We start from the raw sequence: 72,089 nt of genomic DNA, 5'->3' as shown, positions 1-72,089 counted from the left end.
CTGGCAGAATGAAGGACAGCTGCCATTTGGGAGGGAAGAAATGAAGGCCAAACAAAAAGTGCGGATAAAAAAAGAAAATATATATATGTGATAGGGGCCGAGGTTATGATCTGAAGTTGTTGAACTCGATATTGAGTCCGGAAGGCTGTAAAGTGCCCAATCGGAAGATGAGGTGCTGTTCCTCGAGCTTACGCTGAGCTTCCGTGGAACAATGCAAGAGGCCGAGGACGGTGAGGTCTGAGTGGGAATGGGGCGGTGAATGAAAGTGACAGGCCACTGGGAGCTCGGGGTCCCCCTTACGGACTGAACAGAGGTGTTCCGCAAAGCGGTCACCCAATCTGCGTTTGGTCTCCCCAATGTAGAGGAGACCACATCGTGAGCAGCAAATACAGTTTACTAGATTGCAAGTACAAGTAAATCGCTGTTTCACCTGGAAGGGGTGTTTGGGGGGCCCTGGACAGTGCGAAGGGAGGAGGTAACAGGGCATGTGGTGCATCTCCTGTGCTTGCACGGGAAGGTGCCTGTAGTGTATGTACTTTGCAGAAGGAACTATATTCTGCAGCCCCTGTATACTGCAGTACCAGTAGTGACCACCCCTGTATATAAGCCTGTGTAGTAAATTTGCATAGTAGTTCCAGGTTGTCTCCACTCAGTAAAGACCTGTTATAACCAACTCCTGCAGTCCGTGTCTCAATTACACACGGACATAATACTGGCGATGAGCAGATCCGAACTTACCTACAGTCTGTACCACCTCATGGGGATCCATCCCTGAAGCGAAGTTGTCAGAGGTCGAGGCCAGAAGGAAGAAAGAAAAAAAAACAGAAGAAACGGGCGTCGACCGTGGGCAACCGCCTCTGAGTCATCGGAGTTGAAGATTTGCAGGAGAGGCTGTCGAGAGCGGGGCTTGGTTATCCTGTCGATGGTGTTCCAGCTAATCGGGCTGGTGGCAAGTAGTACACTGATCCTTCCTGGGCTGCGGCAGGCTAGAGCTCGATCGGGTGGCTTTTCAACGGGGCCGAGCAGCGTTGTCGGGAAGAGGAGAGAGAGAGAGAGAGGGTGAAGCACACAGGGCGCGGCCGGTGCTACGAAGCTGGACAGCATACAGGCCGAGAAGAGGGAGGAAAGTGTCCCGTAGGGTTGCTCCGCCGACGGGAAAATAAAGAAATTAGAAGCGCAGAAAGACGCGAGGAGCTGCAGTTTGCCACAGGAACCGCGGAGAGCGGCGTTAGCAGCAGCGCGGGGGGGGGAAGTGCGCGAAGACTTTCGGGCACCGCCATCAAAGCATAAAATGGCAGCGACAGTGCTAGCAGCAACGGAGAAGACGGAAAGCGCGGGAGGCACCATTTTGTTAAATCGGGGAAGAAGGCAAAGCGCGGGAGGCGCCATCTTAGATTTCCAAGATGCCGAAGACTGGCAATATCACTGCCTTCGATAATGCAATAGAAGATTGGACCACGTATGTGGAAAGAGTCGAAGTATATTGCGAGGCAAACGAAGTAGCCGATGAGAAAAAGGCATCGGTACTACTAAACTTAATGGGCGCAAGAACATACGGCCTATTGCGGAACCTGATTACTCCAGCCAAACCGATGGTGAAGAGTTTTAACGAAATTGTTCATATCCTACAGGAACTCCTAAATCCTACACCGCTGCTGATAGCAGAAAGATTTAAATTCCACAGGAGAAGTCAGCATAAAGATGAGAGCAATGCTGATTACCTTACGGAACTACGCAAGCTATCAAAGCACTGCCAGTTCGGAGCAGGACTGACAGATACTCTACGGGACAAATTTGTCTGTGGACTCCTGAGTGAAGGAACCCAGAAGGGGTTACTCTCAGAGAAAGACCTGACACTAGATAAGGCTTTCAGCGTGGCAGTATTGTACGAAGCAGCAGCAAGGGGAGCTGCGGAAATACAGCAAAAGCCACAGGAATACGGCACCCACGAAATGACACGGGGATTTGAAAAATGTTATCGATGCGGCAGAACAACCCATGACCAGAAGGACTGCTGGTCCAAGGACAAAATATGCAGGCAATGCGGAAAGATGGGACACATTGCACGAGTTTGCAGGTCTGGGAAGAAGACTAACGACAACAAAAAGGCTACTAAGGAACAGTACAGGAAAGTACAAAAGATGACGGACAGTAGTTCCAAAGACCAGATGAGCGATAGTGAATCCGGGAACAAGAGACTAAGCTGTCTCAAACTCCACAACGTAATCGCAAAAGAGGATCACCGAACCATTTGGGTCACCATCACGATAGCAGGGACCCAAGTCAAAATGGAATTGGATACTTGATCAGCCCTGACCGTCATGAATCGATGAGACTACGAGCGGCTATTCTCACACATACCCTTGAAAGAGACATCCATAGTCTTGAAGACGTATACGGGGCAAAAAGTATACCCCAGAGGGAAAATAAGGGTGCCTGTCGAATACAACGGCAAGGAAATACAGAAATTGTATCTGTACATACTGCAAGATGGTGGACCACCGTTATTGGGACGTGAATGGATCAGAAAGATAAGTTTAGACTGGCACTCCATTCAGGCACTGACGGTGGCTGGTAAATAGGATGACGACGTCACACCTGGTCGATTGTCAAAAATCTTAGCTAACGCCAAAGAGGTATTTCAACAAGAACTGGGAACTCTTAAAGGCGTAACCGCCTCGATAAAAATAGAAGAGAATGCAATTCCCAAGTTTTTCAAAGCAAGACCGGTACCATATGCAATTCGCCCAGCCGTCGAGGCAGAGCTGGAGAATCTGGAGAATACAGGCGTGTTATCTAAGGTAGACTGGAGCGAGTGGGCGACACCCATCGTTCCTGTCATGAAGAAAACGTTAAGCAATAAGTCTGAGCAGCCAAGGAAGGTTTGCATCTGTGGGGATTTCAAGGTGACAGTGAACCCAATACTTCACACAGTACAATATCCTCTCCCGAGGATAGAAGATATTTTCGCCTCACTATCTGGAGGGAAGCGTTTTACAAAAATTGATCTAGCACAAGCATATTTGCAGATGGAGGTTGAAGAATCCTCTAGGAAGTATCTCATGATAAACACTCACAAAGGTATTTACCAGTATAATCGACTGGTATTCGGGGTAGCATCAGCTCCGGCGATATGGCAAAGAGCGATGGAACAAGTCCTGCAAGGGATTCCAGGGACTCAGTGTTACTTGGACGACATCCTAGTGACAGGTGAAGATGACAGTGAACACCTTGCCAACCTAGAGCAGGTGCTCACTAGACTAAGAGAACATGGGCTACGAGCCAATCGCCCCAAGTGCGAGTTTTTTAATAAACAGATATCGTATTGTGGCCACGTGATTGATGAAGAGGGGTTACATAAGTCCCCTGACAAAATTGAAGCGGTAGTTAAGGCTCCAGCGCCTGAAAATGTGTCACAACTGAGGTCATTCCTCGGATTGGTGAATTACTACCATAACTTTTTGCCGAATTTGTCCACAATTCTGCACCCACTGAACGCCCTACTACAAACTGGAGTAGCATGGAAATGGAGCGATGAATGTAAGCGGGCCTTTCAGAAGAGTGAAGACCTAATCACTTCAAAAGAAGTATTGGCTCAATGCAACCCATCACTACCGATAAGACTGGCGTGTGATGCGTCTCCCTACGGCATTGGAGCGGTACTGTCACATAAATTCCTTGATGGTTCAGAGAGGCCGAAAGCTTTTGCGTCACGCTCGTTAACTTCAGCCGAGCGTAACTACGCCCAGATTGACAGAGAGGCCCTCAGCCTGGTGTGGGGGGTGAAGAAGTTCAATCACTGCCTGCACGGTCAGAAATTTACTCTACTAACTGATCATCAACCTCTCGTCTCCATTTTCAACCCTCAGAAGGGCGTACCGATAATGACGGCACAACGGCTACAGAGGTGGTCCCTTTTCCTAGGGGCACACCAATATGACATCGAGTACAAAGGAACTAAACAGCATGGGAATGCTGATGGATTGTCGCGCCTACCGTTGCTGACGGTGGAAGAAGAACTGGCAGTGGATCCAGTGGAGTTATTCCACTTGACTATAGTCGAATGTCTCCCTGTGACAAATGCAAACATAGAAAAGGAAACACGAAATGACCCAACACTCTCCTGGGTCTATGATTTAACGGTGAAGGGATGGCCAGCACATGGTGAACCACTGTTGCCAGCATTCTCGCCGAGAAGAGAACAGCTGTCAGTGTGCAGAGGAACCTTGATGTATGGATCCAGAGTAGTAAATCCACCCAAATTGAAGGATAGAGTGCTCAATGAACTTCATGAGGGTCATCTGGGAGGGGTAAAAATGAAAAACTTAGCCAGAGCGTTTGTGTGGTGGCCGGGAATCGATAGAGAAATTGAAGAGATGACCAAGAGCTGTACAGGATGCCAGAAGGTCCAAACCGCCCCACCACAAGCCCCTCTTCATCCATGGGAGTGGCCCTCATCTCCATGGCAAAGGGTGCACATGGATTTTGCTGGTCCATTTATGGACTCGATGTTTTTAATTGTGGTGGATGCACATTCAAAGTGGCCAGAGGTAATAAAAATGTCCTCAACCACCACAGAAAAACTATCACAGTCTTACGAACCATATTCGCCAGAAATGGGCTGCCTGAACAGATTTGCTCCAACAATGGACCACAGTTTGTGTCTGAAGAGTTCCGGAGGTTATTAAAGAACAATGGCGTTAAGCATTACACATCCGCCCCATATCATCCAGCCACCAATGGATTGGCTGAGAGGTTCGTTCAAACATTCAAGAAGGCTATCAAGGCAATGCGTAATGAAGACATACCCCTACAACACAAGGTGGATAACTTCTTGTTTGCCTACCGGAATGCGACACATGCGGTTACCAACCAAACTCCAGCCATGATGTTCTTCAATCGAAGACTACGATGCCGCTTGGATTTGGTCAAGCCAAACATCAGAAGAGATGTGGAGAACAGACAGTTTCAGAATATGAATGAAAGGCCGACCAGGAGTTTTAAGATAGGTCAACCAGTTTTGGCCCGGGACTACCGCACAGAGAAATGGCAGCCAGGAACGATCTGCACACGGCAAGGACCTCTAATGTATACCATGGACGTTGGAGAGAGCATTGTAAGACGCCATGCTGACCAGATTCTAGAGTCACTGGAAAACGTCAAATCTACACCACGATCCTATACACCTGGCGATGAAACCGAAGTACCAATTGCATCTACCTCAGAATCGGGACTATTGGAAGCAGACGAACCCAACAATGACGTTGATTCCGAATCAACTCTGCCAGAAGAACCTGATACCCCAAAGAGGCGTTATCCAAACAGAATCAGGAAGCCTCCTCAAAGACTGAACTTATAATTGCTTAACTTCAGCTAATGTGTATGACAACTGTAATTGTAAATATGTTATTTAATTATTAATCGAATGTTATGTACTGTTTAGCTAAAAGGGGAGGAATTGTAGTCTATGTACTTTGCAGAAGGAACTATATTCTGCAGCCCCTGTATACTGCAGTACCAGTAGTGACCACCCCTGTATATAAGCCTGTGAAGTAACTTTGTATAGTAGTTCCCGTTTGTCTCAACTCAGTAAAGACCCGTTATAACCAACTCCTGCAATCCGTGTCTCAATTACACACGGACATAATAGTGCCGGGTGAAGGGGAAGGGGTACTGGGGGTGATAGAGGAGTGGACTAGGGTGTCGCGGAGGGAGTGGTCCCTACGGAATGCTGAAAGGGGAGTTGAGGGGAAGGTGCGTTTGGTGGTGGGATCACGCGAATGGTGGCGGAAATGGCGGAGGATGATCCGTTCATTGTGGAGGAAGGTGGTGTGAAAGATGAGGACAAGGGGAACCCTATCGTGGTTCCGGGAGGGAGGGGCAGGGGTGAGGGCAGAAGTGCGGGAGATAGAATGGACACGGTCGAGGGCTATTTTTTGTTTCACTTTTTTTTTCTCTCCCACATTGCAGCTGTCCTTCATTCTGTCAGCGCATTTCACACTTCATCTAGAGCCATCCCATGTTCCTTAACCTGTCCCATTACCACCTCCTCTTGCCTTGAATATCTCTTAATGCCTCTCAATGTCTCTTAATCTCTCCTGCTATCTATCCTATCTCTGACCTTCCCTTTTGTTCTTTCAACCCCTCCCCCTTTTCCCAGCCCCTAAAACTGCTTTCCATTTCCTGCTGTTTTCCAGTTCTGACGAAAGGTCTTCGACCTGAAACGTTGACTCTGTTTTTCTCTCCACCGATGCTGCCTGGCCTGCTTATGAGGAACCCTCATTTCCAATTGACTGACCTGACCCACGTGATCCCAGTGACGTTACCGAACCGCCTGCGTCCCTGGAATCCGTGGGCCTTTGTGCAGGCTCATGCCTGGAGGCCCCGGATCTGAAGATTCCCAAGTTCCGGAGACATCACCTACTTTTGTATTTGTTATTGGCCAGATAACATCACGCGATACTGTAAAACAGGTTATATCGGATCGACCGCCAGAACTACAACCGTGGCCGATGATTTGTTCCATGAACCCAATGGAGATGAAAAACGCATGACTTTCCTTTTACATAGAAGATAGGAGATAGGAGCAGGAGGAGGCCATTCGGCCCCTCGAGCCTGCTCTGCCATTCAATGCGACCATGGCTGATAATCCAAATTCAGTACCCTGTCCCTGCTTTCTCCCCATATCCCTTGATCCCCTTAGCCTTAAGAAATATATCCAACTCCTTCATGAATATATTTAATGAATTGGCCTCCACTGCCTTCTGTGGTAGAGGATTCCACAGGCTCACCACTCTCTGGGTGAAGAAATTCCTCCTCATCTCTGTCCTAAATGGCTTACCCCTTATCCTTAGACTGTGACCCCTGATTCTGGACTCCCCAGCCATCGGGAACATCCTTCCTGCATCCAGTCTGTCCAGTCATGTTAGAATTTTATAAGTTTCAATGAGATCCCCTCACATTCTTTTAAACTCCGGCGATTATAAGCCCAATCGGCCCAATCTCTCCTCATACGTCATTCCTGCCATCCCAGGTATCAGTCTGGTGAATCTTCGCTGCACTCCCTCCATGGCAAGAACATCCTTCCTCAGATAAGGTGACCAAAACTGTACACAATACTCAAGGTGTGGTCTCACCAAGGCCCTGTACAATTGCAGCAAGACATCCTTGTTCTTGTACTCGAACCCTCTCGCTACGAAGGCCAACATACCATTTACCTTCTTAACCGCCTGCTGCACCTGCATGCTTACCTTCAGCGACTGGTGCACAAGGACACCCAGGTCTTGTTGCACTTCACCTTCACCCAATCTACTGCCGTTCAGATAATAATCTGCCTTCCTGTTTTTGCAACCAAAGTTATTAACGTTGATGAATATCGGCATGGTATATCACCGGAGGGTGATCCAATGGCGCCCGATTTATAACATCATACAGAGTAAAAATTACCCCCTCCTCCCACACGTCGCTCTACTGACGAGTCTGTGAATGGGCAAGATTACGCTCTTGGTTGCAGACCTAAGTAAAAAGGAAGGGCTACTTAACATTGCTCTGTGTCATGAGACGGCGGGCCAAGGAGCTGGTCCAAAAGTGAAGGAATATATTTGAAACAGAATGGCTCAAAATGACAATCGGTGGCTTGCCGCGGGCGGACTCCTCCGACCTGTAAAAAAATCAATGCATTTACCTGGTGGCCCGCGAGGTGCGGAGACTCACGGTCCTGGGCATCTCCTGGTGCGCGCAGGCAGAAGCCCAGGTACCCCAGGGGCGCAGGCCTTCGCAAGAGCCACTGGGACCAGGTGGGCTGGCTCAACCAATAAAAGGAGGGAATCCCCATTCATTCTTGTGGGTGTTCCATACGTATGGAGCCACCATATGTATGAATGGGTATCACTTAAAAAAATTACATATTCAAATTGAATTAAAATGCAACTTAATTCAATAAATAAAATGAAAATTTCATATTTTGAAAAGATTATTTATTTGTTTTAACGGGACTGAAAATAAACTTAGCTTATTGGACAGGGTGTTTAATGAGTGATAACATTAAAAAAAATTCTTTTTCTATCTTTTAAACTTTTACGCCAGTAAAAGCAGGCCTTACCATACACACATCGAAACATAGAAGATAGGAGCAAGAGTAGGCCATTCAGCCCCTCGAGTCTGCTCCGCCATTCAATGCGATCATGGCTGATCATCCAAATTCAGTACCCTGTCCCTGCTTTCTCCCCAAACCCCTTGATCACTTTAGCCTTAAGAAATATATCCAACCCTTCTTGAATATATTTAATGAATTGGCCTCTACTGCCTTCTGTGGTAGAGAATTCCACAGGTTCACCACTCTCTGGGTGAAGAAATTCCTCCCCATTTCTGTCCTAAATGGCCTACCCCTTATCCTTAGACTGTGACCCCTGGTTCTGGACTCCCCGACCATCGGGAACATCCTTCCTGCATCTAGTCTGTCTAGTCCTGTCAGAATTTTATAAGTTTCAATAAGATCCCCTCTCATTCTTCAGCGAGTACAAACCCAATTGTCCCAATCTTTCCTCATACGTCATTCCTGCCATCCAAGGTATCAGTCTGCTGAATCTTTGCTGAACTCATTCCATGGCAAGATCATCCTTCCTCAGATAAGGTGACCAAAACTGCACACAATAATCAAGATGTGGTCTCAGCAAGGCCCTGTACAACTGCAGCAAGACATCCTTGTTCCTGTACTTGAACCCTCTCGCTACGAAGGCCAACATACCATTTGCCTTCTTAACTGCATGCTGCACCTGCATGCTTACCTTCAGCGACTGGTGCACAAACACACCCAGGTCTCGTTGCACTTCCCCTTCTCACAATCTATTGCCGTTCAGATAATAAACTGCCTTCCTGTTTTTGACACCAAAGTGGATAACCTCACATTTATCCACATTATACTGCATCTGCCATGCTTCTGCCCAATCACGCAACCTGTCCAAATCATACTGGAGTTTCTCGGCATCCTCCTCACAGCACGCACGCCCACCCAGCTTTGTGTCATCTGCAAACTTGGAGATATTAAATCTAGTTCCCTCATCTAGATCATTAATATATATTGTGAATAGCTGGGGTCCAAGGACCGATCCCTGCTGTACCCCACTAGTCACTGCCTGCCACTTGGAAAAAGACCCGTTTATTCCAGCTCTTTGCTTTCTGTCTGCCAACCAGTTCTCTATCCAAGTCAACACCTTGCCCCCAATCCCATGTGCCTTAACTTTACACGCTAATCTCTTATGCGGGACCTTATCGAAAGTCTTTTGAATGTCCAAATATACCGCATCCACTGGTTCTCCCTTATCTATTTTACCAGTTACATCCTCAAAAAAATCCCATAGATTAGTCAAGCATAATTTACCTTTTGTAAATCCATGTTGACTTTGTCCGATCCTGTCCCTGTTTTCCAAGTGCTCTGCTATTACATCTTTTATAATGGACTCTAACATTTTCCCGACTACCGATGTCAGGCTTACCGGTCTTCTCTCTACCACCTTTTTTGAACAGTGCGGTAACATTAGCTACCCTCCAATCTATGGGTACTGTTCCAGAGTCTATCGAATGTTGGAAGATGACCAGCAATGCATCTAATATTTCTAGGGCCACTTCCTTAAGTACCCTAACATCATACAGAGTAAAAATTACCGCCTCCACCCATGCATCGCTCTACTGACTAGTCTGTGAATGAGCAAGATTACGCACTCGGTTGCAGACCTTAATAAAAATGAAGGGCTACTTAACATGGCTCTGTGTCATGAGACCCCGGGCCAAAGAGCTGGTCCAAAAGTGAAGGAATACAATTCTAACACAATTGCTCAAAAAGATTACCTTTTTCTTTCTCACGGAATTTCTCTTCTGTTTAAAGGAAAATCAAAGAATTTAGATTATGAAATTCAGGGCATACAAGGATGTGATTTCATAGATTCATAGAATCATAGAACAGTATAGCTTTGCTAAGAAGTCCGCCGTCGAAATGCAAAAATAATACTAACTTACCTAACAGGAGTCCTCTTTCCTGAACTTGCTCTCTGACGCTTGTGCTGGCGAGCAGCGTAATGGCCCACGGATGCCAGGGGTGCAGCATTTGTAGAACAGTACCTGATATCATGTGGGCCCAGTGCTCCAATCAGTACACTGAAGCATCAGTGGCTCCCTCAAGTACTGGTAACGTTCTTTAAATTGCATTTCACCCGATGCCTTTTCAGAAATAATTGTAAGGTGCAGGAAAATAAATAGTTCCAAAATGGTCTGCTCACTCTCGCTCTCTCTCTTTCTCCCTCACACAGACCCACCTTAGAAAATTGAGAATTCATCCTTGAATCTAATTTAGAAATTAGAGTTCTGAGAAATCGATGAAACTTTGTGACTTTCATATAAATAAACACGGAGCGGTTTTACTATCACAAATACAACGGAGCCCTAATAAGCATCTGAAAAATCTTTGCATTAATCGCCGGACGTACTTCGGAGAATTTTACAATTCCTTACAATCCATTCCAGAGGTAACAGAATGAGTAACTGTCACTATCTTATTCTCTTGTACTGATGCAAACAGGCCCTGTGCCTGCTTGCATCAATCGTAAACTTTTCAGACATATTTACTGGGCAGTTGGTTGGCAATTATACCAACTCTGCAAAAGCCATTGGGAGGACCAAGTCAATGCAGATCATCTGTCAGGGCGTTCCCTGACAGATCGAAAGTTTGGGATGTACCACATGCACCACTGTACGTAGTAATCCCAAAAATACCCACCGCAAAATCTACCCTGGCGTAGGAAAACTACGAGGCCCTTGGTCTGAATATTAAACAAAGCTTTACTCAACTGTTTTTCAACATGGAGATCCAGTTGTGTCCTTCACTAGTTCCTGTTAAAGAATGTCCTGAGCAAGCTGGGCCCATGCCCGAGTATTTATAGTCTGCCTGGACAGCGCCACCAGCAGGCCGCCCAGTATTATTTCAAACGTCATTTCCTCATGAATGTCAAGATTCATGTCATGCCCCTTATCTGTTATTTTCGTGTGTCATCCTTTGTGACTTCCCAATTTCAGTACGATTATTTTTGGTGTTGCATGCACTAAGCAAACAAGGGATCATGTAAAAGTTTCTCACCGCACTGTTTCAGATTTGCTGACACCGTTTCCAATTCTGAAATACAAATGCCATCATGGAAGCTGGATAAGATTCACTATCGGTTGTTCTGAATTATTACCATTATCTTTGAAAAAGAAGAACCTGCCTTAAAAATATCCCAAAGCGCTTAAACTCCAATGGGGTACATTTGAAGTGCAGTCACTCTCGTAATGTACCAAACGCGGCAGACAATTCGAGCGGAGAAAGATGCTCACTGTCAAAGTCAGCCATGGCTCAATGTGTAGCAGGCTTTGCTTCAGAATCAGAAGGTTGTGGGTTCAAGTCCCACTCCAGCGACTTGAGCTCATGAAACTAGACTGATACTCCAGGAGAGAGGTGCCTTCTTTCGGATGAGACATTAAACCGTGGCTCCGTCTGCTCTCGCAGTTGAACATAAAAGAACCCACGGCACTAATTCGAAGTAAACCAGGACAATATTTATCCCTCAATCAACATAACAAAAAACAGATTATCTGATCATTATCACATTGCTGTTTCTGGGAACTTGCTGTGCACAAATTGGCTGCCGCGTTTCCCAAATTACTACACTTCAAAAGTACTTCATTGGCTGTAAAGTGCTTTGAGATATGAAAGGCAAGTCTTTCCTTTGCTATTCAACGCAACGTGATAATAACATCTGCTTTCTGGCGTTGTTTCTGCCGGAAATCCACTATTGTTCGAAATAGTCCCACGCGGGCATTTTCATCCACTTGAGAGGGTAGACCTTTTAACGTCTCATCCAGAAGATGGTACTTCAGACAGTACTGCATCGCACAATATTCGCACCTTGACTTTCTGCCTCGAAAAAATGCTCAACTCTCGTTAGTGGAATTTTTTTGAGGATGCAACTGGTAGAATAGATAAGGGAGAACCAGTGGATGTGGTGTATTTGGACTATCAGAAGGCTTTCGATAAGGTCCCGCATGAGAGATTAGCGTGTAAAATTAAGGCACATGGGATTGGGGGTGAGGTACTGTCTTGGATAGAGAACTGGTTGGCAGACAGGAAGCAAAGAGTTGGAATAAACGGGTCTTTTTCCAAGTGGCAGGCAGTGACTGGTGGGGTACTGCAGGGATCGGTGCTAGGACCACAGCTATTCACAATATATATTAATGATCTAGACGAGGGAACTAGATGTAATATCTCCAAGTTTGCAGACGACACAAAGCTGGGTGGGCGGTGTATGCTGTGAGGAGGATGCCGAGAAACTCCAGTATGATTTGGACAGGTTGGGTGATTGGGCAGAAGCATGGCAGATGCAGTATAATGTGCATAAATGTGAGGTTATCCACTTCGGTGTTAAAAACAGGAAGGCAGATTATTATCTGGACGGCAATAGATTGGGAGGAGGGGAAGTGCAATGAGACCTGGGTGTCCTTGTGCACCAGTCGCTGAAGGTAAGCATGCAGGTGCAACAGTCGGTTAAGAAGGCAAATGGTATGTTGGCCTTCGTAGCGAGAGGATTTGAGTACAGGAACAAGGATGTCTTGCTGCAGTTGTACAGGGCCTTGGTGAGACCACAACTTGAGTATTGTGTGCAGTTTTGGTAGCCTTATCTGAGGAAGGATGTTCTTGCCATGGAGGGAGTGCAGCGAAGATTCACCAGACTGATACCTGGGATGGCAGGAATGACATATGAGGAGAGATTGAGTCGATTGGGCTTATATTTGCTAGAGTTTAGAAGAATGAGAGGGGATCCCATTGAAACTTATAAAATTCTAACAGGACTAGACAGACTAGATGTAGGAAGGATATTCCCGATGGCCGGGGAGCCCAGAACCAGGGGTCACAGTCTAAGGATAAGGGGTAAGCCATTTAGGACAGAGATGAGGAGGAATTTCTTCACCCAGAGAGTAGTGAACCTGTGGAATTCTCTACCACAGAAGACAGTTGAGGCCAATTGATTAAATATATTCAAGAGGGAGTTGGATATATTTCTTAAGGCTAAAGGGATCAAGGGCTATGGGGAGAAAGCAGGGACAAGGTACTGAATTTGGATGATCAGCTATGATCTCATTCAATGGCGGAGCAGGCTCGAGGGGCCGAATGGCCTACTGCTGCTCCTATCTTCTATGTTTCTATGTAAGCCACATTATTTTGTCTCAGCGGCGAGATTGCTACAATGAGTCACGGCTGACTCGCAGGGATTGATCGCCATCTGTTGTTCTTAAAGTTAACTTTCATCTTTATTCAATGTTGAGATGGAATGACTGCCCCCAATGCATTCTTCGAATATTGCCAAACAAGTGGCTGCAAAAGAGCGAGCTCATGTGGTCCAACGCAGCTCTGCTCATGTTAATCCCAATCTATACAATGGCCCAGAAATTCGGGTCTCCGTAGGCCCAATGGAAGTGCCGGTTTCGTGCATGCACTGCGCATGCACGGGAAACCGACACATCCGTTCCCCTGAATGAAGCGGTCCAGAGTTCAAACACGTGCGCGGGAGAGGCAGCGCGTGCGCATCGAACTTACGTTTTTTTTGCAGGTTTTCCCGGGAGGGTAAGTCTCCAGAAGTTAGACATGTAAAAAGCAGTCGCAAGGCCTGTTTTTAACAAGGTAAGTGGTAAGTTTATTTTTAGCCCCGTTCGAAAATGTAATTATTTTTTCAAAAATTTAAAATTATTGTTTAAAATAGTTATTTCATGTGATTTATAGTTTATTTAAAAAATGTGATTTAAAAAAAAATTATTTGAAGATTTAGTGATGTTTTGGGGCTTGGAGTATTTATAGGTTTGACAGGTCTGTCATAAATTATGAATGAAGCATTCCCTGTTTCCATTGGCTCCCCATGGCCCACGTGATCCCAGGGGACGCTTCGAACTAACTGCGCCCCTGGGATACACAAGCACTGTGCGCCAGCAGTTGGAGGAGGCCCAGGATCGGAATCCCACGGAGGCCCACAGCTCAATGGCCGGCGCGCTAGGTAAGTGCAGGTCGGGGGCTTGCACCCGCGGGAAGCCCCCGACCCGAATTCCTGGGCCTATGTTTAATTAAAGATCCTGCCTCCTTTTTTTTAACATACTTGAATTACAAATAATTCACCAATTCATGTCTACCTGTTGTCACCGTGTCCACCTCAGAACCAATCAGTAGTAATATATACACACTACAAATAACTTTCAGATTCAAATGAATCTATTACCTAACTGATTTTTTTTTTTTACTGATCATGAAGAGGGTCGTGTCGCCACAGTTTACGTGCAAAAAATTTCCCGACGTTTCTTTGGAACGAGCTGGATTGTTCTTCCAGAATATATATTTCTTGAGGCTAAAGGGAGCAAGGGATATGGGGTGAAAGCAGGGACAGGGCCCTGAATTTGGATGATCAGCCATGATCTCATTGAATGGCGGAGCAGGCTCGAGGGGCCGAATGGCCTATGCCTTCTCCTATCTTCTATGTTTCTATGTTGGCGTATGAAGGGTGTGTAGTGGGTTAAGTTATGAGGGCCTGTTGTATAACCCGTGGAAAGGATCCCGTTAAGTATACGAGATTGAGAGTGACCTCATCTAGGTGTTTAACATGTGAAAATGCTTTGATGGCGTAGCCAGTGAGAACCTAATCCCTCTGGTGGGGGAATCTAGATGTAGGAGCATTGTCTTAAAAGTGTTCAAATAGAAAAGAAAGACTTGAATTTATACAGCGTCGATCACGACCACTTTCATGTCCCAAAGCGCTTTACAGCTAAAGAATATTGATTGAAGTGTGATCACTGATGTAATGTGGGAAACGCAGCAGCCAATTTGCGCACAGCAAGCTCCAGCAAACAGCGAAGTGATAATGACCCAGGTCACCTGTTATAGTGAAGTGGCTTGCGGGATAAATATTGGCCCCAGGACACTGGGGAGAACTCCCCTGCTCTACATCAAAATAGTGGCCATGGGATCTTGTGTGTCCAGCTCCGAGAGCAGACTGGGCTCGTTTTGACGTCTCATCTGAAAGACAACGCCTCAGGAAATGGAGGGCTCCCTCTTTACTGCCCCTCCAATAGTGCAGCACTCCCTCAGTATTGCCCCTCCGACAGTGCAGCGCTCCCTCAGTACTGCCCCATGGCAGAGCAGCGCTCCCTCAGTATTGCCCCTCCGACAGTGCGGCGCTTCCTCAGTACTGCCCCATGGCAGTGCAGCGCTCCCTCAGTATTGCCCCTCCGACAGTGCAGCGCTCCCTCAGTACTGCCCCCCCGACAGTGCAGCGCTCCATCATTACTGTCCCTCCGACAGTGCGGCGCTCCCTCAGTACTGCCCCTCTGACAGTGCGGCGTTCCCTCAGTACTGCCCCTCCGACGTTGCGGCGCTCCCTCAGTACGGCCCCTCCGAGAGTGCAGCACTACATCAGTATTGCCCATCCGAGATTGCAGTGCTCCCTCAGAACTGTCCCTCCGACATTGCGGCGCTCCCTCAGTACTGCCCCACTGACAGTGCGGCGCTCCCTCAGCACTGCCCGTCCGACAATGCGGCGCTCCCTCAGTACTGCCCCTCTGACAGTGCAGCACTCCCTCAGTACTGCCCCTCCGACAGTGCGGAGCTCCCTCAGTACTGCCCCTTCGACAGTGCGGTGCTCCCTCAGTACTGCCCCTCCAACAGTGCAGCGCTCCCTCAGTACTGCCCCTCCAACAGTTTGGTGCTCCCTCAGTACTGCCCCTCCGACAATGCGGCGCTCCCTCAGCACTGCCCTTCCAACAGTGCGGCGCTCCCTCAGTACTGCCCCTCCAACAGTGCGGTGCTCCCTCAGTACTGCCCCTCAGACTATGCGGCGCTCCCTCAGTACTGACCCCCGACAGTGCAGTGCTCCCTCAGTACTGCCCCTCCGAGAGTGCAGCTCTCACTCATTACTGCCCCTCGGACAGTGCGGCGCTCCCTCAGTTCTACACCTCCGACAGTGCAGCGTTCCCTCAGTACTTCCCCTCTGAGAGTGCAGTGCTCCCTCTGAACTGTCACTTCGACAGTGCAGCGCTCACACAGTACTTCCCCTCCGGCAGTGCAGCGCTCCCTCAATATTGCCCCTCCGACAGTGCAGCACTCCCTCAGTACTGCCCCTCCGACAGTACGGCGCTGCCTCAGTACTGCCCTTCCGACAGTGCGGCGATCCCTCAGGACGGCCCCACTGAGAGGGCAACACGGTGGCATAGTGGTTAGCACTGTTGCCTCACAGCGCCAGAGACCCGGGTTCGAATCCAGTCTCTGCGACTGTCTGTGTGGAGTTTGCACATTCTCCCCGTGTTTGCGTGGGTTTCCTCCGGGTGCTCCTGTTTCCTCCCACAGCCCAAAGATGTGCGGGTTAGGTTGATTGGCTATGATAAATTGACCCTTAGTGTTAGGGGGATTAAATACGTGGGGTTACGGGGATCGGGTGGGATATGTGTCGGTGCAGGCTCGATGGGCCGAAATGGCCTCTAACTGCACTGTGGGGGTTTCTGTGATTTCTGTGAGAGTGCAGCGCTACATCAGTATAGCCACTCCGAGATTGCAGTGCACCCTCAGAACTGTCCCATCGAGAGTGCGGCGCTCCCTCAGTACTGCCCCTCCGACAGTGCGGTGCTCCATCAGTACTGCCCCTCCGACAGTGCGGCGCTCCCTCATTACTGCCCCTCCGACAGTGCAGTGCTCCCTCAGTACTGCCCCTCCGACAGTGCAGCGCTCCCTCATTCTGCCCCTCCGGCAGTGCGGCGCTCCCTCAATATTGCCCCTCTGACAGTGTAGCACTCCCTCAGTACGGCCCCTCTGAGAGTGCAGCGCTACATCAGGACTGCTCCTCCGACAGTGTGGCGCTCCCTCAGTACTGCCCCTTCGACAGTGCAGCGTTCCCTCAGTACTGCCCCTTTGACAGTGCGGCGCTCCCTCAGTACTGCCCATCCGACAGTGCGGCGCTCACTCAGTACTGCCCCTTCGACAGTGTAGCGCTCCCTCAGTACTGCCCCTCCAAAAGTGTAGCGCTCCCTCAGTCCTGACCCTCCGACCATGCAGCACTCCGTCAGTACTGACCCTCCGACAGTGTGTTGCTCCCTCAGTACTGCCCCTCCGACAGTATGGCGCGCCCTCAGTACTGGCGCTCCGACACTGCAGTGCTCCCTCAGAATTGTCCCTCCGACAGAGCAGCGCTCCCTCAGTACTGCCCTCTGGTAGTGCAGCACTCCCTCAATATTGCCCTTCCGACAGTGCAGCACTCCATCAGTACTGCCCCTCCGACAGTGCGGCGCTCCGTCAGTACTGCCCCTCCGACAGTGCGGCGCTCCCTCATTACTGCCCCTCCGACAGTGCAGTGCTCCCTCAGTACTGCCCCTCCGACAGTGCAGCGCTCCCTCATTCTGCCCCTCCGGCAGTGCGGCGCTCCCTCAATATTGCCCCTCCGACAGTGTAGCACTCCCTCAGTACGGCCCCTCTGAGAGTGCAGCGCTACATCAGGACTGCTCCTTCGACAGTGTGGCGCTCCCTCAGTACTGCCCCTTCGACAGTGCAGCGTTCCCTCAGTACTGCCCCTTTGACAGTGCGGCGCTCCCTCAGTACTGCCCATCCGACAGTGCGGCGCTCACTCAGTACTGCCCCTTCGACAGTGTAGCGCTCCCTCAGTACTGCCCCTCCAAAAGTGTAGCGCTCCCTCAGTCCTGACCCTCCGACCATGCTGCACTCCGTCAGTACTGACCCTCCGACAGTGTGTTGCTCCCTCAGTACTGCCCCTCCGACAGTATGGCGCGCCCTCAGTACTGGCGCTCCGACACTGCAGTGCTCCCTCAGAATTGTCCCTCCGACAGAGCAGCGCTCCCTCAGTACTGCCCTCTGGTAGTGCAGCACTCCCTCAATATTGCCCTTCCGACAGTGCAGCACTCCATCAGTACTGCCCCTCCGACAGTGCGGCGCTCCGTCAGTACTGCCCCTCCGACAGTGCGGCGCTCCCTCATTACTGCCCCTCCGACAGTGCAGTGCTCCCTCAGTACTGCCCCTCCGACAGTGCAGCGCTCCCTCATTCTGCCCCTCCGGCAGTGCGGCGCTCCCTCAATATTGCCCCTCCGACAGTGTAGCACTCCCTCAGTACGGCCCCTCTGAGAGTGCAGCGCTACATCAGGACTGCTCCTCCAACAGTGTGGCGCTCCCTCAGTACTGCCCCTTCGACAGTGCAGCGTTCCCTCAGTACTGCCCCTTTGACAGTGCGGCGCTCCCTCAGTACTGCCCATCCGACAGTGCGGCGCTCACTCAGTACTGCCCCTTCGACAGTGTAGCGCTCCCTCAGTACTGCCCCTCCAACAGTGTAGCGCTCCCTCAGTCCTGACCCTCCGACCATGCAGCACTCCGTCAGTACTGACCCTCCGACAGTGTGTTGCTCCCTCAGTACTGCCCCTCCGACAGTATGGCGTGCCCTCAGTACTGGCGCTCCGACACTGCAGTGCTCCCTCAGAATTGTCCCTCCGACAGAGCAGCGCTCCCTCAGTACTGCCCTCTGGTAGTGCAGCACTCCCTAAATATTGCCCCTCCGACAGTGCAGCACTCCATCAGTACTGCCCCTCCGACAGTGCGGCGCTCCCTCAGTAATGCCACTCTGACAGTTCGGCGCTCCCTCAGTATGGCCCCTCTGAGAGTGCAGCGCTACATCAGTATAGACCATCCGAGATTGCAGTGCTCCCTCAGAACTGTCCCTCCGAGTGTGCGGAGCTCCCTCAGTACTGCCCCTTCGACAGTGCTGTGCACCCTCAGTACTGCCCATTCGACAGTGCGGTGCTCCCTCAGTGCTGCCCCTTCGACGGTGCAGCGCTTCCTCAGTACTGCCCCTTTGACGGTGCGGCGCTCCCTCAGTACTGCCCATCCGACAGTCCGGCGCTCCCTCAGTACTGCCCCTCAGACTGTGTGGCGCTCCCTCAGTACTGCCCCCCATGACAGTGCAGCGCTCCCTCATTACTGCCCCTCCGACAGTGCGGCGCTCCCTCAATACTGCCCCTACGACAGTGCGGCGCTCCCTCAGTGCTGGCCCTCAGACAGTGCGGCGCTCCCTCATTATTGCCCCTCCGGCAGTGCGGCGCTCCCTCTTTACCGCCCCTCCGACAGTGCAGCGCTCCCTCATTACTGCCCCTCCGACAGTGCAGTGCTCCCTCAGTACTGCCCATCCGACTGTGCAGCGCTCCCTCAGTACTGGCTCTCCAACAGTGCGGCGCTCCCTCTGTACTGACCCTCCGACAGTGCAGCTCTCCCTCAGTATTGCCCCTCAGATTAGTGCAGCGCTCCCTTAGTAAGGCCCCTCTGACAGTACGGCGCTCCCTCAGTACTGCCCCTCCAACAATGTGGCGCTCCCTCAGTACTGCCCCTCCGACAGTGCAGCGCTCCCTCAATACTGACACTCCCACAGTGCGGCGCTCCCTCAGTATTGCCCCTCTGACAGTGTAGTGCTCTCTCTGAACTGTCACTTCGACAGTGCAGCGCTCACACAGTTCTGCCCCTCCGGCAGTGCAGCGCTCCATCAATATTGCCCCTCCGACAGTACAGCTCACCCTCAGTACTGCCCCTCCGACAGTGCGGTGCTCCCTCAGTACTGCCACTCTGACAGTGCGGCGCTCCCTCAGTATGGCCCTGCTGAGAGTGCAGCGCTATATCAGTATAGCCCCTCCGAGATTGCAGTGCTCCCTCAGAACTGTCTCTCCGAGAGTGCGGCGATCCCTCAGTACTGCCCCTCCAACAGTGCGGTGCTCTGTCAGTACTGCCCCTCCGACAGTGTGGTGCTCCCTCAGTACTGCCCCTCTGACAGTACGGCGCTCCCTCAGTACTGCCCATCTGACAGTGCGGCGCTCCCTCAGTACTGCCCCTTCGTCACTGCAGCACTCCCACAGTACTGCCACTTTGACAGTATGGCGTTCCCTCAGTACTGCCCATCCGGAAGTGCGTCACTCCCTCAGTACTGCCCCTCCCACCATGCAGCACGCCCTCAGTACTGACCCTCCGACAGTGCAGCTCTCACTCATTACTGCCCCTCGGACAGTGCGGCGCTCCCTCAGTACTACACCTCCGACAGTGCGGCGTTCCCTCAGTACTGCCCCTCCGAGAGTGCAGTGCTTCCTCTGAACTGTCACTTCGACAGTGGAGCGCTCACACAGTACTTCCCCTCCGGCAGTGCAGCGCTCCCTCAATATTGCGTCTCCAAAAGTGCAGCACTCCCTCAGTACTGCCCCTCCGACAGTGCGGCGCTCCCTCAGTACTGCCCTTCCGACAGTGCGGCGATCCCTCAGTACGTCCCTCTGAGAGTGCAGTGCTACATCAGTATAGCCACTCCGAGATTGCAGTGCTCCCTCAGAACAGTCCCACCGAGAGTGCGGCGCTCTCTCAGTACTGCCCCTCCGATAGTGCGGTGCTCCGTCAGTACTGCCCCTCCGACAGTGCGGCGCTCCCTCATTACTGCCCCTCCGACAGTGCAGCGCTCCCTCAGTACTGCCCCTCCGACAGTGCAGCGCTCCCTCATTCTGCCCATCCGGCAGTGCGGCGCTCCCTCAATATTGCCCCTCCGACAGTGCAGCACTCCCTCAGTGCTGCCACTCCGACAGTGCGGCACTCCCTCAGTACAGCCCCTCTGAGAGTGCAGCGCTACATCAGGACTGCTCCTCCGACAGTGTGGTGCTCCCTCAGTACTGCCCCTTCGACAGTGCGGCGCTCCCTGAGTACTGCCCCTTCGACAGTGTAGCGCTCCCTCAGTACTGCCCCTCCGACAGTGCAGCGCTCCCTCAGTACTGACCCTCCCACCATGCAGCACTCCATCAGTCCTGACCCTCCGACAGTGTGTTGGTCCCTCAGTACTGCCTCTCCGACAGTGCGGCACTCCCGCAGTACTGCCCCTCAGACTGTGTGGTGCTCCCACAGTACTGCCCCCCATGACAGTGCAGCGCTCCCTCATTACTGCCCCTCCGACAGTGCGGCGCTCCCTCAGTACTGCCTCTCCGAGAGTGCAGCGCTCCCTCAGTACTGCCCTTCCGAGAGTGCAGCACTCCCTCAGTACGGCCCCTCCGACAGTGCGGCGCTCCCTCAGTACTGCCACTCCGACAGTGCGGCGCTCCCTCAGTACGGCCCCTCTGAGTGTGCAGCGCTACATCAGTATAGCCCCTCCGACAGTGCAGCGCTCCCTCAGTACTGCCCCTCTGTGGGTGCAGCTCTCACTCACTACTGCCCCTCGGATAGTGCGGCGCTCCCTCAGTACTACACCTCCGACAGTGCGGCGTACCCTCAGTACTGCCCCTCCGAGAGTGAAGTGCTCCCTCTGAACTGTCACTTCAACAGTGCAGCGCTCACACAGTACTTCCCCTCCGGCAGTTCAGCACTGCCTCAATATTGCCCCTCCGACAGTGCAGCACTCCCTCAGTACTGCCCCTCCGACAGTACGGCGCTCCCTCAGTACTGCCCTTCCGACAGTGCGGCGATCCCTCAGTACGGCCCCTCTGAGAGTGCAGCGCTCCATCAGTATAGCCACTTCGAGATTGCAGTGCTCCCTCAGAACTGTCCCAATGAGAGTACGGCGCTCCCTCAGTACTGCCCCTCCGACAGTGCGGTGCTACGTCAGTACTGCCCCTCCGACAGTGCGGCGCTCCCTCATTGCTGCCGCTCCGACAGTGCAGTGCTCCCTCAGTACTGCGCCTCCAACAGTGCAGCGCTCCCTCATTCTGCCGCTCCGGCAGTGCGGCGCTCCCTCAATATTGCCCCTCCAACAGTGCAGCACTCCCTCAGTACTGCCACTCCGACAGTGCGGCACTCCCTCAGTATGGCCCCTCTGAGAGTGCAGCGCTACATCAGGACTGCTCCTCCGACAGTGTGGCGCTCCCTCAGTACTGCCCCTTCGACAGTGCAGCGCTCCCTCAGTACTGCCCCTTTGACAGTGCAGCGCTCCCTCAGTACTGCCCATCCGACAGTGCGGCGCTAACACAGTACTGCCCCTTCGACAGTATAGCGCTCCCTCAGTACTGCCCCTCCGACAGTGCAGCGCTCCCTCAGTACTGACCCTCCCACCATGCAGCACTCCATCAGTACTGGCCCTTCGACAGTGTGTTGCTCCCTCAGTACTGCCCCTCCGACAGTGTGGCGCTCCCTCAGTACTGCCCCTTCGACGGTGCAGCACTTCCTCAGTACTGCTCCTTTGACGGTGCGCCGCTCCCTCAGTACTGCCCATCCGACAGTGCGGCGCTCCCTCAGTACTGCCCATCAGACTGTGTGGCGCTCCCACAGTACTGCCCCCCATGACAGTGCAGCGCTCCCTCATTACTGCCCCTCCGACAGTGCGGCGCTCCCTCAGTACTGCCCCTACGACAGCGCGGCACTGCCTCAGTACTGCCTCTCCGAGAGTGCAGCGCTCCCTCATTACTGCCCCTCCGACAGTGCAGTGCTCCCTCAGTACTGCCCACCTGACAGTGCAGCGCTCCCTCAGTACTGGCTCTCCGACAGTGCAGCTCTCCCTCAGTACCGCCCCTCAGATTAGTGCAGCGCTCCCTTAGTAATGCCCCTCTGACAGTACGGCGCTCCCTCAGTACTGCCCCTCCAACAATGCGGCGCTCCCTCAGCACTGCCCCTCCGACAGTGCGGCGCTCCCTCAGTAATTCCCCCTCCGACAGTGCAGTGCTCCCTCTGAACTGTCACTTCGACAGTGCAGCGCTCACACAGTTCTGCCCCTCCGGCAGTGCAGCGCTCCATCGATATTGCCCCTCCGACAGTGCAGCTCACCCTTAGTACTGCCCCTCAGATTAGTGCAGCGCTCCCTTAGTAATGCCCCTCTGACAGTACGGTGCTCCCTCAGTACTGCCCCTCCAACAATGCGGCGCTCCCTCAGCACTGCCCCTCCGACAGTGCGGCGCTCCCTCAGTACTGCCCCTCCAACAATGCGGCGCTCCCTCAGCACTGCCCCTCCGACAGTACGGTGCTCCCTCAGTACTGCCCCTCCAACAATGCGGCGCTCCCTCAGTACTGCCCCTCCGACAGTGCAGCGCTCCCTCAATACTGACCCTCCCACAGTGCGGCGCTCCCTCAGTAATTCCCCCTCCGACAGTGCAGTGCTCCCTCTGAACTGTCACTTCGACAGTGCAGCGCTCACACAGTTCTGCCCCTCCGGCAGTGCAGCGCTCCATCGATATTGCCCCTCCGACAGTGCAGCTCACCCTTAGTACTGCCCCTCCGACAGTGCGGTGCTCCCTCAGTACTGCCACTCCGACAGTGTGGCGCTCCCTCAATATGGCCCTTCTGAGAGTGCAGCGCTATATCAGTATAGCCCCTCCGAGATTGCAGTGCTCCCTCAGAACTGTCTCTCCGAGAGTGCGGCGATCCCTCAGTACTGCCCCTCCAACAATGCGGTGCTCTGTCAGTACTGCCCCTCCGACAGTGCGGCGCTCCCTCAGTACTGCCCCTCTGACAGTGCGGCGCTCACTCAGTACTGCCCCTCCAACAGTGCGGTGCTCTGTCAGTACTGCCCCTCCGACAGTGTGGTGCTCCCTCAGTAATGCCCCTCTGACAGTACGGCGCTCCCTCAGTACTGCCCATCTGACAGTGCGGTGCTCCCTCAGTACTGCCCATCCGACAGTGTGGCGCTTCCTCAGTACTGCCCCGTCGTCAGTGCAGCGCTCCCGCAGTACTGCCCATCCGACAGTGTGGCGCTTCCTCAGTACTGCCCCTTCGTCAGTGCAGCGCTCCCACAGTACTGCCACATTGACAGTGTGGCGTTCCCTCAGTAATGCCCATCCGACAGTGCGTCGCTCCCTCAGTACTGCCCCTCCCACCATGCAGCACTCCCTCAGTACTGACCCTCCGACAGTGCGGTGCTCCCTCTGTACTGCCCTTCCGAGAGTGCAGCACTCCCTCAGTACTGCCGCTCCGACAGTGCGGCGCTCCCTCAGTACTGCCACTCCGACAGTGCGGCGCTCCCTCAGTACGGCACCTCTGAGTGTGCAGCGCTACATCAGTATAGCCCCTCCGACAGTGCAGCGCTCCCTCAGTACTGCCCCTCTGAGAGTGCAGCGCTACATCAGGACTGCTCCTCCGACAGTGTGGTGCTCCCTCAGTACTGCCCCTTCTACAGTGCGGCGCTCCCTGAGTACTGCCCCTTCGACAGTGTAGCGCTCCCTCAGTACTGCCCCTCCGACAGTGCAGCGCTCCCTCAGTACTGACCCTCCCACCATGCAGCACTCCATCAGTCCTGACCCTCCGACAGTGTGTTGGTCCCTCAGTACTGCCTCTCCGACAGTGCGGCACTCCCTCAGTACTGCCCCTCAGACTGTGTGGTGCTCCCACAGTACTGCCCCCCATGACAGTGCAGCGCTCCCTCATTACTGCCCCTCCGACAGTGCGGCGCTCCCTCAGTACTGCCTCTCCGAGAGTGCAGCGCTCCCTCATTACTGCCCTCCGACAGTGCGGCGCACCCTCATTATTGCTCCTCCGACAGTGCGGCGCTCCCTCTTTACCGCCCCTCCGACAGTGCGGCGTTCCCTCTGTACTGACCCTCCGGCTGTGCAGCTCTCCCTCAGTACTGCCCCTCAGATTAGTGCAGCGCTCCCTTAGTAATGCCCCTCTGACAGTACGGCGCTACCTCGGTACTGCCCCTCCAACAATGCGGCGCTCCCCCAGCACTGCCCCTCCGACAGTGCAGCGCTCCCTCAATACTGATCCTCCCACAATGCGGCGCTCCCTCAGTACTGCCCCTCCGACAGTGCAGTGCTCCCTCTGAACTGTCACTTCGACAGTGCAGCACTCACACATTTCTGCCCCTCCGGCAGTGCAGCGCTCCATCAATATTGCCCCTCCGACAGAGCAGCTCACCCTCAGTCCTGCCCCTCCGACATTGCGGTGCTCCCTCAGTACTGCCACTCCGACAGTGCGGCACTCCCTCAATATGGCCCTTCTGAGAGTGCAGCGCTATATCAGTATAGCCCCTCCGAGATTGCAGTGCTCCCTCAGAACTGTCTCTCCGAGAGTGCGGCGATCCCTCAGTACTGATCCTCCAACAGTGCCGTGCTCTGTCAGTACTGCCCCTCCGACAGTGCGGCGCTCCCTCAGTACTGCCCCTCTGACAGTGCGGCGCCCACTCAGTACCGCCAACCCGACAGTGCTGTGCTCCCTCAGTACTGCCCCTCTGACAGTGCGGCGCTCCCTCAGTACTGCCCCTCCAAAAGTGCGGTGCTCTGTCAGTACTGCCCCTCCGACAGTGTGGTGCTCCCTCAGTACTGCCCCTCTGACAGTACGGCACTCCCTCAGTACTGCCCATCTGACAGTGCGGCGCTCCCTCAGTACTGCCCATCCGACTGTGTGGCGCTTCCTCAGTACTGCCCCTTCGTCAGTGCAGCGCTCCCACAGTACTGCCACTTTGACAGTGTGGCGTTCCCACAGTACTGCCCATCCGACAGTGCGTCGCTCCCTCAATACAGCCCCTCCCACCATGCAGCACTCCCTCAGTACTGACCCTCCGACAGTGCGGTGCTCCCTCAGTACTGCCCCTCCGACAGTGCGGCACTCCTTCATTACTGCCGCTCCGACAATGTAGTGCTCCCTCAGAACTGTCCCTCCGATAGTGCAGCGCTCCCCCAGTACTGCCCCTCCGACAGTGCAGCACTCCCTCAGTACTGCCCTTCCGAGAGTGCAGCACTCCCTCAGTACGGCCCCTCCGACAGTGCGGCGCTCCCTCAGTACTGCCACTCCGACAGTGCGGCGCTCCCTCAGTACGGCCCCTCTGAGTGTGCAGCGCTACATCAGTATAGCCCCTCCGACAGTGCAGCGCTCCCTCAGTACTGCCCCTCTGTGGGTGCAGCTCTCACTCACTACTGCCCCTCGGATAGTGCGGCGCTCCCTCAGTACTACACCTCCGACAGTGCGGCGTACCCTCAGTACTGCCCCTCCGAGAGTGAAGTGCTCCCTCTGAACTGTCACTTCGACAGTGCAGCGCTCACACAGTACTTCCCCTCCGGCAGTTCAGCACTGCCTCAATATTGCCCCTCCGACAGTGCAGCACTCCCTCAGTACTGCCCCTCCGACAGTACGGCGCTCCCTCAGTACTGCCCTTCCGACAGTGCGGCAATCCCTCAGTACGGCCCCTCTGAGAGTGCAGCGCTCCATCAGTATAGCCACTTCGAGATTGCAGTGCTCCCTCAGAACTGTCCCAACGAGAGTACGGCGCTCCCTCAGTACTGCCCCTCCGACAGTGCGGTGCTACGTCAGTACTGCCCCTCCGACAGTGCGGCGCTCCCTCATTGCTGCCGCTCCGACAGTGCAGTGCTCCCTCAGTACTGCCCCTCCAACAGTGCAGCGCTCCCTCATTCTGCCGCTCCGGCAGTGCGGCGCTCCCTCAATATTGCCCCTCCAACAGTGCAGCACTCCCTCAGTACTGCCACTCCGACAGTGCGGCACTCCCTCAGTATGGCCCCTCTGAGAGTGCAGCGCTACATCAGGACTGCTCCTCCGACAGTGTGGCGCTCCCTCAGTACTGCCCCTTCGACAGTGCAGCGCTCCCTCAGTACTGCCCCTTTGACAGTGCAGCGCTCCCTCAGTACTGCCCATCCGACAGTGCGGCGCTCCCTCAGTACTGCCCATCAGACTGTGTGGCGCTCCCACAGTACTGCCCCCCATGACAGTGCAGCGCTCCCTCATTACTGCCCCTCCGACAGTGCGGCGCTCCCTCAGTACTGCCCCTACGACAGCGCGGCACTGCCTCAGTACTGCCTCTCCGAGAGTGCAGCGCTCCCTCATTACTGCCCCTCCGACAGTGCAGTGCTCCCTCAGTACTGCCCACCTGACAGTGCAGCGCTCCCTCAGTACTGGCTCTCCGACAGTGCAGCTCTCCCTCAGTACCGCCCCTCAGATTAGTGCAGCGCTCCCTTAGTAATGCCCCTCTGACAGTACGGTGCTCCCTCAGTACTGCCCCTCCAACAATGCGGCGCTCCCTCAGCACTGCCCCTCCGACAGTGCGGCGCTCCCTCAGTACTGCCCCTCCAACAATGCGGCGCTCCCTCAGCACTGCCCCTCCGACAGTACGGTGCTCCCTCAGTACTGCCCCTCCAACAATGCGGCGCTCCCTCAGTACTGCCCCTCCGACAGTGCAGCGCTCCCTCAATACTGACCCTCCCACAGTGCGGCGCTCCCTCAGTAATTCCCCCTCCGACAGTGCAGTGCTCCCTCTGAACTGTCACTTCGACAGTGCAGCGCTCACACAGTTCTGCCCCTCCGGCAGTGCAGCGCTCCATCGATATTGCCCCTCCGACAGTGCAGCTCACCCTTAGTACTGCCCCTCCGACAGTGCGGTGCTCCCTCAGTACTGCCACTCCGACAGTGTGGCGCTCCCTCAATATGGCCCTTCTGAGAGTGCAGCGCTATATCAGTATAGCCCCTCCGAGATTGCAGTGCTCCCTCAGAACTGTCTCTCCGAGAGTGCGGCGATCCCTCAGTACTGCCCCTCCAACAATGCGGTGCTCTGTCAGTACTGCCCCTCCGACAGTGCGGCGCTCCCTCAGTACTGCCCCTCTGACAGTGCGGCGCTCACTCAGTACTGCCCCTCCAACAGTGCGGTGCTCTGTCAGTACTGCCCCTCCGACAGTGTGGTGCTCCCTCAGTAATGCCCCTCTGACAGTACGGCGCTCCCTCAGTACTGCCCATCTGACAGTGCGGTGCTCCCTCAGTACTGCCCATCCGACAGTGTGGCGCTTCCTCAGTACTGCCCCGTCGTCAGTGCAGCGCTCCCGCAGTACTGCCCATCCGACAGTGTGGCGCTTCCTCAGTACTGCCCCTTCGTCAGTGCAGCGCTCCCACAGTACTGCCACATTGACAGTGTGGCGTTCCCTCAGTACTGCCCATCCGACAGTGCGTCGCTCCCTCAGTACTGCCCTTCCGAGAGTGCAGCACTCCCTCAGTACTGCCCCTCCGACAGTGCGGCGCTCCCTCAGTACTGCCACTCCGACAGTGCGGCGCTCCCTCAGTACGGCACCTCTGAGTGTGCAGCACTACATCAGTATAGCCCCTCCGACAGTGCAGCGCTCCCTCAGTACTGCCCCTCTGTGAGTGCAGCTCTCACTCATTACTGCCCCTCGGATAGTGCAGCGCTCCCTCAGTACTACACCTCGGACAATGCGGCGTACCCTCAGTACTGCCCCTCCGAGTGTGCAGTGCTCCCTCTGAACTGTCACTTCGACAGTGCAGCGCTCACACAGTTCTTCCCCTCCGGCAGTGCAGCACTGCCTCAATATTGCCCCTCCGACAGTGCAGCACTCTCTCAGTACTGCCCCTCCGACAGTATGGTGCTCCCTCAGTACTGCCCTTCCGACAGTGCGGCGATCCCTCAGTACGGCCCCTCTGAGAGTGCAGCGCTACATCAGTATAGCCACTCCGAGATTGCAGTGCTCCCTCAGAACTGCCCACCGAGAGTACGGCGCTCCCTCAGTACTGCCCCTCCGACAGTGCGGTGCTACATCAGTACTGCCCCTCCGACAGTGCGGCGCTCCCTCATTACTGCCCCTCCGGCAGTGCGGCGCTCCCTCAATATTGCCCCTCCAACAGTGCAGCACTCCCTCAGTACTGCCACTCCGACAGTGCGGTACTCCCTCAGTACGGCCCCTCTGAGAGTGCAGCGCTACATCAGGACTGCCCATCCGACAGTGCGGCGCTCACACAGTACTGCCCCTTCAACAGTATAGCGCTCCCTCAGTACTGCCTCTCCGACAGTGCAGCGCTCCCTCAGTACTGACCCTCCCACCATGCAGCACTCCGTCAGTACTGACCCTCCGACAGTGTGTTGCTCCCTCAGTGCTGCCCCTCCGACAGTGTGGCGCTCCCTCAATACTGCCCCTTCGACGGTGCAGCGCTTCCTCAGTACTGCCCCTTTGACGGTGCTCCGCTCCCTCAGTACTGCCCATCCGACAGTGCGGCGCTCCCTCAGTACTGCCCATCAGACAGTGTGGCGCTCCCTCTTTACCGCCCCTCCGACAGTGAAGCACTCCCTCATTACTGCCCCTCCGACAGTGCAGTGCTCCCTCAGTACTGCCCATCCGACAGTGCGGCGCTCCCTCCATACTGACCCTCCGACAGTGCAGCTCTCCCTCAGTACTGCCCCTCAGATTAGTGCAGCGCTCCCTTACTAATGCCCCTCTGACAGTATGGCGCTCCCTCAGTACTGCCCCTCCAACAATGCGGCGCTCCCTCAGTACTGCCCCTCCGACAGTGCAGCGCTCCCTCAATGCTGACCCTCCTACAGTGCGGCGCTCCCTCAGTACTGCCCCTCCGACAGTGCAGTGCTCCCTCTGAACTGTCACTTCGACAGTGCAGCGCTCACACAGTTCTGCCACTCCGGCAGTGCAGCGCTCCCTCAGTACTGCCACTCCGACAGTGCGGCGCTCCCTCAGTATGGCCCTTCTGAGAGTGCAGCGCTATATCAGTATAGCCCCTCCGGGATTGCAGTGCTCCCTCAGAACTGTCTCTCCGAGAGTGCAGCGATCCCTCTGAACTGTCACTTCAACAGTGCAGCGCTCACACTGTACTTCCCCTCCGGCAGTGCAGCACTCCCTCAATATTGCCCCTCCGACAGTGCAGCACTCCCTCAGTACTGCCCCTCCGACAGTACAGCGCTCCCTCAGTACTGCCCTTCCGACAGTGCGGCGATCCCTCAGTACGGCCCCTCTGAGAGTGCAGCGCTACATCAGTATAGCCACTCCGAGATTGCAGTGCTCCCTCAGAACTGTCCCACTGAGAGTACGGCGCTCCCTCAGTACTGCCCCTCCGACAGTGCGGTGCTCCGTCAGTACTGCCCCTCCGACAGTGCGGCGCTCCCTCATTACTGCCCCTCTGACAGTGCAGTGCTCCCTCAGTACTGCCCCTCCGACAGTGCAGCGCTCTCTCATTCTGCCCCTCCGGCAGTGCGGCGCTCCCTCAATATTGCCCCTCCGACAGTGCAGCACTCCCTCAGTACTGCCACTCCGACAGTGCGGCACTCCCTCAGTACGGCCCCTCTGAGAGTGCAGCGCTACATCAGGACTGCTCCTCCGACAGTGTGGCGCTCCCTCAGTACTGCCCCTTCGACAGTGCAGCGCTCCCTCAGTACTGCCCCTTTGACAGTGCGGCGCTCCCTCAGTACTGCCCATCCGACAGTGCGGCGCTCGCTCAGTACTGCCCCTTCGACAGTGTAGCACTCCCTCAGTACTGCCCCTCCGACAGTGCAGCGCTCCCTCAGTACTGACCCTCCCACCATGCAGCACTCCGTCAGTACTGACCCTCCGACAGTGTGTTGCTGCCTCAGTACTGCCCCTCCGACAGTGTGGCGCTCCCTCAGTACTGGCGCTCCGACAGTGCAGTGCTCCCTCAGAATTGTCCCTCCGACAGTGCAACGCTCCCTCAGTACTGCCCCTCCGGTAGTGCAGCACTCCCTCAATATTGTCCCTCCGACAGTGCAGCACTCCCTCAGTACTGCCCCTCCGACAGTGCAGCGCACCCTCAGTTGTGCCACTCTGACAGTTCGGCGCTCCCTCAGTATGGCCCCTCTGAGAGTGCAGCGCTACATCAGTGTAGCCCGTCCGAGATTGCAGTGCTCCTTCAGAACTGTCCCTCCGAGTGTGCAGAGCTCCCTCAGTACTGCCCCTCTGACAGTGCGGTGATCCGTCAGTACTGCCCCTCTAACAGTGTGGCGCTCCCTCAGTACTGCCCCTTCGACAGTGCTGTGCACCCTCAGTACTGCCCCTTCGACAGTGCGGTGCTCCCTCAGTACTGCCCCTTCGACGGTGCAGCGCTTCCTCAGTACTGCCCATTTGACGGTGCGGCGCTCCCTCAGTACTGCCCATCCGACAGTGCGGCGCTCCCTCAGTACTGCCCCTCAGACTGTGTGGCGCTCCCACAGTACTGCCCCCCATGACAGTGCAGCGCTCCCTCATTACTGCCCCTCCGACAGTGCGGCGCTCCCTCAGTACTGCCCCTATGACAGTGCGGCACACCCTCATTGCTGCCCCTCAGACAGTGCAGCGTTTCCTCATTACTGCCCCTCCGACAGTGCGGCGCTCCCTCAGTACTGCCCCTACGACATTGCGGTGCACCCTCAGTGCTGCCCCTCCGACAGTGCGGCGCTCCCTCTTTACCGCCTCTCCGACAGTGCAGCGCTCCCTCATTACTGCCCCTCCGACAGTGCAGTGCTCCCTCAGTACTGCCCATCCGACTGTGCAGCGCTCCCTCAGTACTGGCTCTCCGACAGTGCAGCGCTACCTCCGTACTGACCCCCCGACAGTGCAGCTCTCCGTCAGTACTGCCCCTCAGATTAGTGCAGCGCTCCCTTAGTAATGCCCCTCTGACAGTACGGCGCTCCCTCAGTACTGCCCCTCCAACAATGCGGTGCTCCCTCAGTACTGCTCCTCCAACAGTGCAGCGCTCCCTCAATACTGACCCTCCTACAGTGCGGCGCTCCCTCAGTACTGCCACTCCGACAGTGCAGTGCTCCCTCTGAACTGTCACTTCGACAGTGCAGCGCTCACACAGTTCTGCCCCTCCGGCAGTGCAGCGCTCCATCAATATTGCCCCTCCGGCAGTGCAGCTCACCCTCAGTACTGCCCCTCCGACAGTGCGGTGCTCCCTCAGTACTGCCACTCCGACAGTGCGGCGCTCCCTCAGTATGGCCCTTCTGAGAGTGCAGCGCTATATCAGTATAGCCCCTCCGAGATTGCAGTGCTCCCTCAGAACTGTCTCTCCGAGAGTGCGGCGATCCCTCAGTACTGCCCCTCCAACAGTGCGGTGCTCTGTCAGTACTGCCCCTCCGACAGTGCGGCGCTCCCTCAGTACTGCTCCTCTGACAGTGCGGCGCTCCCTCAGTACTGCCCCTCCAACAGTGCGGTGCTCTGTCAGTACTGCCCCTCCGACAGTGTGGTGCTCCCTCAGTACTGCCCCTTCGATAGTGCGGTGCTCCCTCAGTACTGCCCATCCGACAGTGTGGCGCTCCCTCAGTACTGCCCCTTCGTCACTGCAGCGCTCCCACAGTACTGCCACTTGACAGTGTGGCGTTCCCTCAGTACTGCCCATCCGACAGTGCGTCGCTCCCTCAGTACTGCCCCTCCCACCATGCAGCACTCCCTCAGTACTGACCCTCCGACAGTGCGGTGCTCCCTCAGTCCTGCCCCTCCGACAGTGCGGCACTCCCTCATTACTGCCGCTCCGGCAGTATAATGCTCCCTCAGAACTGTCCCTCCGACAGTGCAGCGCTCCCTCAGTACTGCCCCTCCGACAGTGCAGCTCTCCCTCAGTACTGCCCCTCCGAGAGTGCAGCACTCCCTCAGTACTGCCCCTCCGACAGTGCGGCGCTCCCTCAGTACTGCCACTCCGACAGTGCGGTGCTCCCTCAGTATGGCCTCTCTGAGAGTGCAGCGCTACATCAGTATAGCCCCTCCGAGATTGCAGTGCTCCCTCAGAACTGTCCCTCCGAGAGTGCGGCGCTCCCTCAGTACTGCCCCTTCGACAGTGCGGTGCTCCCTCAGTACTGCCCATCCGACAGTGCGGCGCTCCCTCAATGGGTATTGAATTTGGATGATCAGCCATGATCTCATTGAATGGCGGAGCAGGCTCGAAGGGCCGTATGGCCTACTCCTGCTCCTATCTTCTATGTTTATGTTTCTATGTTTCTACTGCCCCTCAGACAGTGCGGTGCTCCCTCAGTACTGCCTCTCCGACAGTGCGGCACTCCCTCATTACTGCCCCTCCGACAGTGTGGCGCTCCCTCAGTACTGCCCCTCAGACAGTGCGGCGCTCCCTCAGTACTGCCTCTCCAAGAGTGCAGCGCTCCCTCATTACTGCCCCTCCGACAGTGCGGTGCTCCCTGATTACTGCCCCTCCGACAGAGCGGCGCTCCCTCTTTACTGCCCCTCCGATAGTGCCTGCTCCCTCATTACTGACCCTCCGACAGTGCAGCGCTCGCTCAGTACTGCCCCTTCGACATTGCGGTGCTCCCTCAGTACTGCCCCTCTGACAGTGCGGCGCTCCCTCCGTATGCCCCTCCGACTGTGCAGCACTCCCTCAGTACTGCCCCTCTGACAGTGCAGCGCTCCCTCAGTACTGCCCCTCCGACTATGCAGCGCTCCCTCAGTACTGAACCTCCGACAGTGCAGCACTCCCTCAGTACTGCCCCTCAGACAGTGCAGCGCTCCCTCAGTACTGACTCTCCGATAGTGCAGCATTCAGTCCGTACTGACTCTCCGACAGTGCAGTGATCCCTCAGTACTGTCCCTCCAACAGTGAGGCGCTCCCTCAGTACTACCCATCCGATAGTGCAGCACTCCCTCAGTACTGCTCCTCCAACAGTGCAGCGCTCGCTCAGTACTGCCCCTCCGACAGTGCGGTTCTCCCTCAGTACTGCTCCTCCATCAGTGTGGCACTCACTCAGTACTGCCCCTCTGACAGTGTGGCGCTCCCTCCATATGCCCCTCTGACTGTGCAGCACTCCCTCAGTACTGAACCTCCAATAGTGCAGCGCTCCCTCAGTACTGCCCCTCCGACTGTGCAGCGCTCCATCAGTACTGCCCCTCCGATAGTGCAGCACTCAGTCCGTACTGACCCTCCGACAGTGCAGCGCTCCCTCAGTACTGCCCCTCCGACAGTGCAGCACTCCCTCAGTACTGCCCCTCCGATCAGTGCAGCGCTCCCTTAGTAATGCCCCTCTGACAGTGCGGCGCTCCCTCAGTACTGCCCCTCCAACAGTGCGGCACGCCCTCAGTACTGCCCCTCTGACAGTGCGGTGCCCCCTCAGCACTGCCCCTCCGACAGCGCGGTGCCCCCTCAGTACTGCACTGGAGTTTTCAGCATAGGTTTTCCCCCAAGTCTCTGGAGTGAGACTATGAATGCAGAACTTTCTGCCTCAGAGGCGAGAATACTAACAACTGCTCCACAGCTGACTCTCGATCTAAACCATTCAGGGTTGATGTCAGGAATGAGTAGCGGGAGTCTACACCTCCCTCCCGCAAGTGTCTGTTGGTTCTGGCGATCTATTGGACATTTCAAGACGGAGATCGATTCATTTCTGATGGTAAGGTTATCAAGGGATACAGATCAAAAGTGGGTAAATTATTATGTTTATATACTGTAGATCCATGAGCCATTTGAATAGTGGGACAGGGTAGTAGGGGGAAATTGCCGCCTGCTGTTCTTATTTCCCTAGGGGTATTTTGACCATGCTTTTACACTCCATTCAATATCCCTTTCCATATTCAACTGAGAGTTAAATCGGTTGAGGCATTAAATGATGTCCGATAAATTTTGCTCGGGTAAGGATAACATGGCTTCATTGTATTCCTATTCTATAGCTTTGACTGATTCGCCTGATTGTGAAAATTCAATGGCCCAGAAATTTGGGTCCCCACGCATGAGTACGCACGGGGTACTCACGCGTAGGCCCAACGAAAGTGCCGGTTTCGTGCATGCAGTGCGCATGCGCGCTGTAGTGTATGTACCTTTAAGAGAGAACTACATTTACAGCTCCTGTATACTGCAGTACCGGCAGTGACCACACCTGTATATAAGCCTTGAGCAGGCATCTGTACTGTTAGTCTTTAGACTACACTCCTCCAGTAAACACCTGTTGATTGTGAATCTACAGCCTCCGTCTCGTTATTGAAGAACACCATACTTTAAGATTCACGGTTTCAACAGTGGCGACGAGGTCGATTCGAATCTACCTGCAACTCTGCATTTCCTTCCAAGGATTCGCTCCGAGAAGACGGTTGAAGAAAGTCGAGGCCAGAAGCACGTGCGTTGACCACGAGCAACCGCCCAGTCATCCGGCAGAGAGTGAACATCGCAGGGGAGGCTGTTGAGAGCTGGGCTTGGTTCTCCAGCCACGACGATCCAGCAACAGACTGGCAACAGGTACAGCGCAGACGCTTCCCGGACAGCGGCGGCTGGAGCCGACCAACGGCACAGAAAAGGCCGAGCAGCTTCGACGGGGTAAGAGAGAGGGTAAAGCGCACAGGGCGCAGCCGGGGGTTGAAGACCGAGCGGCGTCGACGGAAAACAAAAAAGAGAGAGAGGGTAAAGCACAGCCGGGGTTTAGGACCGAGCGGCGGCAATGAGCGAGGCGCATAGGAGAACGCACAGAGCGCAGCCAGGGCTCAAAGGCTGAGCAGCGTCCGCGGGGAAAGAAAGGATGCGCGGGAGATGCCATTGAGCCACGGAGAAGAAGGGAGAGCACGGGAGACACCATTTTTGAAGCCGCAGCGGAGAAGAAGGGCGAGCGCGGGAAGAAAGGAAAGCGTGGGAGACGCCATTTTGAGCCAGCGGAGAAGAAGGGAGAGCGCGGGAGATGCCATTTTAGCCAGTCTAACCACACCCAGGGATGCCGAAGAGTGGCAGTGTCACAGCGATCAACAATGAAGTCGAAGATTGGGCGACATATGTGGAATGCATTGAGGTGTACTGTAAGGCGAATGAAGTGCCAGATGCCAGGAAAGCACTGGTTTTGTTGAATTCCATGGGTGCAAAAACATATGGCTTACTGCGAAACCTAATAACCCCAGAGAAGCCAGTGGATAAGGATTTCGAAAGCATAGTGGAAATCCTACAGGACCACTTAAACCCCACACCGCTGCTGATAGCAGAAAGATTTAAGTTCCACAAAAGGAACCAGCAGAAAGACGAAAGTAATGCTGAGTATTTAACGGAACTGCGCAAGCTATCAAAACACTGCCAGTTTGGAATGGGACTAGCAGATACGTTAAGGGACAAGTTTGTGTGTGGGCTTCAAAGTGAAGGAACCCAGAAACGGCTTCAATCAGAAAAGGATCTTATGCTGGAAAAGGCTTTCAGCATGGCAGTATTACACGAAGCAGCCGCACGGGGCGCTGCAGAGATACAATGGAGACCGCAAGAATATGGCACAAATGAAATGTCATATGGAGCAGTGAAGTGTTATCGCTGCGGCAGAACAACACATGACCAGAAGGATTGTTGGTTCAAGGACCAAGTGTGCAGACAGTGTGGAAAAGCAGGACACATAGCAAGAGTCTGCAGGTCGGGAAAGAAAACCAGCAGCAAGAAATCTCCACAGGAGAAGTACAAAAAGGTACATAAGGTGATGGAGAGTAGTTCAGACGAACAGAAAAGTGATACAGACTCCGGAAGCAAGGAGCTGGGTTGTCTGAAACTACATAATGTAATCAAAATGAAGGATCACCAAACTATCTGGGTCACGCTCAAGATAGACGGAGTCCAAGAGAAAATGGAATTGGACACAGGATCAGCCCTAATGGTCATAAGCCGAAGGGACTGCAAGCGGCTATTTTCACCTATACCCTTGAGAGATACAGAGATTGTCTTGAAGACGTACACGGGGCAAAAAGTCTACCCCAAAGGAAAAATAAGGGTGAACGTGATATACAACGGCCAGGAAATACCAAAAATGGACCTATATGTATTGCCGGATGGAGGACCACCACTACTAGGACGTGAATGGATCCGGAAGATAAAATTAGATTGGCATTCCATACAGGCACTGACGGTAGAGGCCAAAAAGGATGAAGACGTCACACCTGGACGACTGTCAAAAATGCTAACTGAGGCACAAGAAGTGTTCCAGGAGGGACTCGGAACACTAAAAGGCATAACAGTGTTTTGATTTCTTTTTGGGTTCAATAAAGACTCATTTCTGAAAAAGAATGTTGTTTAATCTAAAGTCTTGTTCAAGACTTTCTACAGCTTTTTACAGAACACACTATGCTGTGATGCATCTAGAATGAAACTGAAAGTAAAACTCCTCTGGACTGCTTGTCTCTCACATGACCTCTGCTGGTCAGGCACAAGTAATCAAAAACACAGACAAATATGCTGTAAGGCATAAGTAATCAAACACAGACAAATATCATCACTATTTGCTGATATCATTACATCTCCCTTTCTTAAAACAAAAGTATTTTACTTTTAACTAACAACATTTAATGAACCTACATTATCATTATCATGATCAAGGTTTTTTACCCTTGCTTTGTGTGTTCACATGAAATATGTCAATACACTAGAACTTGAAGAAAGAATAAGATAACATTACTTCCTTCTTTAACAATAGTCCTTAAATTTGCTCAATGAGTCTCTCAGGAGGCTTCACGTGTCTTGAGGATTTTCTGATTGATTGTCCTTGAATCTGAGTTGTTGCCTCAGATGATTGGTTCTCAGCTGTGTGATCAGGTTGTTCAACAGTATCAGTCTCTTGACCTGCTGTGGCTGGTCCCATGAGAAGATCTCGACGATTTCTTCTCAGAACAGCACCCTCATCTGTCTGAATGGTGTATGATCTTGGTTGAACTTCACTCAGGACAGTTCCCTTCTGAGTCCATGTGTTTGTTTTGTCTTTCAACCTTACTTGGTCACCAATGTGGAGTTCAGGTAGGTTTTGTGTTCCTCTGTCATAGTAGTACTTTTGCTTTTCTTTCTGTTGCTCTTTGAACTTCCTCACTTTCTCCCCCTCTTTTGTTTTCAGGAGGTTCTCCGGGATGGGTAGGTTTGACCTTAGCCGACGTCCCATCAGGAGTTGGGCTGGTGACATACCACACTCGAGCGGCGTTGTGCGGCATACAAGCATGCTGTGGTAGAAGTCAGTTCCACTGTCTTTTGCCTTGTACATCAGTCTTTTCACTGTCTGGACCGATTTTTCCACTAGTCCATTGGTCTGTGGATAGTGAGGACTTGACGTTGTGTGGACAAAGTCCCACTCTTTGGCAAAGTGTCGGAAATTTGCATTGTTAAACTGGGGTCCATTGTCTGTGAAGACCTCGCTTGCCACGCCATGTCTGGAGAATATGGCTTTCATACTTCTTATCACAGCTTCTGCAGTGGTGGTGTACAGTCTACAAACCTCTGGATACAGGGAGTAATAGTCTGTGACGACAAGATAGTCCTTCCCTTGACATACGAATAGGTCAGCGCCTACCTTCTGGTAAGGTCTGTCTGGTGCTGGGTGTGGCTTTAGTGGTTCTACCAGATTGCTTGCTCGATATTTCAGGCATATTGTGCAGTTTGACACCTCATTTGTCACATCTTGGTTGATTCGTGGCCAGTACATCACCTCTCGTGCTCTTTTCTTACACTTTTCGATTCCCAGATGTCCTCCATGGATCTTTTTTAGCATCTCTCTTCTCAGACTCTTTGGGATAACTATTTTACTTCCTTTGTAGATGATGTCTTCGACCACTGATAGTTCCACCCTGCAGTTCCAGTACTCTGCTATATCAGGTGAGCAGTCTTGCTTCATGTTGGGCCATCCATCCAAGATGCTTTTTCTCAGTCGTCTCATTGTTTCATCTTTGTTTGTCTCAGTCTTTATGAGCTCCATTTTTGCATCTGCTATGGGCAGTGCACTTGTGATCATGTCCACGTAGGCGTTCACTTTTTCATCCATTGTGGTGTTTGCGGGCTCACTTGGGTCAACAGCTCTGGACAACGTGTCTGCTGTATACATCAGTTTACCCGGTGGGTACGCAACATTCAGTTCATCATAGACTGTCTCTCTTTCACTTTCCACAACGAGGACCCTCTTTACCAGGTTCAGTCTCTCACAGGCTTTTAACCCTAGTATGGCTTGCACATCCTTTGGCACCACGATTAATGCTAGCGTGTGCTCTCTGTCCTTGTGTGTTACTTTGACAATGCATTTTCCTTTCACTGGTATATCAGTACCTGAGTATCCGGTCACTTTCACTTGTATTCCATGTAACTTTGGTCTGGGTCTAATTCTCTTAAAATCGGTCTCTGATATCACATTAACTTGTGCTCCAGTATCCAATTTAAATGGAATGTGTATGTCATTCACTTTTAGTGTCAACATCCAGTCTCTTTCTTTTTTGTTTTCAGACACAACATCTACATTGAATTCCTCTATCTCGCTTTCATCTACTGTATGGACCTTGCTTTGTTGCGTTTGGTTCTTACAGCAACGGGCATAATGGTTGTTTTTGTTGCATCTATTGCATGTTTTACCATATGCTGGACACTTTCTTGGTGGATGCTGTGTACCGCATCGACTACATGACTTCCGATTGTCTCTTTCATTTTCGTTTGCTGGCCACGTCTCTTTTTTCACATTGGCGCTCTCTTTGTTAAACGGTTTGTATCCGTTCTTTCTCACTGCATCCACGTTGCAGCTACTGTCACTGAACAGCTCCTTTGCCTGCAACTTCACAGTCTCTGTAACCCTACACAGTGCTATGGCTTTTCCCAGGTCTAGATCTTGCTCTCTTAGCAGTCTTTCCCTTAGACCATTATCTGGAATACCACACACCAGTCTGTCTTTTATCAGCGAGTCTGTGAGTCCCCCAAATTCACACGATTTGCTCCGGTTTCTCAGTTCAGTCACATACTGATCAATAGTCTCGCCGATTTTCTGTACACATGTGAAAAATTTGTGCCTCTCAAAGGTCACGTTGCGTTTAGGTATGCAGTAGGCCTCAAACTGTTCCATTATTTTATCTAGCTTCATTTTGTCTCCATCAACAGCAAATATGAAATTATTATATACCTCCAGTGCTGCATCACCCACGACATGTAAGAACAGTGACGATTTCTGTTTATTACTTTTCTCGTCAGCTCCGATAGCTGATAAATACAACCCCACACGTTGTTTGAACCTTCTCCAATTTTCAGCCACATTACCTGTCAATTGAAGCGTCGCCGGTGGGTGTAAACCTTCCATTCTTTCACTTCGTTAGCTATTCTCTATTGGTAAGCAACGATGTTCTCTTCTGGCTTGCTAATATGTGGAGAGCTGATTTTGCTTACTTGCCACAATTGCTTTCACTGTCCCATCAAGTTGCTAACTTCAGATTTTTTCTCTTTCAGCCACTTCTGACATCATGTTTTGTTTTCTTTTTGGGTTCAATAAAGACTCATTTCTGAAAGAGAATGTTGTTTAATCTAAAGTCTTGTTCAAGACTTTCTACAGCTTTTTACAGAACACACTATGCTGTGATGCATCTAGAATGAAACTGAAAGTAAAACTCCTCTGGACTGCTTGTCTCTCACATGACCTCTGCTGGTCAGGCACAAGTAATCAAAAACACAGACAAATATGCTGTAAGGCATAAGTAATCAAACACAGACAAATATCATCACTATTTGCTGATATCATTACAAACAGCGATGATTAAAATAGAGGCAAATGCAAGCCCAAAGTTTTGTAAGGCCAGACCGGTGCCTTATGCGATCCGCCCAGCCATCAAAGCAGAGCTGGAAGGGTTGGAACGTTCAGGAGTACTGTCCAAAGTGGACTAGAGCGAGTGGGCTACACCCATCATTCCTGTAATGAAGAGGTCGTTGAGTAATACGCCTGGGGAACTAAAGAATGTTCGCATCTGTGGGGACTTTAAGGTGACAGTGAACCCAGTCCTTCACACGGTACAATATCCGCTTCCGCGGATTGAAGATATTTTCGCCTCGCTATCTGGAGGAACATGCTTCACTAAGATTGATCTGGCCCAGGCGTACCTGCAAATGGAGGTAGAAGAAGCCTCGAAACAATACCTCACGATCAACACTCACAAAGGTCTCTACCAATACAACCGGCTGGTGTTCGGGGTAGCATCGGCTCCGGCTATTTGGCAAAGGGCAATGGATCAAGCCCTGCAAGCGATTCCAGGGACCCAGTGTTATTTGGACGACATCCTGGTCATGGGCAAAAATGACAGTGATCACCTCGCCAACCTGGAGCAGGTGCTCACTAGATTGAAGGGATATGGGCTACGAGCTAATCGCCACAAGTGCGAGTTTTTCCAGAAGCAGATCTCGTATTGTGGCCACGTTATTGATGAAGAGGGGTTACATAAGTCCCCTGAAAAGATTGAGGCAGTAGTCAAGGCTCCAGCACCGGAAAATGTGTCACAACTGAGGTCGTTCCTCGGGCTGGTGAACTACTACCATAAGTTCTTACCAAATTTGTCTACAGTATTACACCCACTGAACACCCTACTGCAGACGGGGGTACCATGGAAGTGGAATGACGAATGTAAATGAGCTTTCCAGAAGTACAAAGAATTTATCACATCAAAAGAGGTATTGGCCCATTTAAACCCAGCACTACCAATTCGGTTGGCGTGTGATGCATCACCCGATGGTATTGGAGTGGTGCTGTCGCACAAATTCCCAGACGGGTTGGAGAGGCCAGTAGCCTTTGCGTCTTGGTCACTAACCTCAGCCGAGCGCAACTACACCCAGATTGACAGGGAGGCCCTCAGCCTAGTATGGGGAGTAAAAAAATTCAACCACTGTCTGCATGGGCAGAAGTTCACCTTGCTGACTGACCACCAACCACTTGTCTCCATTTTTAATCCAAAGAAGGGCGTTCCGATGATGACTGAACAGCGGCTACAAAGATGGTCCCTTTTTCTAGGGGTGAACCAATATGAAATCGAGTATAAGGGCACGAAACAGCATGGAAACGCTGATGGGCTATCACGCCTGCCACTGCCTACTGCGGAGGAAGCACCAGCAGTGGACCTTATCGAAATATTTTATTTGTCAATAATTGAACGCTTGCCAGTAACTAACGCGGATATAGAGAAGGGGACCCGAAATGATCCGACACTGTCTCGGGTATATGATTTGACGGTGAAGGGATGGCCAACACATGGCGACTCACTGTTGCCAGCATTCTCATCCAGAAGAGAACAGCTGTCAGTATGCCAGGGGACAGTGATGTGTGGATCCCGAGTGGTAATTCCACCCAAGTTAAGGGAGAGGGTGCTCAATGAGCTTCACGAAGGCCATCTGGGAGGGGTGAAAATGAAAAGCCTTGCTAGGGCTTATGTGTGGTGGCCGGGGATCGATCAACAAATCGAGGACCTAACAAAAAGCTGCTCAGGATGCCAGAAGGTCCAAAATGCACCACCACATGCCCCTCTACACCCATGGGAGTGGCCCTCCTCTCCATGGCAATGGGTATATATTGATTTTGCTGGCCCATTCATGGACAATGTTCTTAATAGCAGTGGATGCGCACTCGAAATGGCCTGAGGTGATCAAAATGTCCTCCACCACTACGGAGAAAACGATTGCAGTCCTACGGACCATATCTGCCAGGTACGGCTTGCCAGAGCAGATTTGCTCTGATAACGGACCACAGTTTGTGTCCGAAGAGCTTCTGAAATTTATGAGAAGGAATGGGGTAAGGCATTACACATCCGCCCCGTATCATCCAGCCACAAATGGATTGGCTGAGAGGTTCGTACAAACCTTTAAAAAGGCAGTAAGGGCCATGTGCGATGATGACATTCCACTACAGCATAAGGTGGACAATTTCCTGTTAGCCTACAGAAACGCGACACATGCAGTTACCAACCAGACCCCGGCCATGATGTTCTTTACCTAAGGTTGAGATCTCGTCTGGACTTGCTCAGACCAAATGTGCGAAGAAATGTTGAGGATAAGCAATTCCAGCACATCAATGAGAAGCCGACAAGGAGCTTCAATGTAGGACAACCAGTCTTGGCCCGCAACTACCAAACAGAGAAATGGCAACCAGGAATGATATGCACACGGCAGGGGCCACTAATGTACACAGTGGATGTTGGGGAGAACATTGTGAGACACCATGTTGACCAGATCCTAGCGTCACAGGAACAAGTCAACCCCATATCTCGCGTACCTGGGGATGGACCCGACATACCGGTAGCATCTACCCCAGAAACATTAGCAGCGGAAACTGATGAACTAACCGACGACAGGGGGCCAGAATCGCCTCCGCACCAAGAACAAGACACTCAGGAAAGGCGCTATCCAGAAAGGATCAGGAAGCTGCCCCAAAGACTAAATCTATAAATGGACTATTTCAGTTAAATGTGCATGTTAAAGTGTTAGCTGTTATTTGAATGTTATGTTACTGTTAATCTAAAAGGGGAGGAATTGTAGTGTATGTACCTTTAAGAGAGAACTACTTTTACAGCTCCTGTATACTGTAGTACCGGCAGTGACCACACCTGTATATAAGCCTTGAGCAGGCATCTGTACTGTTAGTCTTTAGACTACCCTCCTCCAGTAAACACCTGTTGATTGTTAATCTACAGCCTCCGTCTCGTTATTGAAGAACACCATAGCTTAAGATTCATGGATTCAACATGCGGGAAACCGGAACTTCCATTCCCTTAAAGGAAGGGGTTCACAGGTCGAACGCATGTGCCGGAGAGGCGGCGCGTATGCCTGAAACTTCCCTTTTTTTCCAGGTTTTTCCGGGAGGGTATCTCTCCAGCAGTTACACTTTAAAAAAGAAGGCGCAGGGCCTGCTTTTAACAAGGTAAGTGGTGAATTAATTAAAATTAAAACATTTTTTCCACAGGTTTATTATTTTTAAATACTTTAAAGAAAGTTAAGTTTATTTTTAGCCCCGTTAGAAAATGTAATTAATTTTTTCAAAAATTTATAATATTATTTAAAATAGTTATTTCATGTAATCTTTAGTTTATTTTAAAAATGTGATTTTATTTTTTAATTTATTTGAAGATTTAGTGATGTTTTGGGGCTTATTGCATTTTTTGGTTTGACAGCTCTTCCTGTCAAACTTATGAATGAAGCATTCCCTGCTACCATTGGCTCTCCATGGCCCACGTGATCCCAGGGGACGCTTCGAACTAACTGCGTCCCTGGGATACGCAAGCACTGCGCGCCGGCAGTTGGAGGAGGCCCAGGATCGGAATCCCACGTGGGCCCACAGCTCAACGGCCGGCGCGCTAGGTAAGTGCAGGTCGGGGGCTTGCACCCGCAGGAAGCCCCCGACCCGAATTTCTGGGCCATTGTTTTCCTGAAGGATAAGCTTCAACTACTCTACCAGAATTGAGAGGCTACATCACTCAGGGAGATCAAACACGCTGGGGCTATGAACTGTTGATAAAAGATAGCTAAGGGGTTACCTGATAGAGGCCTTTAAAATTATGAAGTGGTTCGACAGGGTAGAGTTAGAGGCAATACTACCACTGGTGAGGAATCCAAAACTAGGAGACCTCAATGCAAAATAGTCAATAGTAAATCGAAAAAGGAATTCAAAGAGACATTATTTTACCTGGAGAGTGGCTCGAATGTTGGAATTGCTACCGTGGTGAATAGCTGATGCGAATAACATAGTTGTCTTTAAGGGGAAGATTGATAACATAATGAGGCAGGCAGAAATAGAGGGATATGCTGATAAGATCAATTTAATTAGCATGGGTGGAGCCTTGTGAGGAGCTTAAGTACCAGGATGGACCGGTTGGGATGAATACAATAGCAAAATACTGCAGATGTTGGCAATCGGAAGTAACAATAGAAAATGCTGACCAAATGCAGATTGGGGGACCGTTTTGCGGAACAACTCCATTCAGTCCGTAAGGGTGACCCCGAGCTTCCAGTCGCCTGTCACTTTAATTCTCCACTCCATTCCCACTCTGACCTCTCCGTCCTCGGCCTCTTACACTGCTCCAATGAAGCTCAACGTAAGCTCGAGGAACAGCACCTCATCTTCCGATTAGGCACTTTACAGCCTTCTGGACTCAACATTGAGTTCAACAATTTCAGGCCATAACCCGCCGATTTTTTCAGGCGGCTGCTGTTTATGATTCTGCCCTCCCCATTTGCAACAGTTAAACAATCCTGCCTTGCATTCTAGCACAGACTATCCCTTCAATTCCTTCCTCCCGTCCCCCCAACTTCCTTGCCTCTGCACCGGCTTAAAATCTGTTATATCGCCAACTTTTGACCAGTTCTAAAGGAGGGTCTTTGACGTGAAACATTAACTCTGTTTCTCTCTCCACGGATGCTGCTGGGTCCGCGGAGTGTTTCCAGCATTTTCTGTTTTTATTTCGATTCGGATGAATGACCTGTTTAAGTGCTGGGGCATCTGTGCAATTCCATGTAACTAATGTGGGTCGCAGAAACGTGGCAGCCAATCTCTCGTCCATTATACACTTCTCCCGGCTTTCCTTAACCTTTGAAATCAATGGGCAGAGAGAGTGGGCAGCGGGTATCCTGGGTCGCCCATCCTCTACCCAACATCTCACGTCTTGCACCAGTTGAACCTTACCCCCTTGATTCGAATTTGTGTTCCATTGTATAAAACAACTGTTCCATTTATGTAACTCGAATTTGGAGGAAAACCGATGGGAGACTTCAGTTATGTTGAGAGATTATGGGCAGGAATTTAACTCGGGAGTCGGGTCGGAGGCGGGACTACAACTTTCGGGGTTGTAGTCCCGCCTCCAGCGAGATGCAGCCAATCCACGCGATTTTAACTTGATTGACCTTGTTGAGCCCGACCAGCGGGCTCAGCAGGCCAATTAAGGTCCACCCAGCAACAGGTGATGTCACAGACTGAAATTTCATCTGTCAAGAGCTTTTGACAGATGAAATATCAGCGTTTCCCAGCTGCTTGAAGCTGTCAAACACTGACAGTCTTACTTCTAACCTGAGTCCTTCGCCACAGACTCAGTTAGAAACCTCACCGGCACAGGAAGCTGCAGCTGTCACTTTTGACAGCTCGCAGCCATTCTGCTTTCTGTGCCGGTGAGATGAGGGACTCCCGGAACCTAAAGGAAGGAAGGCTGAAAAGGTAAGAAAAGGTATGTAAAACTTATTTAATCACTTTAGACACACCAAACACACTTACCTTTGCACTCATGCACATATCACTCACCTGAACACCGACATCTCGACCCCTCCAAGTCCTTCAACATCAAAAATAGGGATTCGGCTAAAAACTGCCTGTTAACTACCTGTTAACTGGCAGTTGATTGGCACTAATCCCCTTCCTGCCTCGGGGAGGCGGGTCCCAGTGCGGGGCGGGTACCCGTCTCCTTTGAAACTGGCATGGAGGCGGGTTTGGGGGCGGGAAGGGGTCGTGCCCCCCGATTTCAGGATTTTAAACACCCCGCGCATGCCTCCATTCCCGACTCCACGGCACAATGAAAATCCTGCCCTGTGTAACTGGATCTGGGAATCTTCTCCTTAGAGCAGAACAATCAAGGGGACATTTGAGAGAGTAGTCGAAAATGATGAGGGATTTTCATACAGTAGATAGGGATAGACAGCTTCAACAGGCAGTTGAATTGAATTGGTAACCAGTGGCACAGATACAAGTTATCTGATAAAATAACCAGAGCGGGAGGGGATGAAGAGATTTTTCTTTAATGCAGTGAGTTGATCTGATCTGGAATGCACTGCCTGAAAGGATGTTGGATGCAAATTCAGTATTAACTTTCAAATGGGTATTGGAGAAACATTTCAGAAGAGATCATTTGCAGGGCTCTGGGGCAAGATCAGGGGAGGGTGACGAATTTCACAGAGCCGGCAGAGACGTGAAGGGTCGAATGGCCTTCTATTGAGCTGTAACCTTCTGTCAGTGAGGAGGATGCCGAGAAACTCCAGTGTGATTTGGACAGGTTGGGTGATTGGGCAGAAGCATGGCAGATGCAATATAACGTGGATAAATGCGAGGTTATTCACTTTGGTGTCAAAAACAGGAAGGCAGATAATTATCTGAATGGCAATAGATTGGGAGAAGGGGAAGTGCAACGAGACCTGGGTGTCCTTGTGCACCAGTCGCTGAAGGTAAGCATGCAGGTGCAGCAGGCGGTTAAGAAGGCAAATGGTATGTTGGCCTTCGTAGCGAGAGGGTTCAAGTACAGGAACAAGGATGTCTTGCTGCAGTTGTACAGGGCCTTGGTGAGACCACACCTTGTGTACTGTGTGCAGTTTTGGTCACCTTCGCTGAGGAAGGATGTTCTTGACATGGAGGGAGTGCAGCGAAGATTCACCAGGCTGATACCTGGGATGGCAGGAATGACATATGAGGAGAGATTGGGTCGACTGGGCTTATACTCGCTGGAGTTTAGGAGAATGAGAGGGGATCTCATTGAAACTTATAAAATTCTGACAGGACTACAGAGATAAGATACAGGAAGGATGTTCCCGATGGCGGGGCAGTCCAGAACCACGGGTCACAGTCTAAGGATAAGGGGTAAGCCATTTAGGACAGAGATGAGGAGGAATTTCTTCACCCAGAGAGTGGTGAACCTGTGGAATTCTCTACCACTGAAGGCAGTGGAGGCCAATTCATTAAATATATTCAAGAAGGAGTTGGATATATTTCTTAAGGCTAAAGGGATCAAGGGGTATGGGGAGAAGGCAGGGACAGGGTACTGAATTTGGATGATCAGCCATGATCTCATTGAATGGCAGAGCAAGCTCGAGGGGCCGGATGACCTACTCCTGCTCCTATCTTCTATGTTTCTATGTCAGCTCGTGACTCACAAGACTATTCGCAGGTAGGTTAGATATATTGTGAGGCAAAATACCAGAACACTTGAACAAAAAAGACGGAATCGCTTATGTTATCTGTTCTACAACATGTCCGCTATCTATGGAAAAAAATGGAACAGAATATGGGTTGCATAATGTGCGATTGGTGCGCCTTCGCCTGTTTTGCGTCCCCGCCTGTGTCCAATTTCATCCTGTAAGTTTCAACGAAAATCTCTTCCGGCCAAGGCCTCTGAAGATTTCTTGGTTTTCCGTTGACCCCTTGAACAGATCCATTACCTTTTTTCTGCAAAGTCAGTTCGTCCTCTGTAAAGTAAAGCATGGTAGGAAGAAGAATTAAACCTTTACGTTTGGATTCACCAGTAGCCGCCCTTAAACATGCCACCGCCCCACTGACGACATCAAAGGAACAAAGAGATATTGGTTGATAACTTTAACGTCGGATGATGGCGTAAGTATATACTCGCCATAGAGGGAGTGCAGCGAAGGTTCACCAGACTGATTCCTGGGATGGCAGGACTGTCGTATGAGGAGAGATTGGGTCGACTAGGCCTGTATTCACTAGAGTTTCGAAGAAAGAGAGGGGATCTCAATGAAACGTATAAAATTCTGACAGGGCTAGACAGACTGGATGCAGGGAGGATGTTTCCCCTGGCTGTGGGCTCTAGAACGAGTGGACACAGTCTCAGGATATGGGGTCGCACATTTAGGACTGAGATGAGGAGGAATTTCTTCACTCAGAGGGTGGTGAACCTATGGAATTCTCTACCACAGAAGGCTGTGGAGGCCAAGTCACTGAATATATTTAAGAAGGAGATAGATCGATTTCTGGAAGCAAAAGGCGTCAAGGGGTATGGGGCGAGAGCGGGAATATGCTACTGAGATAGAGGAATAGCCAGGATCATATTGAATGGCGGAGCAGGCTCGAAGGTCCGAATGGTCTACTCCTGCTCATATTTTTCTAGGTTTTTATGTAAGAAAAGCAATATCGAATTTCATAGAAATTGTCACGGGCCACTCCAGCGAGCAGGTCTATGCTCCGCACGAGCCTCCTCCCTCCCGCCTTCATCTCACCCTGTCATCAGAACCTTCTCTTCACTTCTCTATCATGTCCTTATCTGGCTTCTCCTTAAGGTCATCTATGAATTTGTATGTTTATTGTACACCATAGAATACGAGAAAGTAATTGTGAGCTTAATTGGGCAGCAGTGGGAGATTTGAGTTAATCCGACATTCCTGGCTATAGAAACATAGAAACATAGAAGATAGGAGCAGGAGTAGGCCATTCGGCCCCTCGAGCCTGCTCCGCCATTCAATGCAATCATGGCTGATCATCCAAATACAGTACCCTGTCCCTGCCTTCTCCCCATACCCCTTGATCCCTTTAGCCTTAAGAAATATACCTAACTCCTTCTTGAATATATTTAATGAATTGGCCTCAACTGCCTTCTGTGTCAGAGAATTCCACAGGTTCATCGCTCTCTGAGTGAAGAAATTCCTCCTCATCTCTGTCCTAAATGGCTTACGCCTTATCTTTAGTCTGTGACCCCTGGTTCCGGACTCCCCAGCCATCGGGAACATCCTTCCTGCATCTAGACTGTCTAGTCCTGTTAGAATGTTATAAGTTTCAATGAGATCCCCTCTCATTCTTCTAAACTCCAGCGAGTATAAGCCCAATCGACCCAATCTCTCTTCATACGTCATTCCTGCCATCCCAGGTATCAGCCTGGTGAATCTTCGCTGCACTCCCTCCATGGCAAGAACATCCTTCCTCAGATAAGGCGACCAAAACTGCACACAATACTCAAGATGTGGTCTCACCAAGGCCCTGTACAACTGCAGCAAGACAACCTTGCTCCTGTACACGAACCCTCTCGCTACGAAGGCCAACATACCATTTATGCAGATTGGGGTCGAACTATGGTCCCGGTTTTAACGTAACATATCTGGTATAATGCAGGCAGTCTCAAAATCGAACAACCAGTTTGCAAGTGTTGTAGAAACTCCTGGTTTACATATTGGTAATTATAGTAAAAACCGGGAATGCCTCAAAGGAAGGGTTCTACCAATCCTTGGCATAGGTCATCACTTTATGCAATAGTGTGAGACGGGTGAAGTGAATGAAAATAAAATACAAACATCGTGGAGATACTTTAAATGGGTTGTAGATATTCAATCAACAGCAACAACAACAACTTGTGTTTATATAGCCCCTTTAAAGTATTAAAACGTCACAAGGCGCTCCACCGGAGTATTATAAGACAAGAAAATCTGACCCCGAGCCACATAAAGTGAATTTAGGATAGGTGACCAAAAGCTTAGTCAAAGATGTAGCCTTGAAAAAGCGTCTTAAAGGAGGAAAGAGTGGTAGCCAGTTGGAGAAGGATTTCCAGAGATTAGGGACCAGGTGCATAAGGCATGGCCACCAATAGTTGAGCGATTATAATCAGGGATGGTCATGAGAGCAGAATTAGAGGAGCACAGATAGCTCGGGGTGTGGGGTGGTGGGTGTTATAAATCTCATCATCATAAAGAAACTACTGATGAAATAACGCTGGACGGCCAGCTGGTGGCGCCGTCCAAGGAGTATAAATACTTGGGCGCGGGCCCAGCTTACCAGGGACATTTTGTAAGACAGGTACTAGTGAAGTACAACTAGACCTCCATGTTCTGAAACAAGTTGATTAAAGCCTTGCTTTTTACTCAAACCAAGTGTGTAGTGAGTTTTATTACATCAGTGGGTCTGGAGGAGATTACAGAGATAGGGAGGGACATACCACCCGCTTTATACTGCCGTTCAAGGTCAGGATCTACCACATTGTCATAAGTGCAGGTAACATTCGTGCCACAGAAGTGCCAGGCAATGATTAACTCCAACACGCAAGAGTCTAAGCACAGCTTCCTGACATTCAACGTCATTACCATCGCTGAATCCCCCACCATCAATATCATGGGGTCAACATTGACCAAAAACTTAACTGGACCAGCCACATAAATACTATGGCTTCAAGAGCAGGTCAGAGGCTGGGTATTCTGCGGCGAGTGTCTCACCTCCTGACTCCCCAAAACCATTCCACCATCTACAAGGCACAAGTCAGGAGTGTGATGGAATACTCTTCACTTGCCTGGGTGAGTGCAGCTCCATCAACACTCAAGAAGCTCGACACCATCCAAGACAAAGCAGCCCGTTTGATTGGCAGCCCATCCACCACCTTAAACATTCACTCCCTCCACCACTGGCGTACCGTGGCTGCAGTGTGTACCATCTACAAGATGCACTGCAGCAACTCACCAAGGCTTCTTCGGCAGCACCTCACAAACCCGCGATCTATTCCACCTAGAAGGACAAGGGCAGCAGGTGCATGGGAACACCACCACCTCCAAGTTCCCCTCCAAGTCAAACTCCATCCTGACATAGAAGATAGGAGCAGGAGTAGGCCATTCGGCCCCTCGAGCCTGCTCCATCATTCAATGAGATCATGGCTGATCATCCAAACTCAGTACCATGTCCCTGCCTTCTCCCTATATGCCTTGATCCCTTTAGCCTTAAGAAATATATCTAACTCCTTCTTCAATATATTTAATGAATTGGCCTCTACTACCTTCTGCGGCAGAGAATTCCACAAGTTCACCACTCTCTGGCTGAAGAAATTCCTCCTCATCTCTGTCCAAAATGGCTTACCGTTTATCCTTAGACTGTGACCCCTGGTTCTGGACACCCCGGCCATCGGGAACATCCTTCCTGCATCTAGTCTCTCTAGTCCTGTTAGAATTTTATAAGTTTCAATGAGATCCCCTCTCATTCTTCTAAACTCCAGCAAGTATAAGCCCAATCGAACCAATCTCTCCTCATACGTCATTCCTGCCATCCCAGGTATCAGTCTGGTGAATCTTCGCTGCACTCCCTCCATGGCAAGAACACCCTTCCTCAGATAAGCTGACCAAAACAACACACAATACTCAAGGTGTGGTCTCACCAAGGCCCTGTACAACTGCAGCAAGACATCCTTGTTCCTGTACTCGAATCCTCTCGCTACGAAGGCCAACATACCATTTGCCTTCTTAACCGCCTGCTGCAGCTGCATGCTTACCTTTAGCGACTGGTGCACAGGGACACCCAGGTCTCGTTGCACTTCCCCTTCTCCCAATCTATTGCCATTCAGATAATAATCTGCCTTCATGTTTTTGCCAAAAAAAGTGGATAACCTCGCATTTATCCACATTAAACTGCACCTGACATGGAAGTATATCAGCCGTTCCTTCATCATCGCTGGGTCAAAATCCTGCAACTCCCTCCCTAACAGCACTGTGGGAGCACCTTCACCACACGGACTGCAGCGGTTTAAGAAGGTGGCTCACCACCACCTTCTCAAGGGCAATTAGGGATGGGCAATAAATGCCGGTCTTGCCAGCGAATCGCCCATCCGATGAACGAATATATAAAAAGTGCGAGAAACCTATGGATAATATGGTGCTTTGATGCTTTCGGTTTTCAATGTATGATGTTAGGAATAAAACTTCCTGAATTATGGCTTGTTACAGGTACCGTTCAAAAAGTCAAAGGCTGACTCGATCGATACCACCTCGATTCTGCGCGATTAAGTGAACGATTCCTGCATTTGGGACTAGATTTGTATTTGAGATCATTACAGTGAAAGCCAATGGTTCGGACCGCATCGAATGAATTTCTGGCGTAAGTTCTTCCCCTAGTATCCCAGGAAAATGGCGATCCAGCGACTCTTCTGACCAATCGAGGGTGAGCGAGCAGAAGCAGCAAACAACCCCAACTCAGGTCAACACTTCCAATTACACTCTTCATTCATGGGGCAGAAGGAAACAGACTTGTGCAATAATTTGTGAATCTCCGCACTTAATAGTTGGAAGAGTGACCTTTAATGGGCGGCCATGTGAATTGATTTAAGTTTATTCACCTTTACTTTTAAGCTGTTGTTCAGATTCTGTAATAATAGTAACGAAAGATTTTGTCACAATTATAATAAACACAAAGAAATAAAAAGGACACACAGATAAAGAATAAAAATAACAGATAATAGTAACAATGATAGTATTAGTAATAATCAAAATTATAGTAATAATAATTAGCAATACTAATATTAATAAAAAGAGCAATATTAATAATGAGAGCAGTTGTAATAATGGTGATAATGATGGGGAAATATTAGCAATATTAATAATAATAATCGTAATGATAATAGCAAAGATCATAATAGCATCAATGATCGCAATAAAAATAATAATCATAAAAATATCGGCCTGGAAATTGTGGCCGGACTCCTTCGAACTCTAGAAATCTCCATATTTAGCTGCAGTTACAGATGTTTGGAATCTTGTGGCCCTGGGCGTGCAGGCGTACGCTTGCGTAAAGGCCCATTCATCCCAGGGGGGCATTCGATTCTCACGCGTCCCTGGGATCACGTTAGCCAGGCGAACAAATGGAAAGGGGGATTCCTAATGGGTTGTATTTTCCGATCGGAGTATTCCAGCGTGCACTGGCCTCTGATCTGGAAAAAATCTAGGGACTTACCTGAGGGCTCGCGAGGTGCGTATAGTTCCGATGATGGGATGGTCCAACTCAAGTCCACAGGGCCTACGTATCACAGGGGCACATGTCCCTGAGGTCACGTGGGCCATGGGTAGCCAATCAATGGGATGGCAGGAATGATGTATGAGGAGAGATTGGGTCGATTGGGCTTATACTCGCTGGAGTTTAGAAGAATGAGAGGGGATCTCATTGAAACTGATAAAATTCTAACAGGACTAGATAGACTAGATGCAGGAAGGATGTTCCCGATGGCAGGGGTGTCCAGAACCAGGGAACACAGTCTAAGGATAAGGGGTAAGCCATTTAGGACAAAGATGAGGAGGAATTTCTTCACCCAGCGAGTGGTGAACCTGTGGAATTCTCTACCACAGAAGGCAGTGGAGGCCAATTCATTAAATATATTCAAGAAGGAGTCAGATATATTTCTTAAGGCTAAAGGGATCAGGGGATATAGGGAGAAGGCAGGGACAGGGTACTGAATTTGGATGATCAGCCATGATCTCATTGAATGGCGGAGCGGGCTCAAGGGCCGAATGTGAAAAAAGAGGCATGGCCAGCGAACGAAAATGAAAGGGACAATCGAAAGTCATGTAGTCGATGCGGTACACAGCATCCACCAAGAAAGTGTCCAGCATATGGTAAAACATGCAATAGTTGCAACAAGAACAACCATTATGCCCGTTGCTGTAAGAACAAAATGCAACAAAGCAAGGTCCATGCAGTAGATGAAAGCGACATAGAGGAGTTCTATGTAGATGTTGTGTCTGAAAACAAAAAAGAAGAAAGAGACTGGATGTTGACACTAAAAGTGAATGACATACACATTCCATTTAAATTGGATACTGGAGCACAAGTTAATGTGATATCAGAGACTGATTTTAAGAAAATTAGACCCAGACCAAAGATACATGGAATAAAAGTGAAAGTGACAGGATACGCAGGTACTGATATACCAGTGAAAGGAAGATGCATTGTCAAAGTAACACACAAGGACAGAGAGCACATGCTAGCATTAATCGTGGTGCCAAAGGATGTGCAAGCCATACTAGGTTTAAAAGCCTGTGAGAGACTGAACCTGGTAAAGAGAGTCCTCGTTGTGGAAAGCGAAGGAGAGACAGTCTATGATGAACTGAATGTTGCGTACACACCGGGTAAGCTGATGTATACAGCAGACACGTTGTCCAGAGCTGTTGACCCAGGAGAGCCCGCAAACACAGTGAAAAGACGGATGTGCAAGGCAAAAGACAGTGGAACTGACTTCTACCAGAGCATGCTTGTATACCGCACAATGCCGCTCAAGTGTGGTATGTCACCAGCCCAACTCCTGATGGGACGTCGGCTAAGGTCAAACCTACCCATCCCGGAGAACCTCCTGAAAACAAAAGAGGGGGAGAAAGTGAGGAAGTTCAAAGAACAACAGAAAGAAAAGCAAAAGTACGGTGGCATAGTGGTTAGCACTGTTGCCTCACAGCGCCAGGGACCCAGGTTCGAATCCGGCCTCGGGTGACTGTCTGTGTGGAGTTTGCACATTCTCCCCGTGTTTGCGTGGGTTTCCTCCGGGTGCTCCGGTTTCCTCCCACAGTCCAAAGATGTGCAGGTTAGGTTGATTGGCTATGATAAATTGACCCTTAGTGTTAGGGGGATTAAATACGTTGGTTTACGGGGATAGGGTGGGATATGTGTTGGCATAGGGGTTACGGGGATCGGGTGGGATATGTGTCAGTGCAGGCTCGATGGGCCGAAATGGCCTCTATCTGCACTGTGGGGTTTCTGTGATTCTGTGATACTACTATGACAGAGGAACACAAAACCTACCTGAACTCCACACTGGTGACCAAGTAAGGTTGAAAGACAAAACAAACACATGGACTCAGAAGGGAACTGTCCTGAGTGAAGTTCAACCAAGATCATACACCATTCAGACAGATGAGGGTGCTGTTCTGAGAAGAAATCGTCGAGATCTTCTCATGGGACCAGCCACAGCAGGTCAAGAGACTGATACTGTTGAACAACCTGATCACACAGCTGAGAACCAATCATCTGAGGCAACAACTCAGATTCAAGGACAATCAATCAGAAAATCCTCAAGACACGTGAAGCCTCCTGAGAGACTCATTGAGAAAATTTAAGGACTATTGTTATAGAAGGAAGTAATGTTATCTTATTCTTTCTTCAAGTTCTAGTGTATTGACATATTTCATGTGAACACACAAAGCAAGGTTAAAAAACCTTGATCATGATAAAGATAATGTAAGTTCATTAAGTGTTACAGTTAAAATGCAGATTAGTACAAAGAAAACATGTTGTTAGTTAAAAGTAAAATACTTTTGTTTTAAGAAAGGGAGATGTAATGATATCAGCAAATAGTGATGTTATTTGCCTGTTCGATTATGATGCCTTAATAGCATGTTTGCAGGTATTGATTACTTATGCCTGACCAGCAGAGGTCATGTGACCTAGACAAGCAAGGCAGAGGAGTTTAGTTTCAGTTTCATTCTAGATGCATCACAGCATCGTGTCTCCTGTAAAAGCTGTATAAAAGAGTTGAACAGACTTTAGATTAAAAGTCATCTTCTTTCATAAATGTCTCGTCATTGAACCCACAAAGAAATCAATACAGATAATAATCAGCTCCTACATTTGCATTTTCACTGCTTTCAATATATTGCACAAAATGACCAGGATCAATTAGTCCTCTTGAAATCCGATGTCTTACTATTGCAGCACAGGCCATCAGAACGATTGGGTTAACATTTCACTTTCACCAGCGGCCGATAGCGAAACGTCAGCCCCTACTACGCCCTGCCTTGCTTTAGGTTCTATTGAATAACAAGGAGTGTTCACAAACGAGCTGCTGATTCACTCTCGCCCATTTTGCTGGCATTGGGGTTGCACTGATCAAGGACACATGAAAGAGGCGAGCCTCAAATGAAGAGGATGGAGTCTCCCGAAACAGCAGTACTTTAACAAATTCTGTAAAAGTGTTAAATATCCGAGAAAAAAATATCGCTATCAGATTGTCAAACTTTACCTTTCAGCTTCTGAGCGAACTGTGCATCTGGTAATGATAGTGTTAATAATTTAATGTACAGTTTTCAATTTTGAGCTCATATCCCACAGTGCCCCACACGTCCATGGATTATTTTGGAACTCCATTTATTCTTATGATGTTTTCCCCTTCGTGTCTTCGATTCTTTCATAGAACAGGATGATATTATGGTGCAGACGACCGGTCGTCGACGTGAAATGTTGGCCCAGATTTTCCGATCGCAGGCTCTCCAGTGGGCGGAGGACTGCAATCTGGAAAAACCTGTGCCCTTACCCGAGGGCTCCCGGGAGGTGCATACAGTTTCGATGCTGGGCCTCTCCAATCTGCCGGTGTGCAGGGCCCACGTATCCCAGAGGCGCAGGTAGATCGCAGCGTCCCTGGGATCCCGTGGGCCATGGGGAGCCAATCACAGAAGGGAATCTCCCTTCATACATTTGACAGGAAGACCTGGCAAATATATGAATGGAGATCACCCCCAAAAACATAGTAAAACTTCAAAGATTTTTTTATTTTAAATCACATTTTTTAAATGACTTGATATTACATAAATTAACTATTTTAAACAAAAAAATAATTAAAGTTTAGAACGGGGCTAAAAGTGAACTTACTGACATAAGAAAACTACTAGGCACTCGGTCTAAGCGTTAAACAAAGCTTTAATCAACTGTTTTACAACATGGAGATCTAGTTGTGTCCTTCACTAGTTCCTGTTAAAGAATGTCCTGCACAAGCTGGGCCCGTGCCCGAGTATTTCTACTCTCCCTGGACAGCGCCATCAGCAGGCCGCCCAGTATTATTACATAAGTCATTTTCACGTGAATGACAAGATTCATGTCACTTACCTTTTTTTAAAGCATTTTTAAATGATAAATCAGTGGAAATTTTTTTTAAAACTTTTTTTCAACTCTTATCCTGGTAAAAGCAACTCTTACGCCTGCTTTTATCAGGCGCAAGAATTGGAAGTGTTTTCCGCGGGCGGAGGGTCAGCAAAAAGCAGAACTCTCCACCCGCAGAGGCCCTACTCCAGGGCTGCCAGAGGATCTGTAAAGAGCTTTTTTGACAGATCGGAAATGCCGGTTTCCAGCGCATACGCAGTGCATGCCTGAAACCGGCATTTGTGCTGTCCCTACGGTTGGGTACACAGCGCGTACACACCCGTAGGGATCGGAATATCCGGCCCGTTAACTCTGTGTGTCTAACTGTTAAGGTAAAATTTGGTTTAAGGGATATAAAGGGGTCCTCAATATTCGACCGGTATAAAACTGTCTGAAAGGTACCATTTAATCTTGGTAGCTGGAAAACAAAACGCAAAGCACCATGGGATGCTTGACTATGTTAACCCTTTTTTTAAAAACTAAAACCAACAATAGATAGATTTAGATGACCAAGGACATTCCAAAGCTCCGCTCGTAAATTACTCCGAGTGCATGTTTGGAGGAGGCCTCTTGAAAGAGATAAGAGTACAAAGGCACATTGATGAAGCCTTTGCAGACAGGTCTTGGAGAACAGTCAGCTGGGCCTTTTTGCCTAGGGCTTTGTTCAGCGAGGCCATGTTGTGCTGGAGATGCCTGCCTCCCTATTTGGATAACAAGAATAAGAGATAAGCTCATGAATGCGAAGTTAGAATGAAGCCTTTGCAGCCGATAAGCTTCTCACTGACGTATTCAGGGGTTACTGGAGTTCAAAGGACAGGCTTAGTATTTGATTGATTAACCATTTAAACCAATGATGTACCAATATTCCCATGTATACACCCCATTAGTAAGAAGTGGGTGTTGTCTAATAAACTGTATAAACTAAGCTGCATTGTCACTTTTCCTCTGAGAAAGGTGACACTAGCTGGGGGTGGCTGAGATAGTTCTCGTAATAAAACTATTGATCTGGGTAACACCTGAGTCTGTTAGTTCTGTCTTACCATCCAGATTTTCCTCGCTTACACTAACCACAAATGCTGCCTGACCTGCGGAGTATTTCCACCACTTTCTGCTTTTTAAAAAAAATTTCAGATTTCCAATCTCCGCAGTATTTTGCTTTTATATTAAACTATGCTCACGACTTTCCAAAAGAAAGCTTCCTGGCGTAGTGTTGAGCTGCTCGCTCTGGAATTGGACGCAGAAACAGACCAGGTCGCACTTCATTCCTTGTGGAAGTGGCGCCATATTAACAGAAGGAACAGGGAGAGTAAATTTTATCGTATAGAAGCCGGATTCAATGGGGATAATTCTGACTTTGGGTAATAAAGTGAAACGGGCCCAACAAAATAGACCCAATCATTGGCCCAGAACTTCGGGTCCCCACGGGTGAGTACGCATGGGGTACTCACCCGTAGGCCCAACGAAAGTGCCGGTTTCGTGCGTGCACTGCGCATGCGCGGGTAACCGGCACATCCCTTCCCTTAAAGGAAGGGGTTCACAGGTTGAAGGCGTGCGCCGGAGAGGCAGCGCGTGCGCATCAAACTTACGTTTTTTTTCCAGGTTTTCCCGGGAGGGTAAGTCTCCAGGAGTTACACTTTTAAAAAGCAGTCGCAAGGCCTGCTTTTAACAAGGTAAGTGGTGAATTAATTAAAATTAAAACATTTTTTCCACAGGTTTATGATTTTTAAACACTTTAAAGAAAGGTAAGTTTATTTTTAGCCCGTTAGAAAATGTAATTAATTTTTTCAAAAATTTAAATTATTGTTTAAAATAGTTATTTTATGTAATTTATAGATATTTTAAAAATGTGATGTTATTTTTTTAACTTATTTGAGGATTTAGTGATGTTTTGGGGCTTATAGTATTTATAGGTTTGACAGCCCTTCCTGTCAAACTTATGAATGAAGCATTCCCTGCTACCATTGGCTCTCCAAGGCCCACGTGATCCCAGAGGATGCTTCGAACTAACTGCGCCCCTGGGATACGCAAGCAATGCGCGCCGGCAGTTGGAGGAGGCCCAGGATCGGACTCCCACGCGGGCCCTCAGCTCAACGGCCGGCGCGCTAGGTAAGTGCAGGTCGGAGGCTTGCACCCGCGGGAAGCTCCCGACGCGAATTTCTTGGCCAATATGATAGCAAAATTCTGCGGAAGCTGGAAATCTGAAAAAGCAACAGAAAATGCTGGAAGCACTCAGCAGGCCAGGCAGCATCCGTGGAGAGAGAAACAGAGTTAATGTTTCAGGTCTTTGACCCTTCATTAGAACTGGCAAAGGATTGAGATGTAACAGATTTTAAGCAGGTTCAGAGACAGGGAAAGGGGTGACGGGAGGAAGGACTTGAAGGAAACGTCTGTGTTAGAGTAGGAGGCAGGAGAGGTTCCAAATGGTGATGACAGAATCTTCAAAAGCTGCCTTAAAAATTGGGGCTGGGGTTATAGTCTGAAATTGTTGAACTCGATGTTGAGTCCCGCAGGCTGTAAAGTGCCTAATCGAAAGATGAGGTGCTGTTCCTCGAGCTTACGCTGAGCTTCATTGGAACAGTGTAAGAGTCCGAGGACGGAGAGGTCAGAGTGGGAGTGGAGCGGAGAATTAAAGTGACAGGCGACCGGAAGCTCGGGGTCACCCTTACGGACTGAACAGAGGTGTTCCGCAAAGCGCTCACCCAATCTGCATTTGGTCTCCGCAATGTCTCTCGACAGATGTTGCCTGGCCTGCTGAGTGTGTAAAGTCCGTGCCTCAATTACACGGGCTTCGGGAGAACAGTTTAACAGGTACTTTACTGAAAGGAGGGTAACGTCAGACTGAAATACAGAAGCCTGCTAGGGCCTTTTATACAGGGGTGGTCACTGCCGGTACTGCAGTCTAAAACCAGTTCTTCCCTTAAAGGTACATACACAACAGAGTGCTTCCAGCTTTTTTTGGTGTTATTTTAGACTGAATCATTTCTTCCCTTCCGTTGACTGCATTAGAAATGTACATTCGGGTGGCGTTTATTACGAGGGGTCAATTAGATATCGCCCGTTTTACTAGAATCATAGCCCGCTTACAGCAAGGAAGCAGGCCATTCGGCCCGACGAGCCCGTGCCGGCTCTCTGCAAGAGCACTTCAGCTAGTCCCACTCCCCTGCCCTTTCCCCGTAGTCCTGCAATTTATTTCCCTTCAGGTACTTAGCCAATTCCCTTTTGTATCTATGCCAAATGATCTATGCTACAAAAACCATCCATGTAAAGAAAACTCAACAATGCTCCCTCCTCGTACTCTCAAAGACAGTTGTCCTAAATCAGTGTTCCCTTGCCACTGATAATTAGTCAGAAAAATGTTTCTTTTCTGTATCTTCAAATTAAAAATAATTCTCAATGAAATCTCCTTTTCCTTGTACTGGCTTCAGGGGAAACAGTCCCATTATTGCAAGCCTCACCCATGATAGTATTACATAGAAACATAGAAGATAGGAGCAGGAGTAGGCCACATCTTGAGTATTGTGTGCAGTTGTGGTCACCTTATCTGAGGAAGGATGTTCTTGCCATGGAAGGAGTGCAGCGAAGATTCACCAGGCTGATACCTGGGATGGCAGGAATGACGTATGAGGAGAGATTGGGTCGATTGGGCTTATACACGCTGGAGTTTAGAAAAATGAGGGGGGATCTCATTGAAACTTATAAAATTCTAACAGGAATAGACAGACTAGATGCAGGAAGGATGTTCCCGATGGCCGGGGAGTCCAGAACCAGGGGTCACAGTCTAAGGATAAGGGGTAAGCAATTTAGGACAGAGATGAGGAGGAATTTATTCACCCAGCGAGTGGTGAACCTGTGGAATTCTCTACCACACAAGGCAGTTGAGGCCAATTCATTAAATATATTCAAGAATAAGTTAGATATATTTCTTAAGGCTAAAGAGATCAAGGGATATGGGGAGAAAGCAGGGACAGGGTACTGAATTTGAATGATCAGCCATGATCTCATTGAATGGCAGAGCAGGCTCGAGGGGCCGAATGGCCTACTCCTGCTCCTATCTTGTATGTTTCTATGTTTTATTGAGTTTAAGGCGCTGTATTATTGCACATTTGGCATTTGGTTACTGCAAATGTCTCCGAATAGCTATAGTTCTCCATCCCTCTACATCATTTAGAGAAATATAGCGTTAACGTACTTAATATAACCGTCGGGCACAGACAGCAGACATGTGTCTTCTACGGAAGCACAAAACCGACGGTAGCGAATTGACGGCCCATTATTACATTTTGTTGCCATCAGTGTAACTGATAATGAAGCGGGGTGTTTCAAGGCACCCGAGGCTTTACCGCCAGTTTGGCCCTACAAGCCAGGACACGTTTCTACCCTCAGGACTGCTAACAGTACCGAACCAATGTTTACTCAAAACTCATCATTACTTTATTGCCCAGGCCCCAAACACCCCTTCCAGGTGAAACAGCGATTTACTTGTACTTCTTGCAAACTAGTATACTGTATTCGCTGCTCACGATGCGCTCTCTTCTACATTGGGGAGACCAAACTCAGATTGGGTGTCCGCTTTGCGGAACACCTCCGTTCAGTCCGTGAGGGTGACCCCGAGCTTCCGGTGGCCTGTCATTTTAATTCACCGCTCCACTCCCACTCGGACCTCACCGTCCTCGGCCTCTTGCACTGTTCCAATGAAAACACTGGAAAATCTCAGCAGGTCAGAGCAGCATCCGTGGAGAGAGAAACAGAGTTAACGTTTCAGGTCGATGACCTTTCATCAGAACTGGAAAAAAGCAGGAAAGGGAAAAGATTTTAAAGCAAGTAGGGGCTGGGAAAAGGGGGAGGGGATAAAAAGAACAAAAGGGGTGGTCCGTGATAGGATAGAAAGCAGGAGAGATTAAGAGACATTAAGAGATATTGAACAGGTAAAGGAACAAAGGATGGGTCTAGATGAAGTGTGAAATGCACTGGCAGAGTGAAGGACAGCTGCCATGTGGGAGGGAAGAAAAAAGGCCAAACGAAAGAGTGGATTAAAAAAATATATAATTATATAATATGTGATAGGGGCCGAGGTTATGATCTGAAATTGCTGAACTCGATGTTGAGTCCAGAAGGCTGTAAAGTGCCTGCTCGGAAGATGAGGTGCTGTTCCTCGAGTTTACGCTGAGCTTCCGTGGAACAATGCAAGAGGCCGAGTACAGTGAGGTCTGAGTGGGAATGGAGCGGTGAATTAAAGTGACAGGCGACCAGGAGCTCGGGGTCCCCCTTACGGACTGAACAGAGGTGTTCCGCAAAGCGGTCACCCAATCTGCGTTTGGTCTCCCCAATGTAGAGGAGACCACATCGTGAGCAGCGAATACAGTATACTAGATTGCAGGAAGTACAAGTAAATCGCTGCTTCACCTGGAAGGGGTGTTTAGGGCCCTGGACAGTGGGAAGTGGGGAGATATAACGGCACGTGTTGCATCGCCTGCGCTTGCACGGGAAGGTGCCGGGTGAAGGGGAAGGGGTGCTGGGGGTGGTAGAGGAGTGGACCAGGGTGTCGCGGAGGGAGCAGTCCCTACAGAATGCTGAAAGAGGAGGTGAGGGGAAGATGCGTTTTGTGGTGGGATCACGCTGGAGGTGACGGAAATGGCTCCTCTCATCTTAGGTCATTTCACCTTATCAAAATATCCTTCCATTCCCTTCTCCCTCGTGTACTTATCTAGCTTTACATTACATGCATCTAAACTACTGACCCGTATTTTCCGAAAGGACGCGTGCGGAAATCTCCTATCAGGACAAAATCTATGCCCTTACCTAAGGGCTCCCGAGGTCCGGACTCTTCCACTCCTGGGCCTCTCCTGGTACGCGGGCACGCAGAGGGCCAGGTATCCGAGGGGTGCAAGTGGTTCGCAAGCGTCCATGGGATCACGTGGGCCAGGCTAGCCAATGGGAGAAGGGAATCCCCCCTTCATACTTTTGACAGGCGGCGGTGTTCCCGTGCGCCTGCTGCCCTTGTCCTTCTAGGTGGCAGAGGTCGCGGGTTTGGGAGGCGCTGTCGAAGAAGCCTTGGCGAGTTGCTGCAGTGCATCTTGTAGATGGTACACACTGCAGCCACGGTGCGCCGGTGGTGGAGGGAGTGAACGTTAAAGGTGGTGGATGGGGTGCCAATCAAGTGGGCTGCTTTGCTCTGGATGGTGTCGAGCTTCTTGAGTGTTGTTGGAGCTGCACTCATCCAGGCAATTGGAGAGTATTCCATCACACTCCTGGCTTGTGCCTTGTAGATGGTAGAAAGGCTTTGGGTGGTCAGGAGGTGAGACACTCTCCGCAGAATACCCAGCCTCTGACCTGCTCTTGTAGCCACAGTATTTATGTGGCTGGTCCAGTTAAGTTTCTGGTTAATGGTGGTGGAGCTCATTTTACGCCCAGCCTGATGATCTCTTCCATGGACTTCCCTCAGGGGTAAATTACATCTCCCTCTTACCTGTTTCTTCCAAGTTTGACTTCAGTTTGCTTATATCTGATAAAAAAAAGTAAAAACACATAACCCTGAATATTTCACCTTAAGTGGGGGCCATTTTAATTTTTGGACCTTAGGGTGCAATGGGCGATATCGCATCGGTCGCCCATGATACACCCCGCCCGATTTCCTTTTTGAATTGAAGTGAATGGCAAGAGAAATCGGGAGATATGTATTGGTCGTCTTCCAAAATTCGATAGACTCTGGAACAGTTCCCATGGATTGGAGGGTAGCTAATGTTACCCCACTATTTAAAAAAGGTGGCAGAGAGAAAGCGGGGAATTATACACCAGTGAGCCTGACATCGATAGTGGGGAAAATGCTAGAGTCCATTATAAAAGATGTAATAGCAGAGCACTTGGAAAACAGTGACAGGATCGGACAAAGTCAACATGGATTTACTAAAGGTAAATCGTGCTTGACAAATCTACTGGAATTTTTTGAGGATGTAACTGGTAAAATAGATAAGGGAGAACCAGTGGATGTGGTGTATTTGGATTTTCAGGAGGCTTTCGATAAGGTCCCGCATAAGAGATTAGCATGTAAAGATAAAGCACATGGGATTGGGGGTAAGGCACTGACTTGGATAGAAAACTGGTTGGCAGACAGGAAGCAAAGAGTTGGAATAAACGGGTCTTTTTTCCGAGTGGCAGGCGGTGACTAGTGGGGTACCGCAGGGATCGGTCCTTGGACCCCAGCTATTCACAATATATATTAATGATCTAGACAAGGGAACTAGATGTAATATCTTCAAGTTTGCAGACAACACAAAGCTGGGTGGGTGAGTGTGCTGTGAGGAGGATGTCGAGAAACTCCAGTATGATTTGGATAGGTTGGGTGATTGGGCAGATGAATGGCAGATGCAGTATAATGTGGTCAAATGCAAGGTTATCCACTTTGGTGGCAAAAACAGGAAGGCAGATTATTATCTGAACGGCAATAGATTGGGAGAATGGGAAGTGCAATGATACCTGGGTGTCCTTGTGCACCAGTCGCTGAAGGTAAGCATGCAGGTGCAGCAGGAGGTTAAGAAGGCAAATGGTATGTTGGCCTTCATAGAGAGAGGATTCGAGTACAGGAGCAAATATGTCTTGCTGCAGTTGTACACGGCCTTGGTGAGACCACACATTGAGTATTGTGTGCAGTTTTGGTCGCCTTTTCTGAGGAAGGATTTTTTTGCCATGGAGGGAGTGCAGTGAAGATTCACCAGACTGATACCTGGGATGGCAGGAATGACGTATGAGGCGGGATTGGGTCGATTGGGCTTATACTCGCTGGAGTTTAGAAGAATGAGAGGGGATCTCATTGAAACTTATAAAATTCTAACAGGACCAGACAGACTAGATGCAGGAAGGATGTTCCCGATGGCGGGGGAGTCGAGAACCAGTGGTCACAGTCTAAAGATAAGGGGTAAACCATTTAGGACTGAGATGAGGAGGAATTTCTTCACCCAGAGAGTGGTGAATCTGTGGAATCCTCTACCACAGAATGCAGTAGAGGCCAATTCATTAAATATATTCAAGAAGGAGTTAGATATATTTCTTAAGGCTAAACGGATCAAGGGATATGGGGAGAAAGCAGGGACAGGGTATTGAATATGGATGATCAGCCATGATCTCATTAAATGGCGGAGCAGGCTCGAGGGGCCGAATGGCCTACTCCTGCTCCTATGTTCTACGTTTCTATGATTCAATGACCTGATTTCGACGGATTTGTCATTATCAACAACAGTTAAAATGACTCCCAGTGTGGGTGTCACCAAACAGTGTGGGAAGGAACGGTAGCACCTGTCAAATCCTCAGAACATCTCAACGTGTTTCCTAGCCAAATGAGTAATTTTGAAGTGGTGCAAAGTAGGAAATGGGGCAATGAGATTACGCACAGCAGGATCCCAAAAACAACAGTGAGGAATCAACCGGATAATCTGTGTCTTTGAGGTTGGCTGACAGAATAAATATTGGACAGGACACCTGGGAGAACTCCCTTAGTCGGGAATGTGTTACAGTGGGATCTTCTATGCCCACCTGAGATGGTAGATCGGGCTACAATTTGACATCTCATCCCAAATTCGGCACCTCCCATAGTGCAGAGTATGTTAACTATTGCAGTGTGCGCCTTGCTTTTGGGCTCAAATCGCTAGAGTGGGGCTACGAACCCACACTCTTCTGCCTTGGATGTGAGAGTGGTAACCACTAAGCCACGATTGAGACTCGGAACGGAGTTCAGTTACAAGCGGGCTTGTGTTGTAGATAAGTTGTCGGTTAAGCTCTATGTTGTACCTAATGGAGAGCAGCGAAGGGAGATAAAATGTTACTTAAATCCATGAAACTACAAACTAATAGATCACTAAACCATTAAACCAACATGACACCCTCACCTTTTTGCTTCTGACGTAATGTTCCTTCTGTTGAAATGAATTACAAATGCGTGTGAGGCCATGCAGGGAATTCCTCATCCTAGGTCCCCCACATGATGAGTGATGCAGTGACCATGGAATGGTGCAGATGAGAGCTACCAAGACGGATACCTGGGATGGCAGGAATGACGTATGAGGAGAGATTGGGTCGATTGGGCTTATACTCGCTGGAGTTTAGAAGAATGAGAGGGGATCTCATTCAAACTTATAAAATTCTAACAGGACTAGACAGATCAGATGCAGGAAGGATGTTCCCAATGGCCGGGGAGTCCAGAACCGGGGGGTCACAGTCTAAGGATAAGGGGTAAGCCATTAAGGTCTGAGATGAGGAGGAATTTCTTCACCCAGAGACTGTTGAACCTGTGGAATTCTCTACCACAGAAGGCAGTTGAGGCCAATTCATTAAATATATTCAAGAAGGAGTTAGATATATTTCTTAAGGATCAAGGGATATGGGGAGAAGGCAGGGACAGGGTACTGAGTTTGGTTGATCACCCATGATCTCATTGAATGGCGGAGCAGGCTCGAGGGGCTGAATGGCCTACTCCTGCTCCTATCTTCTATGTTTCTATGTTTCATCCTTGTGAATCCTGCTGGCACCTTTTACCAAAGCCACTATTTACTTTTTTTCTAATTTGCAGACCATAACTGTGCGCAGTAGTCAAGTGTGTCCTAAGCAAGATTTGTACATTTCTAACACCACTGCCCTGAAAGAACACTAGTGTTTTTGGATTGCTTTCTTTACAGAGAGGCGTGAGCCTGTGCAATAAATTGCTGGGTGTTGTGATGGATGCTGCCTCTGCGATGCCTTCAAGAGGGAGATTCTTCGCTCCTTTGACTGGGGTATGGTTTCACCATATAGAAGGTAAGTTTATTAATAGATAGTGGTTAGCACTGTTGCCTCACAGCGCCAGGGACCCGGGTTCGAATCCGGCCTCGGGTGACTGTCTGTGTGGAGTTTGCACATTCTCCCCGTGTTTGCGTGGGTTTTCTCCGGGTGCTCCGGTTTCCTCCCACAGTCCAAAGATGTGCGGGTTAGGTTGATTGGCCATGATAAATTGACCATTAGTGTTAGGGAGATTAAAATATGTGGGATTACGGGGATCGGGTGGGATATGTGTCGGTGCAGGCTCGATGGGCCGAAATGGTCTCTATCTGCACTGTGGGGTTTCTGTGATTCTGTGATAACCCGTTTCCCACATGATCGTCTGCGCTGTTCTGAGGGGTTTTAGAGCGTATGTTGGCCATTTTTGGCCCTGGGTTCCTTCCTCTGCCTTTTGAAAGCTCGCTGGAAAAAACATTGCTGAAGAAACATAGAACCATAGAAGATAGGAGCAGGAGTAGGCCATTCAGCCCTCGCGCCTGCGCCGCCATTCAATGAGATCATGGCTGATCATCCAAATTCAGTACCCTGTCCCTGCTTTCTCCCCATACCCCTTGATCCCTTTAGCCTTAAGAAATATATCCAACTCCTTCTTGAATATATTTAATGAATTGGCCTCAACTGCCTTTTGTGGTAGAGAATTCCCCAGGTTCACCACTCCCTGGGTGAAGAAATTCCTCCTCATCTCTGTCCTAAATGGCTTACCCCTTATCCGTAGGCTGTGACCCCTGGTTCTGGACTCCCCGACTATCGGGAATATCCTTCCTGCATCTGGTCTGTCCAGTCCTGTTAGAATTTTATCAGTTTCAATGCGATCACCTCTCATTCTTCTAAACTCCAGCGAGTATAAGCCCAATCGACCCTATCACTCCTCATACGTCATTCCTGCCATCCCAGCTATCAGCCTGGTGAATTTTGACTGCACTCCCTCCATGGCAAGAACATCCTTCCTCAGATAAGGGAAAGGAGAGAAGAAGGGTTTGATCCTGTTGCGCCAGCCATCCCGAGTGTGGGAAGGCTCGATGGACCAGCTGGTCTTTTGCTGTCTGTAAACTTTGCATTTTGTGGGAGAGAATCCCACCCTTCTTCCACGCTTTGTGTGAAGAAGCGTTCCCTAACTCCCTAGGCTCCTTTACCACAGTAAAACAGGTTCTCTCTATCTCCCCGAACAATTCCTTTCAAAATCGTAAAAAACACTATCAAATCATCACTTAACCTTCTATATTGTCAATCAAGCGACATAACCGCTGCACTACCGCACCCAACAAATATTTATTTGATCAATGTTCCCGGAGGAACTTTTATGAAATACCCATGCTTTCCATTTACCCATATCATCGAGAGTTGCTCGCAGGTTTTCCATTTCTGAAAACGAAGCATAAAGAGAATAATCTCCTAATAATAAATCATCATAAAATACGCTGCTTATAAATAATTGGTTTGGCCACACAGTGCTGCTCCGTGATGATCAAAATCCATGATGAGGCCTTGGACAACGTGGACCACTCTCCGTACCTCGCGAGCCTACAGTCAACAAGGGTAGACGTTGACGACGAAGTCCAACACTGCCTTCAGTGTGTCAGTGGGGACCCGAAGGCCTGGGCCAATACCTTCCAAAAGGTATTCGAATGTATACGTGAAAGGAACAGAAAGTCTAGTGTTGTGGCGGAAGAGCGGTGTGAGTGGGACTTTTTCCGAGGTGCAGGCAGTGACTAGTGGGGTACCGCAGGGATCGGTCCTTGGACCCCAGCTATTCACAATATATATTAATAATAATCTAGACAAGGGAACTAGATGTAATATCTCCAAGTTTGCAGATGACACAAAGCTGGGTGGGCTTGTGTGCTGTGAGGAGGATGCCGAGAAACTCCAGGATGATTTGGACAGGTTGGGTGATTGGGCAGAAGCATGGCAGATGCAATATAATGTGGATAAATGCGAGTTTATCCACTTTGGTGGCAAAAACAGGAAGGCAGATTATTATCTGAATGGCAATAGATTGGGAGAAGGGGAAGTGCAATGAGACCTGGGTGTCCTCGTGCACCAGTCGCTGAAGGTAAGCATGCAGGTGCAGCAGGCAGTTAAGAAGGCAAATGGTATGTTGACCTTCGTAGCGAGAGGGTTTGAGTACAGGAACAAGGATGTCTTGCTGCAGTTGTACAGGGCCTTGGTGAGACCATATCTTGAGTATTGTGTGCAGTTTTGGTCGCCTTATCTGAGGAAGGATGTACTTGCCATGGAAGGAGTTCAGCGAAGATTCACCAGGCTGATACCTGGGATGGCAGGAATGGCGTATGAGGAGAGATTGGGTCAATTGGGCTTATACTCACTGGAGTTTAGAAGAATGAGAGGGGATCTCATTGAAACATATAAAATTCTAACAGGACTAGACAGACTAGATGCAGGAAGGCTGTTCCTGATGGCGGGGGAGTCCAGAACCAGGGGTCACAGTCTAAGGATAAGTGGTACGCCATTTATGACAGAGATGAGGAGGAATTTCTTCACCCAGAGAGTGGTGAACCTGTGGAATTCTCTACCACAGAAGGCAGTTGAGGCCAATTCATTAAATATATTCAAGAAGGAGTTGGATATATTTCTTAAGGCTAAAGGGATCAAGGGATATGGGGAGAAGGCAGGGACAGGGTACTGAAGTTGGATGATCATCCATGACCGCATTGAATGGCGGAGCAGGCTCGAGGGGCCGAATGGCCTTCTCCTGCTCCTATCTTCTATGTTTCTATGTTTCTATATGTTTCATTGGATAGATTATTAATAGATATGGCAAAGGCACGTTGGGTCAAGTGGCGTCCTTCTGCATTTGTCTATGGTTCTCATTTCCATTGAATCGGGGAAGGATAATTTGACATTTACACAATGGGCCCGATTTTCCGATTCCCACGGGTGCGTACAAGGTGTGTACACGCTCGTAGGGACCACGTTAGTGCCGGTTTCAGCAATGCAAAGCGCACGCGCTAAAACCCGGCACTTGCGATCTGTCAAGAATTCGCTTGACAGATAATTCGCACGCCCAAGAAATGCAGCTCTGTGGGTGGAGATTTGCGCTGTTTGCGCAACCTCCGCCCGCTGACTGACTGTCAAATTCATTTACCAGCTTAAGGGTTAAAAAAATTAGACAAATGAAAATTGATAGCTCATTTACAAATTAAAAATACTCTTCCAATAGGTAAGTTTATTGTTAGCCCCCGTAAAAACATTTAATTAAAGAAAAAATGTGTTTATAATGGCCCAGAAATTCAGGTCTCCACGTATGAGAACGCACGGGGTACTCACCCGTAAGCCCAATGGAACTTCCGGTTTCCTGCATGCACTGCGCATGCGCGGGAAACCGGCACTTCCGTTCCCCTGAAAGAAGGGGTTCAGAAGTCAAACACGTGTGCCGGAGAGGTAGTGCGTGCGCATAAGGCATAAGGTCTGCTTTTTACAAGGTAAGTGGTGAATTAATTAAAATTAAAACATTTTTTCCACAGATTTATTATTTTTAAATACTTTATAGCAAGGTAAGTTTATTTTTAGCCTCGTTAGAAAATAAAATTATTTTTTTCAAAAATTTAAATTATTGTTTAAAATAGTTATTTCATGTAATTTATAGTTTATTTTAAAAATGTGATTTTTTAAAATTTATTTGAAGATTTAGTGATGTTTTGGGGCTTATAGTATTTATAAGTTTTGACAGCTCTTCCTGTCAAACTTATGAATGAAGCATTCCCTGCTCCGATTGGCTCTCCATGGCCCATGTGATCCCAGGGGACGCATCGAACTGACTGCGCCCCTGGGATACGCAAGCACTGCGCGCCGGCATCTGGAGGAGGCCCAGGATCGGATTCCCATGGGGGCCCGCAGCTCAACGGCTGGCGCGCTAGGTAAGTGCAGGTCGGGGGCTTGCACCTGCGGGAAGCCCCCGACCCAAATTTCTGGGCCAATGTTATTTAACTAAATGGCTTTTTAATTAATTTTAAATGAGTAATTTTTTTAATTGCTTTAACGTGTTGGTGTATTTTTTTTAGGTGAATCCCATTCATACTTTTGTCAGTTCCGTCCGTACCACATCCGCCCGCATGAAGCCTCTGATCACAAATGTTGTTCCAATGGTTTTGTTTCATTTATTATCATGTGCGAGTTAAGTTGAATGTCTTTCATTCCATCATCAACAGGTTGTCATCACAATCAAGCAGTCGATTCAATTACCTTTACTTTTCGCTTTCAGCTTCTCCTCTGCAGAAATCACAGCCGGTTGTTTACAAGGGAATCGGATGAGGCAATTCAAACCCTCGAGTCTGATCGCCTTTCAAGTCCATCATGGCCGATTTGTACCTTAAACCCTTTCAACATCTTTGCTTCTGTTGAGATCCACACCCAACACAAATTTATCGATCTCAGTCTTAAATATTCCAACTGGCCCCCAGCATCCAATGCCTTTAGTCAAGGGAATCCCAGATATCCACTGGCCTTTGTGCGCAGGTCTACCTCCTGATATTCTTCTTCTTAGGCAGTCCCTCGGAACCGAGGATGACTTGCTTCTGCATTAAAAATGAGTTCTCAGGTGACTGATGAGTCCAATGCGGGACCGACAGTCTCTGTCACAGGTGGGGCAGATGGTGGTTGAAGGGGCGGGTGAGTGGGGTGCTTGGGTTGACGTGCGCTCCTTGCGCTGCCTGCGCTTGGCTTCCCGCTTGCGCCCGGCGAAGAGACTCGAGGTGTTCGGCGCCTTCCCGGAGGCTTCTCCTCCACGTAGTGCGGTCTTGGGGCCAGGGATTTCCAGGTGTCAGTGGGGAAGTGACACTTTTTCAAGGAGGCTTTGAGGGTGTCCTTGAAGCGCTTCCTCTGCCCACCTGGAGCTCTCTTGCTGTGCCAGAGCACTGCTGCAGGAAAGTTAACGCTGGAGCACTCAAAGACCCCACTAAGAAGGCCCTATTCAGCCTTTACCTCACAAACAATCTGACGACTCCCAGTGATGCAGAGACACAGAGTGCCCACAGCGTCTGGCCTGCACTCAAGGCCCCCATAATCAGCATCTGTGAAGAGACGCTCGGTCACTCGACCAGGAAACACCAAGACTGGTTCGACGAGAACGACCAGGAGATCCAGGAGCTAATAAGCTACAAGCGCAAGGCATTCCTGATCTGGAAACAGCAACAGAACTCGAGAGCAAGAAAGCAGCTCTACAGACGCCTGAAGGCCGAGGTCCAACAAAAAACTCGCGACCTAAAGAACAGATGGTGGGTGGAGAAAGCGCAGGAGATCCAGCAGCTAGCCGACAACCACGACGTGCGTGGATTCTTTAGCGCAGTCAAGACCATCTACGGCCCAAGCACCCAAGGCCCTTCCCCACTGCGGGCCAAGAATGGAGAGATACTCATCAAGGACAGTGAAGCAGTCAGTGCCCGCTGGAAGGAGCACTTTGAAGATCTCCTTAACCGCGACTCCTGATATTACTCCTACCGA

At 50.1% G+C, this 72,089-nt stretch overlaps 1 pseudogene; it reads left to right on the top strand.

The window, feature by feature from the left end:
- The first annotated feature begins 27,006 nt into the window (after positions 1-27,006).
- LOC147097240 (uncharacterized) lies at positions 27,007-51,940 on the top strand (annotated as a pseudogene).
- The last annotated feature ends 20,149 nt before the right edge of the window (positions 51,941-72,089 follow it).

This window comes from Somniosus microcephalus, chromosome 32 (genome assembly GCF_052327205.1).
Source record: "Somniosus microcephalus isolate GS21.2 chromosome 32, FLI_Smic_1.0, whole genome shotgun sequence".
Classification (NCBI taxonomy): domain Eukaryota; kingdom Metazoa; phylum Chordata; class Chondrichthyes; order Squaliformes; family Somniosidae; genus Somniosus; species Somniosus microcephalus.
Note: the sequence above shows the minus strand (reverse complement) of the source record. Positions and strands in the feature narration are given on the sequence as shown.